Source organism: Lycium ferocissimum, chromosome 11, assembly GCF_029784015.1.
Source record: "Lycium ferocissimum isolate CSIRO_LF1 chromosome 11, AGI_CSIRO_Lferr_CH_V1, whole genome shotgun sequence".
Taxonomy (NCBI): Eukaryota; Viridiplantae; Streptophyta; class Magnoliopsida; order Solanales; family Solanaceae; genus Lycium; species Lycium ferocissimum.
The window spans coordinates 38,097,760-38,156,081 of NC_081352.1; the positions used below are offsets into that span (position 1 = coordinate 38,097,760).

At 33.7% G+C, this 58,322-nt stretch overlaps 5 protein-coding genes and 1 long non-coding RNA gene across 11 annotated transcripts; 4 read left to right on the forward strand and 2 right to left on the reverse strand.

The window, feature by feature from the left end:
• Positions 1-974: 974 nt before the first annotated feature.
• On the forward strand, positions 975-3,705 carry LOC132036067 (receptor-like serine/threonine-protein kinase At1g78530). The gene is made up of 5 exons (XM_059426295.1): positions 975-1,982; positions 2,061-2,399; positions 2,884-3,138; positions 3,218-3,351; positions 3,512-3,705. The coding sequence occupies exons 1-5, from the start codon at positions 1,847-1,849 to the stop codon at positions 3,701-3,703; spliced, it is 1,056 nt and encodes a 351-aa protein (XP_059282278.1). The 5' UTR covers positions 975-1,846; the 3' UTR covers positions 3,704-3,705.
• Positions 3,706-4,219: 514 nt separating this feature from the next.
• On the reverse strand, positions 4,220-7,233 carry LOC132036068 (fatty-acid-binding protein 3, chloroplastic). Of its 2 annotated transcripts, none has more exons than XM_059426296.1 (5): positions 6,973-7,233; positions 5,227-5,328; positions 4,928-5,083; positions 4,639-4,853; positions 4,220-4,501 (listed from the first exon to the last, which is right to left on the reverse strand). In XM_059426296.1, the coding sequence occupies exons 1-5, from the start codon at positions 7,169-7,171 to the stop codon at positions 4,343-4,345; spliced, it is 831 nt and encodes a 276-aa protein (XP_059282279.1). In that variant the 5' UTR covers positions 7,172-7,233; the 3' UTR covers positions 4,220-4,342. The 2 variants fall into 2 exon arrangements, with proteins under 2 accessions (XP_059282279.1, XP_059282280.1); XM_059426297.1 differs by having other exon boundaries at positions 6,933-7,064.
• Positions 7,234-9,531: 2,298 nt separating this feature from the next.
• On the forward strand, positions 9,532-10,619 carry LOC132036766 (glucan endo-1,3-beta-D-glucosidase-like). The gene is made up of 4 exons (XM_059427146.1): positions 9,532-9,583; positions 9,728-9,756; positions 9,844-10,078; positions 10,349-10,619. The coding sequence occupies exons 1-4, from the start codon at positions 9,532-9,534 to the stop codon at positions 10,372-10,374; spliced, it is 342 nt and encodes a 113-aa protein (XP_059283129.1). The 3' UTR covers positions 10,375-10,619.
• A 14,105-nt stretch (positions 10,620-24,724) lies between these two features.
• LOC132036233 (solanesyl diphosphate synthase 1, chloroplastic-like) lies at positions 24,725-30,010 on the forward strand. The gene is made up of 6 exons (XM_059426513.1): positions 24,725-25,388; positions 25,762-25,871; positions 27,211-27,338; positions 27,425-27,528; positions 28,911-29,038; positions 29,147-30,010. The coding sequence occupies exons 1-6, from the start codon at positions 25,196-25,198 to the stop codon at positions 29,693-29,695; spliced, it is 1,212 nt and encodes a 403-aa protein (XP_059282496.1). The 5' UTR covers positions 24,725-25,195; the 3' UTR covers positions 29,696-30,010.
• Positions 30,011-33,250: 3,240 nt separating this feature from the next.
• Positions 33,251-37,428, forward strand: LOC132036664 (mitochondrial ATP-independent inner membrane protease subunit 1a). Its single transcript, XM_059427044.1, has 4 exons — positions 33,251-33,535; positions 33,612-33,836; positions 36,293-36,403; positions 37,134-37,428. Exons 1-4 carry the CDS (start codon positions 33,407-33,409, stop codon positions 37,164-37,166), a joined length of 498 nt encoding a protein of 165 aa, XP_059283027.1. The 5' UTR covers positions 33,251-33,406; the 3' UTR covers positions 37,167-37,428.
• A 10,704-nt stretch (positions 37,429-48,132) lies between these two features.
• Positions 48,133-54,357, reverse strand: LOC132037280 (uncharacterized). 5 transcript variants are annotated; one of them, XR_009409822.1, is made up of 3 exons: positions 54,281-54,357; positions 50,289-50,384; positions 48,133-48,736 (listed from the first exon to the last, which is right to left on the reverse strand). It is a non-coding gene; the product is annotated as an uncharacterized LOC132037280 (long non-coding RNA). The 5 variants fall into 5 exon arrangements; XR_009409820.1 differs by having other exon boundaries at positions 54,277-54,357; XR_009409819.1 differs by lacking the exon at positions 54,281-54,357 and adding an exon at positions 51,975-52,931.
• Between the last annotated feature and the right edge of the window lie 3,965 nt (positions 54,358-58,322).

Sequence of the window (58,322 nt, forward strand, 5' to 3'; positions counted from 1 at the left end):
TAATGGTTGCTGTCCATATGTCACTTTTCAGCCGCGCTTTGGTGTATTGATAAGAACATAACACTTGATGTGGGATGAGGCGCATGTCGCGGCTTTCGAACTGTGCATCAGAAAAAAATCTACTCCCTCTATTTTAATTTATGTGAATCTATTTTCTTATTAGTTCGTGCTACAAAGAATGACCTCTTTCTATATTTGAAAACAATTTACCTTTATATAAGAATTTATAGCCACACAAAATATATGTGACTCATTTGACATCACAAGTTTAAAAGTCTTCTCTTTTTTCTTAAATTTCGTGTTCAATCAAATAGGTTCGCATAAATTGAAACGGAGGGAGTAGTATGTAAGTGGAGAAGGGCTGGCTTACGTAAATGTCCACTTTTATGTGCAAATCTAGCCATTAGGAAATTATCCTTTCGGACAATGTTAAACTCGAATATAATGTTTGCTCATTACATTGTTTAGCATTATAGCAAATTATTAGACTGTTGTCTAACGTTTGCAAAACTTATAAGATTTTAGACTGCAGTCAATGTTTTCTCCAGATTTTCAGTTTGTTCAAAAGGGATCTTTAGGTCGTCGTTCAAAGGTCCATAAATTGTCAGAGAAAGAGAAATAAAAAGATAGACATTACTAAATAGTTATTTCAAAAAGGGACAAGCGGTGAAAATTTCACGTGGAGGAGGTAGAGAGACTAGCACATTATCCCAAAGTTGAATAACTATGGAGGTCAATTACCCAAAGTTGAGTGATCATATAAGCTTTTAACTCCCGTTATCCTTTATTCCTTGCAATATATCACTTTTCACCTTTTTTCTTCCAAGTGTAAACGGTAATATTTTCAGCATATTTTGGGTATGTATACGTTTGGAGATTACGTTTACGTATCCGTTTCAAGTGTGCTGGCATCCTAACGCATGGAGGGGACAAAAAGTAGATACATGAAAGGTTGGCTGGTCTTTCCATGTATGGTAAAGTAGGACTAATGTTTTCGTCAACATATCAATGATTAAAATCAGCCTTATCAGCTAGGAAAAAAGCAACAAATCATATTCACATGAGACTTGTTCATATTGATAATGAGTTCTTCCTCTGGCAGGTGAGCTAACTAGGACCCCACTATTAGATGCTCCTAAAATTTATCAACCCTATATACTCATGCTGATGGTTCTAAAATTGAAGGAATTTTTTAGTAACTTCAATGGCATAATTTTGGTTTTGCTTCAGGAAATGAGCACTTCCTGCAACAGGTTATCAAGGTGAAGTCCCATTCTAAGTTCTTAAAGCTTGTGTATTTGAACTCTTCTTCATTCTAATTTCTAAACTGACATCCAAACAGCTCCTAAAGCGTTTATATATAATTGCATATAGAATTAGTCAGATCGGTTGAAGCATGAACAATATCGCCTTTGGTCTGAAGGCCTAGCGAGTTCCTTTTATTAATTTTCCTCTTCCAAAGGCGTTTCTTTTCTTTTCTTGGACCAATGACTTCCCTGTTCAATACTGCTAACTATTATAGGAAGATACCGTCTCATTTGGACTATCAGCTGTAGTTTCGATTGTTGAATCGCGTGCAAGTTGAGTTGTGATTGTATTTTTCACAAGTGGAAAGTAGGCTCTTTAGGCTGTCTTAAATAGCTCCTATCCACTAACAATCCTTTGTTCTTCTGGTACACCTCATTAACAACCATTTATGTAATTCCACAGTTGAAGCTAGGAGGCCAAAAGTCTAAAAGCCGTCTAGAGAATTCAGGTACCTGTTTTCTTACTCTATATTTTTTGCTCAGCTGAACACAATGATATGATTTGGTTTCTAACTTGGCCTCACTACTTGCAGCACTAAATGGGAAACTCTAAAGTTATTGCACTCTATATCACAATATGCGTGGTTTTGTTTATTGTCTCAAAAATTATTATGACAATCCTCTGTTACCGTAGATGGAAGAGAAAGCAAATGGTTGTTCAAGACAGTTTATCTGGTAGGATATGATCATGTTCTTTAAAATACTATATGATGGATGAGGAATATCTTATGTTTTCATCATGTTCATATTCAGGTGGAAAGCTAGTGATGTTTAAGTCACAAAAAATGAACACATTGGAGTCCAACATGTTGTTGAAGAGGACCATGAAGCTCACCAACAAAGATATTATAGGATCAGGAGGCTATGGAACAGTCTATAAACTGACAATTAACGAATCAACTTCGTTCGCTGTAAAGAGGTTAAACAGAATAAGCGCGGAGCAAGACGGAGGTTTTGAAAGAGAATTGGTGGCAATGGGGGACATAAAGCATCGAAATATTGTGACACTTCATGGATACTACAGTACATCTCAGTATAACCTTCTCATCTATGAGCTTATGCCTAATGGAAGTTTGGATGTAGTACTTCATGGTATATTTCTATGTCTGTTTCTTATTCTCTAAGGGGTCATTTGGTAGGATGTATTAGGTAGAATAATGCTCGTGCAAAATTTTTGTACAATGTTTGGTTGCACATTTAAGTCTAGTACAACTAATACTATAATTACTTATACACCCTATTCAATACTGTTTTTATACATAGTAGACCATGGCATTAACATTACCGGTACTATTCTTATACTTATACACCCTATTCAGCCCAATTTACAAATTATGCAATGCATGTTGTTTTTAATACAACAATCCAATCAGTCGATAAGAAATAATGCTAGCATTACTAATCCCAATTCCCAGCACAACTTGTTTACGAACCAAACGACCCCAAAGTCTAATGATTGGTCGATCATTTTAGCTTATTTCAGCCTCTGCTAATGCTAGAATCATAGATGCATTATAAAGACCTTTCAAGTTTTTCATATGCGGATAAACTATAAGATGGAAGCATTGTATTGCAGGAAAATCTGCTGCCCAGAAGGTTTTGGATTGGCCTTCAAGATACAAAATAGCAGTAGGAGCTGCAAGAGGATTATCATATCTGCATCACGATTGCATCCCTCACGTTATCCACCGAGATATTAAGTCGAGCAATATCTTGTTGGATCATAACATGGAGGCTCGAGTATCTGATTTTGGACTAGCCACTCTGATGGAACCAGATAAGACACACGTTTCAACTTTGGTAGCCGGAACTTTCGGATATTTGGCTCCTGGTATGTTTTTATTAGAACCATTAGAAGACTCAAATCTTTGTGTTTGAAGAACTGTCAATTATATTATGGTCTTCTGCAGAATATTTTGACACCGGAAAAGCAACAGTAAAAGGAGATGTTTACAGCTTCGGAGTCGTCTTACTGGAGCTTCTAACTGGGAAAAAACCAACAGATGAATCATTTTTGGAGGAAGGAACCAAGCTTGTAACTTGGGTAAACTTTTAGTCCAACTTTTTCAGGAATATTTCAAGTTTCAACAATATTAGAATCACAATGCACTATGTGCGCATCAGTGAAAAAATTTAATCATCAAGTTTTAGCTGTTTCCGAGCTGTCATTAATTTGGTCACTTAATCTCGTTTCTGTTTTACAGGTGAAAGCAGTTGTTCAAGAGGAAAGGGAAGAGTATGTACTTGACAGAAACTTAAAGGAGTTTCCTATAGATGAAATTAACCATGTATTTAACATTGCATTGATGTGCCTTGAGGCAGATCCATGTAAAAGGCCAACCATGGCTGAAGTTGTAATAATGCTTGAGCAAATAAAGATAAATGCTTTGGCTTGAGATTCTTGGTTTTCTGTTTCAACGGTAATTTCTCTCAAATATTTTATTTTATTTTTTATAATTATCTTGCGTAATGCTTGTTCTTGGTCCCCATAGAAGGAAGCTAACAAAACTTTGAGCAATTTGTTCTAATGGAGCTATGCAATCACCGATTAACAGACTACGCTATAGTTGGTCAAATTGGCTTGTAAGCACTTTTTAGCTTATTTACGCGTTTGGTAAACACCAAAGTGTCAAAAGTCATAAGCTGGTCATCCAATTTATGAATTTTCAGCTTATAAGAACTTTTGGTTTGACCAAATATTTTACTATTTTATCCTTAATATTTTTTCTGATCTCAAAATATCTTCCCTAAAACAAAACTCTAAACTTCCTCTTCACTCTGTATGCATCATTCCTCTTTTTAATTACAGGAATACTTTTAAATTTATAACTTTTTTCAAAAAATTTAAGGGTAGTTTAGTCATTCTAACTTATTAACACTTTTTTACTGAACATATCAACTGTTTATTAGCGGTGAAAAGACTTATCCAAACATGCTATAAAATCAGATTCAACAATTAAAAATGTTTTTTCAGCATTTCAAGTTTATAGCTATTTACAATCAGCTAATTCAGACAGGCTCACTCATTACGGACTTTACTTGAGTGCATCTTCCAATCCTTTGGCAATTGATGCTTTCAGTGTAGGAGAAACTGGATCACCACCAAAAAATACGTCGAAGAGAGCTGATGCAACATTTGTAGACTCAATTGTCGCATCAACCGACGAAGGCATCCCATCAAAAGAGAGTGAAACCTTTAAAATATCCATACAATAGAGCAACAAATTAGAATTTAAAAAGCTAAGAACAAAACAAAGGCAACATTTGATGCCTAGAGTTGATATAATCTAGGCCTTAAGAGAGTCTTAATATAAATAAACTGCATACTCACGAGCATTTTGGTCGGGTCAATCCAAGTCAAGAATATGGAAGTTTCTTTCTTAAGAGGTTTTCCTTGAAAGACACCACGGAACGTGGAAAGAGCAGATTTATCATCAGTAGTGGGTGATTTGATTCTCGGAGAAATGGCTTCATCTAAGGCATCCCAGAAAGTTTTACCGTCAATATCTCTGACCAGCACAATACGTAGTGATTTCTCCAGATTGGCTGCAATTCATAGAATCAATTTCAGCACCCCCTATATGATATCATCTCCAAACAATTAAACATCGCCCATTTACCTTCAAAGATATTGTTGAACAAGGAAGTTTCTGGCTGAATTTCTGCAGAAGAACATCCTCGCCAGACATCTAATCTACTAAAGACTGAGTCATTGACATAGAGTCCTGCAGCATAGACTTTGACACCAATAATTGCAAATACCTTTTCCCTGTATCCTAAATTTGTAGGAAAAGCAGCAAAGCATGAGCATAGAGCATTGCCATTATCATGCTTTAGAAGAACTTGAGGCAGATAAATCGATAATTGAAATTTATTCTCAAATTATTTGGAAAAAGTTATTGATTGTGTTGCAGCTGACCAGTTCCAAGCAATGACAATGAAGTGGAGCAACCAGGTAGGCTCAATGATCTTTGAAATTTCACCTTAGTTGCTGGTTCTTCTGCGTATTCTGTACTTCCAACTGAATCGACAACAAATGACAAGTCGTCAGCTCTCACAAACAAACATAAAGATAAGATCAAGTGTCCTTTATATTTCGTGAAGGCATAAAATGGAAACATTAGTCCGCTTGATTTGTCTCAAAACTAAGGATTAAAAATAGCAAGTGCGAGTCAAAGAGTATTTTGCAGGTCGACTCCTGTCTTTTCTGAGCTGCAACAATGAAAAATATGATGGTGCAGTACTGACGTTTTAGCTATGATGAAAAATGTGCCTATGATCAGATTAAAATATTTTTACACAAATAGTCGGTCAGTTCACTATTTACTTTCCCTAGCTGCTATACATCGGTTATACATATATGATACATCTGCCAGCTATTTTTAATTTAAGCGGTTGGGTGAACGAATTTTTAGGTTAATCCATATTAAAAGATTCTTTAAGCTACCTTTTGATGGTTATTGCCACTCAGCATTCTGGTGTCTAATCTTATTCCCATAGCCTGAGGGTCCTTCCTAGCCTCTAATCAGAACTAATCTACAGTCTCCAAATAATTCACGTAGGTGAAAAACTCTGATCAAAGCAGCAATTCAACAACATTTTTGCCAACATCAGATCTTTTCTTCTGTACCATCTTTTTTTATCGGTAATTAGAAACTTTCATTGGTAAACCAGCAAAAAGAGAATGCTGGAAGCAGTCACAATCAAAAAGCTTGCCATTACAACCAAAAAACAAAAAGAAGAAGAAGAAGAAGAAGATATATAAGTAAAGAACTCTGAACAAACAGCAATTCAACTGCATATGTGCCAAGATCAAGTCTTTTCTTTAATACAACAACAACAACAACAACAACATAGCCAGTGTAATCGCAACAAGTGGGGGCTGGGGAGGGTAAAGTGTACGCAAACCTTACCTCTACCTCATGGAGGTAGAAAGGTTGTTTCCAAAAGACCCTCGGCTCAAGTAACCCATATCAAAACATATTAATAACATCTTTTATTCAGTAAACATATTTTAGACTTGAATGAATATAATAATATTACAAATTATGTCTCATGGATACCATTACAAAGCTAAAACCTTTATGGATAGTCAATCTCATATGTTACTCGAACTCCTCAAAAATGTTGTCGGCCGTGTGCTGAATCCTCCAAAAGTAGTGCATTGTTGGAGAATCTGATACAGGTGGGGCCGTATTTTGGAGGACAGGTGACACAGGCAGGCCAATACAGTGCATAATGTTTATTTTCTACCTAGAGAACATAATTGAGTTTAGATACATAAAATTAGCTTAAATTCAGTAATGCCACATATTATTCTCTCCACCAACTTCAGGAATCATGCATTTTCTTGTTCCACTCCTCTTATTTTAGTTGTTCTTCAAGAAGCAAATTTGTATTGATCAGGAAATTTGCATTTATACCATTTAGGGTTTTTCTCATCCAATTTTGGCAAATGTTGGACTTATATGAATATTTTAGTAAAAATTTAAGAAATCAAGATTACCCACAATCTGAAAATTAGGAAAAATTCAGTTTTGAGGGGTTTTCCCTCTTTTGAACAAAAGATGTAAATTCAGCTTAAAAATCTACTAATAGTAAGTTAAAAGACATAAAGATAATAACCTTTTCCAAGAATAACCAAATCACTTGTATGTATTATTACCTGAAGAGGAAGAAGCAGCTTTAATTGTAAAATGTTGTTCATATTGGCCATTTCTGTCAAATGTGGATAAGGGATAAAGACCATTTCTTGAAAGTTTAAGAGGGTAAGAAATTCTGGATTTGGTATTAAAAGCAGTGATTTTTGTGGATGTTGATGTTGAAATCCAAAGTGGTACTGATATGGCTCCAGTTACAGCCATCTTCTTGAAAATGTTATAAGTATTAATTTTGTATATAATTCTAGTTTATTTTTAAGTGTTTATTTTCCTGTAGTTATGCAGAATATGTCATAGATATTGCTGCAAATACTGTAATGGATAAAATATGATGGCCCACGAACAACTTCTGTTGGTATATTTATTATATATCTGTTTGAATTATTGGCAGTTGAAGTTCAGTCTTAAACTTAGTCACTTGTGAACAACATAGAGCCAACTTGATTTGGACTTCTAAAATCACCTTAATCAATGGACTTAATCACTTCTCTTTGAAAATCCAATCAAGCTGATACTTTCTAAGGAATGGTTCTTTGGAATCTTTGCTGATAAATTAGTAATGAAGCATATGTTGTGAAAATAAACTTAGATTTTTTTAGTGTGTTTGGTAAAGAAAAATGTTTGTCATGACAAAATGTATTTTGGTGTCTAATTGGTGAGTGAAAATATTTTTTTGCGAAAAATGTATGGAGTATAATACTACTAATATTAGTAAATCGGATATTAGTATTTAAATGAAATTCTGTATCAGTATTAAAGATTGATCATAATGTTAAAAAGAGCAAGTAATATGAAATTAAAATAGTTACAAAAAGAATTTTCATCCATAAACGAGGCAATTCATTTTTTTCTTTTAATGGAAAATGCTTTTTTTTTAATTATTTTTAGCAAAACATTTCTGATAACTTTAACATTAGGGTCTAGGAATTTTTTGTTTTTACCCCTTCGTGCCAGGAGGCCTCATTTTGATGCCTTGACGACTCAAACCCATAACCTTCGAATTGGAAGTGGAGACTGCTTACCATATGAGCATACCCCTCTTGTCAAGGTCTAGAAATGACTTCTTAAGAAAAGTTTATTTTAAATAAGTAATAAATTCGTCTTACGAAACAAATAACTTTTAAAAGAAAGAAAACGGCAACTTTCTTGAGATTTGCTGGTGGAGAATTTCCAAGCCTTTCTGTTAGTCTAGATCAAAGCACATGGTCTTGTGCACTTGCTTCGTTTTCCTTGAATCAACTTTTCTGTGCTGTATTAGTTTGGTGTGCAGCTTCCATGATCCTACCTCACATGGTGCAAATGGTCATCCACCATTACTACTTTTGGATTAAATAGAGTTGTTCTATATTTGTTAGGAAAAATTCATACTTAACTTTAATGTAAAAGATGGAGTAGAGAATAAAGTTATTGACAACAAAAGGTGAAAGTAGATCTCATAACTTAACTTTTTCATGTGATGTTACAAAATGCATTAGAAGTACTTTTCATTTAGCATAGTGCATATACAGCACTTTCCAAAGCAATAAAAAAAATTGTAACCATTTCGAACACCAGCAAAAGTAACAAGACTGATATAATCGATGTAACCGTCATCAATGATGGAGTAAGAAATTCTATCAATAGATTCGTAAAAGTGCTCTAAGATCACATTTTAGATTTGAACGTACAATCTAGAGCAACGTCTGAATCATATTTGTTGCTATTTCAAACCTTCTATTTCGTAAATGGAATATATATATATATATATATATATATATATATATATAATTCAAAATACTTTTACCATAGTTATATATTACTATCAATGGAAATTCAGTTGAATTCCTGCAGATCATGTAGCTCTCTATCCCTAGCCGTAGCCGCCACATGTGCTCCCAAACGAATGTTTGTTTAATTGCTTGTGGAAAACAAAATTTACCAAAGTAGTTGGAACTGCATATAGGAAATCTTGTAAAAGTTGTTCTTTTCTTTGTTTTCCCCTTTGCTTGTTGACATGGCTCAGGTAGTTATATGGCATGAGTCATGACCACGCAAGCAATGATAAGAATAACACAATGTTGCGACTGTTGATATGACATGCTCACAATTGGTCCAGTAATAAGAATGAGGTCAAGAAAAAATAAATAGCACTACAAGTCCAGTAATAAGAATGAGGTCAAGAATAATCGGAGTGAACATTTACCCGCATCGATACATCAATCCAATAAATATATAATGCATGTCTTCACAAACATTATCATTAAACCAAAGTTAATTACGAATAATTTTATACTCACCTTAATTGTTAAGTTTTACCAGTAATCTGAGTGTGTGGGGGGGACTTTTTATGTGTCCTCTAACTCCACAAGATTCAACGTAAGTTGTAACGGCTCACTATAAGCTTCCGTTTTTGCCTGCTTTTTCTCTTCTTAAATAAATTGCCAAACAACATTTCTTCACCGATACCATCAATAATCACTTTACATCTGTTTCCTCTACTATCTAAACTTAGCCACACAGTTCTGGTTTTCCCTCCTTAAAATCTTTAGTGTTATTCTTCATAGATACTAGATAGTCACTCACTTATGGCTAAAGCAAGTCTCACCCTTTTCTTCCTGCTCTTGTCCTACTTCTCAGGTTAGTGACAATTTTTCGTGTCGCTAATAGTCATTTTTCTAGTAGCGTTACGATTATGTTTTTGTTAGGCTACGTTCATTGTAGACTAGTACCCTTACTTAGTTTGAATGACACTAATTAAATGTTTAAATCATGTTGTTTCAGCGCCGTTTTGGACGTTAGCGGATGAACCGGTAAGTTAAAGAGTTGAATTAGTTAGTGGAGATTAAACGAATATTAGATTTGTGATGTGTTTGTACTTAATTAATTTGGTTTTGCAGAAGACATGGTGTGTGGCTAAACCTTCATCAGATAATACAATCCTTCAGCAAAACATAAATTTTGCATGTTCCAATGTGGATTGTAGTATCTTTCAAGAGGGCTGTCCTTGCTTTTCACCAAACAATTTGATGAACCACGCTTCTATTGCCATGAATCTTTATTACCAATCTAAAGGAAGGAACCCTTGGAATTGCCACTTTGGTAATTCTGCCCTCGTTGTCTTGACTGATCCAAGTAAGTCCTTGTTCTGCTCGGAGACGCATTTATATTTTAATTAGGATAAGTCCTTGTTCTGCTCGGAGACGCATTTATATTTTAATTAGGATGCGTTTTGTGAATTCAACTAGAAGAAACTCTGGTAGTATTACTTTCTGCTCGAACTATATGTGCATATATACGTATATGCAAAAAAAAACGCGTCCGGTTCTATTTCTCATTTACTTAATATATCTTAATTACGCCCTCGTTATAAATCTATTAATAATTCAATCTTGACAATGGCAGGTTATGGCAGCTGCAACTACGACTGAAGTCATGGTTAGGAAAAGCAACTCAGGAGGAGACTTTTGTTGAATCATATATATAGATGTCTAAATCTTGTTTAATCATTAGATAGTTGCCGGTTTCTCCTATTATGATTACCATTTTGTTGCAGTTTTAGCTCCTTCCTTCATGTATGGCTTTTTAGTTCTTACTTTTCTTTGGGCCCTTGCAATTGAAATTGCAATAGGCCTTCTGTCCAGGCTGAATCATAGTAGCTGGTCCAATTGGTTAAGCAGACGTTTCAACTTTTTGCTCGGATTTCCTTCAAACGCACTGGTCTTTAATTTTTGTCCTCCATATATGTGGTTTTAAATTTTTGACCTACTACTTATTTAATTAAAATATCCAGACCGGCTTCTCAAGGCATAATTTTTTAAATTTTTATCTTTTGAAATTGAACTTTTGTCTCGCTCGGCGTAAATTCTGTTGGAATTAAGTTATGCAGTAAGTTTTGTAATATATTTCAGATTATGTTGAGTGTTGAAAGTTTTGCCTTGTCCGACATAATTTATGTGGATTTTATGATACATATGCCGAAGTTAAATATAAACTATGTCGAACAAAATCTAAAATTATGTCGTTTTTTAAATTATGTTGAGTGTTAAAAGTTTTGTCGTTGTCTGGTATAATTTGTGTGTATGTTATGATATATATGTCGAAGTTAAACGTAAACTATGCCTTGTGAAGTCTAAATTATGCCGCACCAAAAAATGCTAAGGGGAAAAAATTAGAGATCACAAATTTAAAGGGCAAAAACTAAAGATGCTCATTTGCACGATTTCCCTTCAAAGGCACTCGTCTTTAATTTTTACCCCTCAAATTGGTGGTCTTTAATTTTGTCCTTTGCCTAATATCATGAGGTTGGGGGTTCGGACCCAGGCTCAAAAAAATAAAAAATTGCAAGGCAGAGTTTCGTAGTAAATTTAGGCCTATTCAAGTCAAAGTTAGGCCTTAAGGCAGAGTTTTGCAGAAATTCAACTGAATTTTTTAAAAAAAAATGGCTTTAATGCAAACCTAGAGTTTTGTCTTAAGGTAGAGTTTTGCCATGCCTGAAGGAAAAATTCTCCCTTAAGGCAGAGTTTGCATCAAACTCTGCCTGATCAGGTAGAATTTTAAACTTTGCCTGATTAGGCAGAGTTTCAAACTCTTCCTTAAGGTAGCAAAACTCTGCCTGATCAGGTAGAGTTTGAGGCAAAACTCTGCCTTGTAAATCCAAACCCTGCCTTGCAATTTTTTTTCTTCAATTTTTTGTAAGCGAGGGTTCGAATCCTGAACCAAGGAATTTTTAGCGCATGGCAAAAATCAAAGACCAGTGCCTTTGAGGGCATTCCGCATAAAAAACTGGCCCGAAATAGGTGCATTTGTGGGAATGAAACTTAGTGGGCCGCGGCCCACGATGCTGGAGAGTGGAAGATAAATGGACCAAATGGTTTGGGTAGGAGGTCCAATTTACGTGCTAAACTGTTGAACCATTTGTTTAAAGATTGATTGTTGAATCTCCTTATTACAGAGAGATGTTTTAATGCATTAACAGAGGATAGTCGGAGCCAAGATTTTCATGAAGTCAAGGGGATTCAAGTATTCACTATCTATTATATATACATAAAAAATAATTTTAATATTTTATGTATAATCTTCTATCCACTTGGCTCTGCCCCTGACAAAGGAAGTTCAAAAAATATTAGTAATAGGTCATGGATTTGTCTTCCTACTGTGACGGTTTAACATTTTTTGAATCCCTTTATCTCCAGTTGTTCATAAGAGGCTACTATTTTAGAGTGCCGAAGTTCAATGACATTGAAAGAAAATACCTAGCACCCCGCTATGTCCCATCTGGGATCAGTCAACACAAATAAGATGCCTCTCACATCCATCAAAACAAATATGAACTATTCACAATCACAAAAACATAAAAAATTGAACCTTCAAAATAAAATACAACGGAAGTTTCCTATCTAAGTTCGACAAGTGTCTAAGTTGCTAACGAATTATAAGTGAAGGAAAAAATACGACGAAGAGAAAAAGAACAAGTAAGCTGATTTCATCCGTTTTTGGACAATGCAAGATCCATAAAATGGGGAAATTCCCTTTGTACTCTCATCAACTGGAATAAAAGTATTGCAAATGTCAGTCTAAAGAAAATATCGAGTAAGAATCCCAACTCCAACCCAAAAAAAGTACTATAGTATATCAAAGTTTGCTTTCCTCCAGAACTACACATATTGTGAAGTATTCAAACCTTAGCAACTTTCAAATATCATTTTTAATTTTAATTTCAAATACGCGTTATTATTAAACTTTAATCATATATTTTGTTCAAATCACATATGTATCACCTGTTGAGAGCTATTATTGAAGATTGTAAGTATTTGTTGGAAGTCAATATCAAACATGTTGATATGTGTCGAGTGAAGGGCACAAATATATATATTTTTAAAAAAAGTTGATGATATGGAATAATGCGCTTAAGAATATAAAGTTTCCTTCTTTTACACATTTAAGTCATATAGCTTACGGAAAGATAAGTCATATAGCTTACGAAAAGATATTAAGTCTTTTGTTAAATACTCTTCATTATACCAAAAGAAAAATTAAATGAGAGAAATATAGAGATGTTCCCTCCAATAATCAATAGGTCATAATCAAGATTGAAGAGTAAGCCAAAGTGATACTCCAGATAGACACGTGAAGAAACAGTTACGTGCTAATGAACGCAAAAGACAAAAAGAGAGGTGTACTTATTGACTAGTGGACTAATAAACACTATGAGACTTTGTTTTAAAATCTTAAAATCACCCAAACGTGTGGAGCTATTTTCTCCACACGAACTATCCTATAATATGGACAACGCTCAACTGAATTAAAGAAAAGCATATTCTGCAATTTGCACCAAAGGGGAGACCTAAAGCATTCTTTTTCTGAATGTCATGTAATGATTTCTCGATTATTTGTTATGTCTGTTTTAGTTCTATATTTTATTTTATTTTAAAATTGTTTTGAGATGCGTTATTTGAGCCGAGAGTCTTTTGTAAACAATATTTCTATCTCCACTGCGTAATACCCTTTCCCGGCCCTACCTATGAAATTATATTTGGTATGTTGTTGTTGGGGGAATTTTTTTACCAAAGTAAGCCATTATTTCAGCCAATTCACCAAAATAATATATTCTTTTGAAAATTTACAGAAATAGAATAAACGTATTCCGCAAAGAACGTATTATGCATTATTTTATTCAAAAAATTCAACGGCAAAAAAGTTAAAGGTTAACGGTGTTAAAGATAATTCGTTTCTAGAGTAACGTTTTATGGTTAATTAATGGTTTCAATGTTCCACCGATTTTAGTTCTTTATTTTATCTAAATGATGATTTAGTGCTTTATTTTATGGAGTATATATGATTCACTAAGGTCTCTTAGTCTACAACTTGATGGAAACCATTCTTAGCTGCCGTTTGCTTTATACAAATTTAGTTCCAGCGAAGTGAATTGAGAAACCAAATTTAGCTGTTGTTTTGCTTCTAGAAGATAGAATACTTTTCGTTAAGCGGTAGATATGAAAGATGGTTGCTTCTTAATTTTCATATATGAAAAGACTATGATATATAAGCATTAATTACTAGTAGTTATTGTTGTAAAATTAAGACATTGTATCTTTAATTTCTTTTGGGTCTTAACCATCTTGCACTTTAAAATGTATAAGAAAATGTTGAAAGGGAGAATTAACCAACTTCTGCTCATATAATTTCCCACTGCTGGTGTTGTTTTGAAATTGAAAAACTGCTACTTTATTTAGCTAATCAATACTTTTTTTATAAGGCTAATCAATATTTTTTTAATCCTAATCAATTTTTTTAAGGCTAATCAGTATCTTTTTGTAAGGCTAATCATACTTTTTTTAAGGGTAATCAATATTGCTCGTAAAGTTTATAATTACATCGATCGAAGGGTTCGTAATTTGAAGAATTCTTTGCAGGGATTTAATTGCTCGTCTTGATTACGTAAAACGTTCGTTAAATTACGTTTTAGCCTAAGTTGTAACTCTGAGTTACGACTTTAGGATCAATCAATGTCAAATTTTGTATTCTTCAGAGTCGTTACTTACAGTAACGTATTAACCATAATACGTTACTTCATAACGTATTAACCATAAAAACGTTACTCTGCGATATCTAATTACCCTTTTAACACCGTTAACCTTTAACTTTTTTGTCCGTTGAATTTTTTGAATAAAATAATGTCTAATACGTTAATGTGAAATACGTTTATTCTAATTCTGTAAATTTTCAAAAAAATGTATTATTTTGATGAATTTGTTGAAACAATAGCTTATTTTGGTCAAAGTGTCTTGTTTGGGAGACCCAAAGCAATACATAGTAAAAGCAAATATCTCACTTTCAGTATTTTCTGTTACTCCTTCTCGAAGGGGTGGCGGCAGCTCATTCAATTCGTCAGGTCACCCAATTTTTTACTCTCAATTTTGGATATTGAATACCTATTTTTTTTAAATAGAATATAAATTATATAAAAAAATTATGAGTCATAATTTTAACAGTAAAAATTAGAATAGCTTAAATGTCTAAAGTGTTGGGGTCGAAATAATCGGGCATCATGCGAAAGTTAATAATTGTAAATATCAGACAAAAATATACTAAAAATGCATTATATTTTAACATGATTTGGTCAATGACCTATATATGAAAAACTAATATAGAATAAATCCATGTTCATTATCATTATTGTAGTCGTATAGCGTGTTATCTATCCAAAAATCATGTGTTTATAAAAAAGGGAAATCTACATTACGTGGCAAACTATTACTATTAATTATGTTTATAGCTATAATTTGGATCGTATTCATTTTATGTTAATAGTTGTATGTTAATGACACTTACTAGCTATTAAGGTAAAATAAGCTGAACACACGTGTATACCCAACTCTCTAAGTCAGATACTCTCTCCTCCTCTCTCTCTCTAACGTCTACTTTCTCTCTCTAACGTTTGGTTCTATTTTGTTCACATAAAAAAGTCACTGTATTGGGTATTAATTTCCTAATGACGTGACATTGAAGGGTCGACATTTATAACCAAACATCATTGTTTACAGTGTCTTTGACCATATTTTTCATTTGTTTTGGGACAATCTAAATTGTTGATAGATTAAGAGATTAATCAAAACAAGAACAAAAGTGTGGTGGCTTAGATCTGCCCGACGAGATGGGTGGAAGTGGATGAAGGTTGTTGTGCAGCGGTGGTTGGAGGGTTATTGGTAGGCGGTTAGATACCGTATGGTGACGGCTGGACCCATCTTCTAGTCTTTTTTAGTTTTGTATCCGACATTGGAAAAAAGCAAGTTTGTGAAGATCTGGAATATTTTCTGTTCAAATACGCCCTCCAAATGATTTGGTCTTTAATATTTTCCATTCAAATAGGCTTGGTCTTTTAACTTTAGGGCCTTCGTAACTTACATCTAAGCGTGTATTCATTAATATTTATCGGATGCGGAAACATTTTTTCAGTCTTACGGATGCGAAATAAATAGTGTTTCTTTATGAGTGTATTCAATAATTTTTTAGCATACAATCCGGTTGTATTCATTAATTTTTTAGCATGAAATCTAAGTTGTTTGGGGTGTATTTTATTTCTTGTATTTAGTATTTGAGTGTATCGTTAAATTTTAGTGCAAAATTGTGTTCGGGTGTATTTTATTTCTTGTATTTTGAAGGATATTTTTTGTATACAACCGATTTTAAGTATAATAAAGTGAATACGGTGTAAAAATGGCTACAAATGAATACGGTTGAGTTGAATACGTTTGGCTTCGAATACAACTTACTGAATACATCCGAATTAATACAACGAAATCCGAATTGAATGCAAAGAAAATTTAACTTGAATACACCGAAAATGCTAATACGTACCGAATTTTGAATACAATCCGACTTTTGATACGATCACTCGTAGCGCACGAATACAATATATCTTGTATGTTCGTATCTGCGTAGCCTACGAAACGTAATTAGCTAAAGTGTAGCTATGCCTAAAAAATAACCCCCAAAATGTAGTCATTTATGTAAGTTTCCCCATAAAAAAAAGTCGTGTGCTTATGTCTAACTTTTCTTTTAATTTTCCTTGGACACGACAATTCTTAATCGTGTCCTCTCAAAAACGAACACTGACTAAGCTGTTAGTGGTCATTTGGTAGGTAGCCAAAATTATTCCGGGATTATAATCCCAGGACTAATTTATCTCATATCTTGGGACTATTTTATCCCATCAAGAAGATGGGATAAAATAATCTGGATAAGTGGTATAGAAGGGATATCTCGGCTTATCTTATACCACCTTTTATTTATTGTATCATGTTTATACAACGTATAAATTTATCCCAGGATAAATTTATACCTTCTACCAAACATGATACAAATTAGGCGCCGGGATATCCCGAAATTATACCATGCACCAAACGACCTATCGTATTGTCTCTATAGACAATCTACAATCTGTACAAAGTACGACTAATTAATAATGGGAAAATTTCATAAATATATAATTTGATCACTTACATTGCAAAAAAAAATAGCCCAAAATTTATATTGCAAAGCTTTAACTCATATACAATATTATCACCGATATACCTATATACATCCATATACAATATTATAACCCATATACACCCATATACCCATATACAACATTATAACCCATATATACATTTATGGACCTATCATCGGGAGATCACGCCGGGCACAACACCAACCACCATATTTACACACCTATATACATAAACACCATATACACCCATATACACCAAAAGGGCACTCGCCGACGTTCATGGAGGTCGCTGGAAAAACTCGAATCTGGTCAGATTTGTAACAATACAATTAACATTTAAACAAAAACAAAAAGTCACCAGTGACGGCGTTAAAAGATCCTACGTATCCGTAACAATATAGACCGATCGAGATGGCTTGCTTAACGAGTTAGACCGGAACAATACAAGACATCGACGGAGATGGCTTCGCCGTTTTTAGACCAAAGGATGGCGTTAAAAAGATAAACCGATCAAATCGTTGGGCGTTGTTTGGCTAGAGATGGCTAGTTTTGCGGAGTTAGATCGGTGGAAGAACGATGTCGCAATGGAGGGGTGGGAGTGAGTGCAGAGAGGAGGGGCAGGGAGAGGAGTGGGTCATTTTTTGTAAAATTTTAAAAAAAATGAGAGTCAATTTTGGTAGCATTGCTACCTAATTGACATGGAAGGTGTAATTTTCTCATTAATAATCAACATAGCCGTCATGCATATATGCATTTCTTTTCATCTAATGTCTTTCTTTTTTTGTCCCTGTCAAAATGAAATCCAAATCGAAAAAAATTGAGGAACATTCACGTACGTATTCACAAAAAATCTAAAATCCAAACAAATCACTTTAGCCACTTCGGAATAATTTGTAGTACCTGATAAGTGATGTGAAATGGGATGTAAGTCCACGAATTATTTAATTTTTCAGAACCAAACAATTAGTTAATTCAAAAACAAACAAAAAAAAGCAGAGTTATTTTTCTTTTTTCTAATGTAAAAGAAATAGCGAAAATCTCAAAAGTATGTGGACGAATGGAATTGCAGAAATTGAAGAAATAACTCTGAGTTTAACACCTGGAGAATTGTTATCTTTACGTTTAGATAATTTGTTAGAACATAGCTTGTGGAACTTGATTAGTGATTATTGATGTGCGATGAAGGATAATTTTTATTCGTTCTTTCATTCTCTGTCTTTCGTTTTAGTTGAGTTCGAAAAGATAAGTTGATTGACAACCACCAGAAATTCAAGTCAAGTTACTTCGTTATTAAAACTAACCTCACTATCTAGCATTCAGATAAGGTGTGTGAAAAATATTGGAGAGTTCTTGAAAAAGTGAGAATAAAAGAGTTTTATTTAGTTGGAGGAAGGTGTCTCTTTGGACTAAACATCTTGTCTAGAGTTTGTTGAGTTGTATGACGATGAATGGGCGATCAAAATTCCGTGATGGTTTAAAATATAAAAAGAAGATAAAAGGTCTGGGGTTTCAACATCAACTATATATACATAAAAAATAATTTTAACCTCAGAAAAATAGTATTTTTTTTAGTAGAGGGGTTCTTTTGAACACCCTTTGATAGGCGTGGCTCCGCCAGGTATCTGAAGGGACAAGTGCTGGCCGGCATAAGCATGTGAGTTTGATGATTGACAAAGTAAACAAACGAGGCAAGTGAATCATGTACGTAGACATGTTTTATCTCCGACACAGGCGGTGAGCTAGGAGAAGATAAATCAGAGCCAGTTGCTGGACAATGGTGAATGAAACAGGTTTATGGACATGTTCCATCTCAGAGTGTGACAAGATTCAGAGGCGTTCCATCTCAGAGTGTGACAAGATTCAGAGGCAAAAGAAATAGGTGGGTCGAATCCAGTCAAAGTACATGTTCAGTGGCATCTGGTCCTACTGCGAGTAGGATTTATGTTTTATGGTAAAGACTTGACAATCAAGAATTGCAGGATTTCTTGCCATAATTATCAAGATATTTCAGACTTCTACAAGGACAACGAAACCGCATGAAAAAGCAAGAATCCTAAGTCAACCCAAACCTATTACAAACAAATGGGCCGATTCAATGCAGGTTTGAGTTTTGCCGACTTGCCGCGCACTCGATGCATATATGTAAGTCTTATCAAGAAGATTTGCACATTCATAAAGAAAGAAAGGTATTGAGCGAATACAACAACGCAATATTGAGTGTTCGATTCTAAAAGGTCGCCTGATACTACGAAGAAGATTAAAGAAGTTGTTCTACATAGTTCATGTTTTATAGTTCTTGAGTCTAGATTTGTGTATTATGCTGTTTATAGAGTTGTATCCTTATATGCTTTATTAGAAGCATAAATTGTAGGTACAAACAATTAGTCAAATTCAACTTTAAGTTGGGCTAACTTAATGGTAGCTTACTAGTAGAGGGAGATTAGTGAGATAAGAATTAGAGGTTAGTTCCTAGGTTATAGAGCTCAGAACTTGAATTTGCACGCTCACAACAGAGTGGAGTTTTGGGAAAATCCTACAAAGATGTAGGTCATGGTGTTTTCACCCTTGTGAGTCGGGTGGTTTCCACATAAAATTGTTGTGTCCTTTACTTTACTGTTTTTTACTATTCCGCAAACGCTAGCTTGGAACAGGTAGAGTAACGTGTTCTATCTCATAGGATAAAATCTAGTATTGATTAGGATAGAACGTAGGTCGTGCAACACAACAACAAGTCAAGAGTATTATTGCTGGACCGGTGAAGATTATACCGCAGTGAGCTTGAATCTCCTTAAAGAGAGCGAGATATCCACGCTTCAGCTTGAAGAGTATTTATTTACTTTGTTCTTCATTTTTCAACTGTAATTTATTGGTATATTCACCAATAATTTTAAGGAGATTCAGCTTTGCTATAGTTTGAAAAATCTCGGATATCAAGATAGGAGAGATCAACACATTCCGCTTCGACGCTGCTAGATCTCTTTAAGAGTTGGAAGGGTAAAGTACTTTTTTATACTTGCTCCACTCAAGCGGATAAAGATTAAAAAACATTACCTATATTTTTATGAATAGAGTGATACAACTTTTCATGAATATAAATTGTTATTTAAATTCTCGAAAAGTGGGGCTAAAGAAATGAGAAATATTTATCATGAAAAGTGATTTCTACATTTTTGAGAATGCTTTAAAAAGTGTGATAAGTGCATCTATCATAAGTCTTGGAATAATTCTTATTGCGAGAAACTAAAAATATGTGTAGAAGTCATTTTGACATAAAATATTTGGTGAGATATATTTCATCCTTGAAATAAAAAATATCATAAACATGAGATGAAATTTTCCTTGACCAGTCATTTGAAAAATTTGTGAAGTACAATTATGTATCTGTTGATTGTGCGCGTCTTGCAATTACTTTTGATTCAAATATGTGAAAAATGGTGTGATAAATTTTTTTAAAAAAAAAGGAATATGCTAGTCTAATAAAATATATGAGAGATGTGACTTGATTGCACTTTGGCTTGATATTATCTATGCGGAAAAGTATTTAGCGAATGTACGCAGCAAACGATATTTTTACTTACTAAGAAATTTATGGCATGTATTATCAAAAAGTTCATGCTATACTTCAAGGCTTTTTTAGGTGCGTATGGGAACAATTAGTGTTATTTGTTGAAGAAATTATTGTTGCTAACTCTACCATGGAGACTGAGTTTTGCCTCAACTTCAGCAAGTTAAGAAGAGAATTGGTTGAGAAATTTATCATTTCAAATATATTACTTTGAAAAATCAATTCCTTCTATTTCAATTCATTAAGATAGCACCAATATTATTGGTAGAATACAAAAACGTTATTATGACGGTAAATCCAGCCCCCCAAAGGAGAAAATACTATATTGTGAGATTATTCATGAATCATATATGAGGAAACCTAACCTGGGAACTGGAGATCCTATAACCAGGTTTAATGGGAAAAACGAATCATGTGATGACTTGTATTGAATTGTACTATTCCTCGTTTTATTTCCTCCCTATGATGAAAGTGCATTTGTTCTGTAACGATTTGTGGAGGTTGAGTCTATGAACTCTTAATGAAATCTCCGTAGCTCGTATGGGGTGGGCTTGTTCTCAAAAAGCACTCATGAAAACCTGATGGCGCATGACCACAATGTGCTAGCTGTTAAAGCTCATGTCAACACCTTGATTATTATGTGTAAGCAATAATTCTTTATTTCCCTAAAATAGTCATAGTTCAAGTCTGAGACCACCACAACTCTGGACTAAAGATTACTATTTTACTAAGTGAAGGTTCAATGCAGAGCACACCTTCATCATGCATAATAGTCTTACTTAAAATACCGCTAAACTCTCTTATTTTATATTAAAATGAGTGGGATATTGTTGGGTTATAGGAGCATTTTAATACCAAAATATATTTTATATTGCCTCATGTTGCAGCCTTTTTGTTGTGCTTAGTTGCCATTTACGTGTATGAGTAATTATGCCACATTACTCATATGACTTAGTGGAAGAATGTGGCTTTTATTTTGGCCAAGCGGTAAACCCTTGTGGTCGTCGCTTTCAACTCGGCAGGCACCTAAAGCGACCCTTGTTCCATTCTCGACACTTTAGGTGGTCATTCTACTTAGACACTTTTTTGCACCATTATTGAGCAAAACCAACACCAAAGAAGTATGCTTCATTGCACATCCAACCAGCCCAAAAACCCCAATTTTTAATGGTCAAAACTTCACGAATTTATAAATTAGTGAATTTACAATTAAAATGAGTTGGCACAATTTAATTGAGTTGGCACAATTTAAATAAGTCGGTACAATTTAATTGGCCATCGAATCCACGTAAGGAGACTGTTCGGTGTTGGTTTTATACGATAACGGTGCAAAAAGTGTCTAAAGTAGAATAGGAATACCACCCTGAGCGTCCCCAAATGGAAACGAGAAGTAACAGCGCTCTTCGGTCGAAAGTGGACGATGCTGCGCGTTTTGTCGAATGTCTTTACTTTTATTTTCCTTGTAACTCTAATACATTACTCTCTCATATTCTCCACAATCTCACAAATTAATACCCACTAATCCGCTTCTCTTCCAATTTAATTCAAGAACGAATTCTTCGCTATAAATAGCTAGTCATTCTAATCGTTAATGGTGAAAAACATTGGAGAGTTCTTGAAAAAGTGAGGATAAAAGAGAGTTTAATTTGTTGAAGGAAGGTATTCTCGGTGGAGCTTTAGTACCAACATCTTTTCGAGAATTTATTTGAGTTGTATAGCTGATGTCAAGCCAGATCACTCGGGGATAAGTCAAGAATATTACCGCCGGACCGTGCGAAGATTATACTGCATGATGGACTCGAATCTCGCTTAAAAAGTGAGATATTTGGGTTTCAAATTCTGAAGATATTTGTTTACTTTGTTGTTATTTTCATTTTATTTTGCAACCGTAATGATTGGGATACACCAACAAAGGATAGTTTCATTCAAATATGAGATGATTGAATTTTAGCAACTAATTATTTATTGAGTTAATTTAAGCATGTAATAGTCATTCAAGTTTAAATTTCCCACAAAAATCGCTTTTGTTACATTTAGGACAATAAAGTCAACTTAAGTATTACTATTTTTCTCAAAAAAGTATCCAAATCGTTCCTCAAAGTTCTCCTTCTGTAATTGGTATCGCCATGTCATTTAAGCCCCATAATTTTTAATAATAGACATATTTAATTCATCAAAGTCATTTAACCAAATTCATATTTTATATCCAATCAAATATGATTTCGGTTAAAAAATGGTAAACGAACAAACTAGCATGTAATCTAGATGAAATATTAGAATTAAAAGATGAAATTTCTAAATCTATAGATAAGTTTTAAAAAATTAAAATTAAAATATAATAAATTTGAATTTGAGTTACTTTAGGGGCTTTAGTTTAATATATTGCTAGATATTAACATGACAAGTTGGGATATCTATATCTTAACATGAAATAAATTAATAATATATTATATTTCATATAAGCCTAATATATAATATTTCAAAATAAAAACTAAGGGTAATAATATAATATTTTAAAATAAGTATTATAGCAATGAAAATTCTATACCTTTTGCATCAGAAATAAAAAAGACCTCGATAGTATGGAAATGAATATACCGAAAATTTATACGCTATATATTTGAGGATAAATAACTAAAGATACAGAGGAAAAATTTACACTAACTTTATTTTTTTAAATATACGATTCAATTGGATTTTTTAAAAGTTAAATCGATGCGAATGTAATCTTTATGTTATATGTATAATTCTATTTTAATGTGAAAAGAATATATTATTTAATGTGGGAAAAATATACTATTTAAAAAAACTTGAATTCGAAAAGAAAGATTAAATTACTTGAATTTTCATTTAAACTGAAAGATAATATATTTGAATCGAGATTACAAAAAAATTTAGATTTGAAAAGTGGCTTAATAGAAAGTATGGCTTGATTCCTTTATGCTTTTTAAGCAGGTCATATTTTATTGGGTATAAAGTATGAATTTGATTAGATGAGTTAAATATGTCTATTACTAAAAAAGATGAGGCTTTAATGACATGACATGCCAACTTTAGGTACTTTTAGAGGAAAAGAGTGATACTTGAGTGACTTTATTGTCCTAAATGAAACAAAGACGATTTTTGTAGGAAATTTTCCTAAATTTGGGTGACTATCTATGGAATTAACTCCTTACTTATTCTTCCGTCACACGCTCCGTACAAAGATACCCCAACCGTTATTTAATAGTTCAAATATACCCTTCCTTCGTTAGAGATAATGGAGGTGGACACCTAACCCTACGTGGATTCGAAATCGTAGTGGTAATGGACACATACGACATAAAGATCACCCCTCCCTCCGGCCCACTCTTTTATTATAAAATTTTTTGTATTTCGAATCATGGCGACATTACTGTAAAATTGTCACGGTTCCACCATATCTTTCGTAATAACCATATTAAAGATTCATAAGTGTTTTTTTCTTCTTAAAATAAGGATGGTGTTAGAGCTGAGCTGAAGGTCCTTTAGAGCTGAGCCGAAGGTCTTTCTGAAACAATCTCGCTACCTCAACAAAGTAGGAGTAAGGTTTGCGTATATTCTGTTCTCTCAGACCTTACTTATGAGATCACATTGGGTATGTTGTTGATGATGTTAGAGCTGGTTTTGTTGGCACATATAATATTTTGGGATTCAATTTTCAAATGAACCCTAGGCTATGCCCAGATTCAGAAATTTTGTCACCCCATCGATATCAAAATAATTTGGTAACCGTTGAATTTTGTCAAATTTTCATACTTGATTATTAAAAGATAAACTAAAAAGTAAAGTTACACTCAAACATTCTTATGAGTAATTAATATGATTCAAATTTAAATAAAAACACTTACACGCTATATAACTCAAAAATCATATACATTTTACAATGATAATATTCCTATTTTTCCTAAATACGTTTAACCCTTATATAAAGAACTAAAATGAAAAAATTATTAAGATTTTCAGACTAATATTTATATAGAATATCACTTCTATAAGTATTTAATTTTATAATATATGGAGTATAAATTATATTTGAAATTGAGTCATATTATAAAGGTACTTAATATTAGCTAAGCCAAAATATTTTTTTGACCCATGAGATAAGATCGTCTCTCCACCCCTTCTGATAGTTCAAATATAATATGAAACATTATTTATTTAATTTTGTCCATCATACACTTATTATTAGGATGACCCCTTTTCGTGGTAGATATGGGGACATCACATGGCAATTATACAACCTCAAAAATTTCAGAAAAAAGAGTTAATACATCATAACTTTTGCCTTAAAAGATATTTGAAAGTGGAGATAAGGTCCACTCCTTTTTTTTTTTTGGCTCGAAACTCATCATTTCTGTATTGGTTGTAGTAGTATATATTTGAGTGTTTGAGAATTTGAGAGTTAGAAAGTCCCTTTCTTGTATTTTCAGTCACTAATCAGATCAAAGACTTCATTTTTATGTGGTTCTTTTTTATCCACTCAATTAATTGCTGCCTTATTCAACATACATAAACTCTTGCCACTAGATATAAAAAGCTCATCCAAGAGTTCAATTCTTGGTGTAAAGTTCAGTATTCTGTTCTTCGCTGTCAATTGGTTTATTGAAAGAAGCAAACTTGAGGTTCAGTTCTTGATTTAAAGGCAAAATCTTGTTAAGTGAGTATTAAAAGGATGATGTCTGTTACTGGCCATAATCTTGAAATTGGGAGAACTCCATTGGATTTTGTTGCTTGTGGGTGTTCTTCTAATGCTGCTTCAGTTAACAGGATTTCAAAGGGTATTTTAAGGAATGTAAATAGAGGAGGATTCAATGGTCGGAAAATGTTGTCTTGCAGACAGTTCTCAACTAAGGCTTCACTTACTGGTACTTACTTCAATCACTATATGTTGGTTTTCCAAATTTTTAGGCCTGTAGTTTCTAAGAGCATTCACTTTCATTTTATTTAATATGATGAGGATATGAAATGAGCTTAAAATGAATGAGATTCATATAGTCGACCTCAACTTATCTGAGACTGTGGTGTAGTTATTGTTGTTGTGTTTTTAAGAGCATTTACTTATATTTTATTTAGTATGACGAGGATATGAATGAGCTTAAATGAAGAAGTGAATTCATATAGCCGACTCCAACTTATTTGGTACTGAGGCGTATTAGTAGTTGTTGTTGAGTTTTTAAGAGCATTCTTGGCTTTAGTAATCTTGGAATAATTTCAATAACTGTTGTGGTTCTATTGCAGGGGTGGCGCCAGTGTTGGATTTGAATAAGTCAGCAAAACCTATTTCACTGACTAATGTTTTTGAAGTGGTTGCTGATGACCTCCTAATACTAAACAGGAACTTGCAGAATGTGAGTAATTTGTTGACATTCTTTCAATCTTTCCTGGTTCAAAACCTTTGCCTATGTGAATTTTGTCAGCTAAATAGCTTAATGGAATACAATTAGACTTCTTTATAACAACCATCCTCTATAACAACATTTTACTATAACAACCATGTTTTTTTGGTACTGATCTTTCATGTTATGTTATACTATATGTTCTTTATAACAACAATTCGCTATAGCACCCAAGTATCGGAATAAACGACGTTGTTATAGAAAGGTTTGACTGTATATGAAATAAAGTGTGTCTCTTTGGTTATTTCTTGACCAAAGGCTATACTGTCATTTTCTGGGAATGTTTGGGGTCAAACACGTTCCTTTGGGCTTATATAGTGCTGGCATTGCCCAATGACTACTGTACTTGTCATAATAACTTCACTGACGCTCTCTAGATGTAGGAGAGGTGCGATTTTGGACTAGTACTTGGTCATGGTAGCGAGGTCAGTACATGGTCATGGTAGTAGTGATAAATAAGTGGAATCAATAGAGATGTTTATTTGATGATATTCGGGTTATTGGCCTTACAAGAATTAAACATAGAAGGGATAGGAGTAGCAGTATCAATCTGTCAAATGATATCTTAATCTTGAGCTTCTGGAGTCCAATTCAAAAGGTCACTCCTAATTTTGAGACAATTTTATTTGGAATTTGGTAATGGTATGACTGAAATACCAGCTGGCTTTTCCAGACTGTTGGTTGTACTTGTCATTGTGACTTCAATGATGCTCAAGTGAGCATAGTTTTGTTCGCAAATGAACTGCTTTAGATGTAGAAGAGATGCAATTTTGGACAAGTAAATGATCATTGGTAGTGAGGGTAAAGACCTGGACTAAACAAATATATCTATTTGACATGGCCTTAAAAAATAATTTAACCATTGGGATAACTCCACTCCCAAAAATGGTAACTTTTTTTATTTTTTTTATATTTTTTTTTCATAACAGTGGTATCCAGGCTAGCTTACGTGCCTCAACTATTTCACTGGGTACCTGCTCATCCCCACCGGCATAGGCACCTTGGCCTTGAACTTGACCTTATGAAGTTCATTTTAAAAGGTCCTAGCTTTTTTGACAATTTCATTTGGTTTTAGGTCACACATAGATTCAAAGATTTGATACAAGAAATAGTGCAGTTGGGTCTGAGAGTATCTCAAATATATATCCTGATAATAAACATACATATGTCTAATGTTGACTAATGTGATGTCAACTGCTAGGAGTAACTGATAAAGCTTCTTATCCATAATTGTCACTTGCTATTATTTGGATTTGTAAAACTATGTATTCTAAGTGAAATCATTTTTCAGATTGTCGGTGCAGACAATCCAGTTCTGATGTCTGCAGCTGAGCAGATTTTTGGTGCTGGTGGGAAAAGGGTGAGACCTGCTTTAGTGTTCCTAGTCTCGAGGGCCACAGCAGAAATTTCTGGCTTAAAGTGAGAAGCACTATTTAGTTTTCTCTCTTGTAGTATTCACAAAAATATATCAGCTAAGCTAATATTTATTTAATGCTTGCTGCCAGGGAACTCACCACAGAACACAGAAGGTTAGCTGAAATCATTGAAATGATCCATACAGCAAGCTTGATACATGATGATGTGTTAGATGAAAGTGACATACGAAGAGGTAAAATGTTTTAAGCAACTTGTTATTCTCCTCTGCTGTGTTAGGCCGTCAGCAAATAAACCGTCTTGAATTATTTAGAAACTCAGAAGTGATTGTTGCTCTTGCTTCTAGTTTAATACTTTATTCAGGTGACTGAAAAGGTTATTGTACATACTCAGTGGTTATTGCTTTGGATATTACTCTGGATCTTCAGCACTACCATATCCTGTAGGAATAGGGTTATTTTCCAGGCATCATGTGGATGCTATTGTTCTTAAAATAAAGATTTAGTAATAACTTATGAGGAAGTTCTGTAGCAGAAAATGTCTAAGAAGATATTGTCATCTTCTGATTCTGTGATGATGCGGTGATGCATGCTCTATTTTATATTCATTCCTTTAAGAGTCCCAGCTTTGACAATTTCAGTTGATGAAGAATTTCACTAAGGTATATCTAAAGAAATAAAGATGTCGTGGAGTCTACTGTGGGCACGGGACAATCTGGACAGATGACATTAATGAATAACCAGGCTTACGCTGATGGCAACACCTTTTTATTGGTTAAAACCTCTCAGAAAACATTGTTTGATACTGCGACAGTGGTTGTATCCCTATGAGATTTGGGCATATCGTTTCTAAGCTATCTCTCTTGCACTTCCTAGGACTAGCTACTTGTTTCTCAATTGTTTTTGTTATTATTATTGATGCTGTCCTGATTGATCTGCATGAGGTTCTTGCTGTCAAACATGATGTGGTTGGCTTACTTCCATGAAAGACTCTCCCATCCAGGGACCTTAATAACTTCCAAGGGTTAGTCCAGGCAATTTGCTTGATTAGCAAGAGCTCATGTGATGAGGTCTTTAATGTTTATTTAGTCTTCCTATTTTTCATTTTCAGGATTCTGAGACTGTCTCAGCATTTGTCTCATTTGTGTGCTTTCTGAAAATATATGTGGACTCTGTACAACTGTTTTATGAAAATGGTATACTCTACACACACCCACAGACAGAAAAGTGTAAAAAATGACAAGACCGGACTACGTATGCGCTCTTCTCAAGATTAAGAAAAAGAACAACAAGACTGGATTAGGTCTTCACTTTCCCAAGTTCGAGGCAGATAATACTAGATCTTCTTTCTACCACCAATTCTCCTCGTGTTTGATGCTTCCTTTTTGTTTATAGTAGAGCTTAATCAATTGATATTTGATTTTGTTATAGCACTTCCAAATATGCATTCTGTGTGTGTCACTCAGGTGGTCAATTCTGTCACCCAATCATTTACTCTTGTACTTCTTCTAACTTGCTTCTCGTAATTGAAATCTCTATTATACCTTCTCCTTTGCTCCCTTATATTGACTTCTCCTTTGCTCCCTTGTATTGACCTCTTAAAAATCTTCTAATGCAGGAAAAGAGACGGTTCACCAATTATATGGTACTAGAGTGGCAGTACTGGCTGGTGATTTTATGTTTGCACAGTCGTCCTGGTACCTAGCTAACCTTGAAAACCTTGAAGTAATAAAGCTCATCAGTCAGGTATCTTAAAACTCTTCTTGGTTTGTACATATTGTATAATTGGCAACTTTTATATCATGTAAGTTCGTTGCACCTCACCCCATTTGTGGTTATTGGTTTTTGTGTCAGGTTATTAAAGACTTTGCAAGCGGTGAAATAAAACAGGCCTCTAATTTGTTTGACTGTGATGTTGGACTGGAGGAATATTTGCTGAAGAGTTACTATAAAACGGCATCCTTGATTGCTGCAAGCACTAAAGGAGCTGCCATTTTCAGCAGTGTTGGCAGTGATACAAGTGAACAGATGTTCCAATATGGGAAGAATCTTGGTTTATCGTTCCAGATTGTTGATGACATATTGGATTTCACTCAATCAGCAGAACAATTGGGAAAGCCAGCTGGAAGTGACTTGGCCAAGGGAAACCTTACTGCACCAGTACTCTTTGCATTAGAGAAAGAGCCAAAACTTAAGAATATAATCGAATCAGAATTTCACGATGCTGGTTCTCTTGAGGAGGCCATTAATCTGGTCAAGACCAGCGGGGGAATTCAGCGGGCACAAGATTTGGCAAAGGAGAAAGCTGATTTAGCACTGCAGAACTTAAAATGCCTTCCATCTAGTCCTTTCCGAGCAGCACTTGAGGAAATTGTGAAGTATAATCTGGAGAGAATTGAATAGATGAAAAGTCCTTTCCGAAAACACAGTATACACCTTTGCATTATTATTCTCTAGAAGCTCTTATATCTAACAATATCTGAGGCATAGAGTTGAAGCCAGTACTATAGTTTCAATAGGACAGCTACCAGGACTAAAGTGCTTCCCTATGCTCATATCATATACTCATACAGGTTGTAATTTTTAGCTCCGAATACAGCAATATGGAGTTCCAGCATTCTTTAGAATTTGGCTGATGAACTGTCAAATTCAAACTGTTGTTGTACACTGGATAAATTCCACATTGCTAATAATGTCATGTACTACTATTTACTCTTGGCTTTCTTGGGTTGATATTTGTATCCTAATTCTGCGTTATCATTCCCCAATTATCCCCAACTACCTAAACAAGGATTGAACTTTGGTTTGTTTTTCAACTCAAATGACATATAAAAGACTTTGTCACATGCTCATCTATAGCAGAAGCCAGCTCTTCTGTGCTTTATAACTATCATACTCTACAATCTGCATATCTGAAAGTGAGACAATTTGTTAGGAAAAAGTTGAAGTGGCTCCGGGAATTAGATACTTAAGGTAAAACTTTGATTTTAACCTCGAATCATAGATTTAATGTACATTTAACTCTTTATTCGATGTTGCGCTGACTCTCCAAAAATGTTGTTGCATTCATACCTTAAAAAATGTACTATTTTAGGAGATCCCGACTATTAACCGAAGAGTCCGAGCAACATAGTTCTTTACTGAGATTGATGTTATGTGTTGCAACTTCAAAATCACAAAGGACCTAACATTCTATTGTTCCTTCCTTTTATTGGGAGGTGGAGGGTTGTTTTATTGAGAATATATTCGTTCTAATTAAAATTATAATTGTATACAAAATTAGTACTTTTCCCTCATTTTATGTGACGGTATTTGACTGAACACATAATTTTATGTTAATTTAGTGCAAGTATCCCATCAAAATTTTATGTTAACTTAGTGCAAGTATCCCATCAAATTTATCAATGAGGAGGCTATTATTGGAGATGCAAATATACATGATATATGGAAGGAGACAAATTAATGTGCGGACATTTTGACAAACGAAGGGCACAAACGCGAAAACGATTTGCTGATCTGGGAAGTTTCACTCAAGGTATATATGGTTTTAAGCCATGTAGTTTACAGGCAAAAGAAATAGTTCAAACTTTATCACATTTTTCACGCTATATAAATCTTAAAAACCACTGTTGTGCTTGAATACTTTTTGACGATCATCCCAAAAGTATAAAATGTGGTTCGCGGATGATATAAATTAAATACGGAGGAAAAAAAAAATATTATTAAAAAATTAATTATAAGAAGAGAAAAAAAAAACTATTTAGAATATATTTAACTAATTAAAAAAATATAATTTAATAATAACACAAAATAAAAAAATATTCTTGAGAAAAAGCCCCTACGCACCCACCAAAACTTTCCCCTGCTACAGTCCCCGCCGCCCCCGCCATCCCAGTAGCCACCCCTACGTTCAACCTTCTTCCCCTCCCATTAGCCACCACCCACTTTACCTTGATGTTATGCTTTAGATTCACCTGAAATATTAATAAATCCAAACGTTGCCGAAAAAATTGAAATATTGCCGGAAATTTTTTAGGACCAAATCTGATTCTATTGAAGAACTTCCTTTTGTTTTGATCCTTTCAACTTTGGTGATATATTAGGGATTACAAAGATATATTATATTCGACAGAACCAGCTATAAAAATGGAGTTTCATCGGAAATATTTTTGAAAATTCAAAGTTTCTTAATTTTAGTGGGAGACATCAAATGAGACATCAACAGCATTAGACTGAGTTAAAAAGGGTGATTGGTGTGTTTTACAGCAACGAGCAGCGGAGGGAATGGCAGCCATTGGTGGTGGATGATGGCTGGGTGAAAAAATGAAGAAGATGAGCCAATTTTTTTTTTTTTTAATTAAAAATAATAATCTTTCACGCGCCCGTCTTTGTATATATTACACACATTGTCACATCAAACTTATCAATGAGTACAAATTATTGGAGGTACGCAAATACATATGATATATGGAGAGGAGACAAACAAAAGATTTTAAGCGGTAATACTTTTGTATCCAAAATAAACAATACAACATACCCACCCAAGGTAATTAGCAAACGGGGTCGAAAGACGACACATACCACCTTGCTGATCTGGGAAGTTTCAAAGTAGTCTCAAATAGAGAGGTTGTATCCAAAATAAAGTTAAAATAATAATTAAAAAATCACTTTATATATAAAAATATTAACTATATCAGCCTCATAATAAGTTGAAGTCGCTACATACATACTTACTAGTACTAAGGGTTTGTTCGGTATGGAGGAAAACATTTTTCAGAAAATATTTTTCAATTTTCTCATGTTCGTTCGGTCAAAAATTTTAAAAACATTTTCCGCAAAATTGGGAAAATGACTTCCCTAATAAAAATAGAAAACAAGTTACAAGTTCATCCACCAACCACCCAACCCAATCCCAACCACCAAACTCCAATCACTCCCAACCCCCACGCTACCCCCTCCCCTCTTCCCAAAAATTTTTTTTTTTTGGAAAAAAAATTTTGACATTATTTTTGATTTTTTGTAACCCCCACCCAAATCCCGCACCCTACCCCCCCGCAAAAAAATATTTTTTTAAAAAAAAAGTTTTGACTTTTTTTTTTTTTTTTTTTACCCCGCACCCTACCCCTTCCCCACGCCCGGAAAAAAAAAATTGACTTTTTTTTTTTTGATTTTTTGCACCCCACACAAACACCGCACCCTACGCCCCCCTCCCCCACCTAGCACAAAAATTATTTTTTTTCAAAACTTTTTTTTCCACCCCACCCCACCCCGCACCCCTACCCCCTCCAGCAAAAAGAATTAATATTTTTGAAAAAAAAAGTTTTGACATTTTTTTTGTTTTTTGCACTCCCCAACCCCACCCCACCCCGCACCCTACCCCTCCCCTAAAAAAAAATTTTTTTTTTTTGAAAAAAAAAAAGTTTTCACATTTGTTTTGGTTTTTGCACCCCACCCCCCCGCCCTCCCGCTTCAAAAAAATTGAAAAAAAGTTGACAATTATAAAAATTGAATGTTTGCGTGGTTAAAAATTAAAACTTTTGGAAGGAGTATGGGGTATTTACCTCTACCTTGGGGTAGAGGTGTCCGAGGGTGTAGAAACCCATAAAAGACAATAAAAACTTCAAAACAAAAATGTTGGGGTTGGGGGAAGTCTAAAGAAAAATCAATTTGTGTAGAAAATTTAAAAAAAAAAAAAAAACTTCAAAAAAATAGAGAGGTTAAATCCAAAATCAAGTTAAAATAATAATTAAAAAATCACTTTATAGAAAAAAATATTTAACTATATCAAAAGAAAATTTTTTTTTGGAGGGAGGTGGGGGGGCAGCCTCATAATAAGTTGAAGTCGAAAAACGTTTTTTATCATAAATACTTATACTTACTAGTACTAGTACTAAATTCTTGAAGTTTTGAACTAAAAAAAAAGAAAAAAAAAAGAAAAAAAAGAATAGTAGTAATAAAATGTTCGTGTGACATGGCTAGAGTTGGGAATTTCTACGGGAGTGGACAGTAACTTTGGACTGAAGAAAAGAAAAATTACAGATATTGGCAGTTAATTTGTGCAGCTCTACAAAGTCCAAAAATCGTAATTTTCATACCTTGAAGGTCCAAAGGATAATGAGACTGCTTCACTACTTGAGTCAATGGAAATCCAAAGCCAAAGACGGATTTCAGCAATCACTTCTTATTGCCAAATTCCTCTGCTTATTACACGTCACCAACAATTACATTTGCTCTCCTGTAATGGTACGTATGTCTCCTAATTTATCTGCAATATTTTGGGTAAAAAAACACTTAATTGTTGTACATTGTGCTGTTTTAGGTGTACGGTCCGAGTATGTTACCGACCTTAAATCTTACCGGAGATGTTTTGTTGGCTGAACACGTGTCACCGTTGTTGGATAAGGTGGGACCTGGAGATGTAGTTCTTGTTCGGTCACCTGATAACCCTAAAAAGACTGTAACTAAACGTATTGTTGGTATGGAAGGTGATACTGTTACTTTTTTAGCTGACCCTTCAAGAAGTGACCGATATGTTACATTAAAGGTGTGTTCTTTTTAAGTGTAATTTTACCCCTTTTTGAGTTCTTGGATTGATTATTGATGGTTGTTGAGCTGAGGGTTTATCGGAAACAGCCTCTCTACCTCACAAGGTAAGGGTAAGGTTAGCGTACATTCTACGCTCCCCAGACCCCACTTTGTGGGATTACACTGATTTGGGACAATTATTTGTTGGATTGATTATTTATGTTGTTGTTGTTTGTTGTTCTTGGATTGATTATTGATGGTTGTAAATTGAGGAGCCATAGCTTAACCATTGTGTTTCTTTTCTTGGCTAATGTTATGACCATATGCCTACTGTACAATATAGCTTGTTTAATTGGCTATTGCTGCAATGAACAAGGCATACGTATGCTTAAACAATACTCCCTCCGGATCAAAAAGAGTGTCCACTTAGCCATTTGCACATCCCTTAAGAAAATACTTACTCCTAGACAAAAATAGGTAATTTGACTAAACTGCCCCTAATTAAATAGGTATTGGGACTTGATCACGTAGCACTTAATAGGGACAAATATTGAAAAATAAGTGGACTCTCTTTTTGACCTAAGAAAAAAAGGCTAAGTAGACACTCTTTTTGATCCGGAGGAGTAATGTCCTAGGATTTGACCAAGACAATTTTCTTTTTTGATAACCATGGTGTCTGGGTCAGCTTGCGTGCATGTCTGACTGATTACACCGGCCTCCTACTACCTTCCACCAAAGACACACGTTACCATGTAACTCTGTCTACCAAGGCTTGGACAAATGGCTAACTCGGTTTGCATACATCTTACCCTTCCCAAACCCCACTTATGGGATTATATTGGGTATGTTGTTGTTGTTGTTGGGGTTTGAACGTGTGACCTCATGGTTCTCAACCTACTAAGCCAATTTTTGGCATAAGATATTAAAGACTTGTGCCTGCTTAATTTCTATTGTTGATGATTTTCAATCAACTGTAGTCCAGTGTTGTCATTGACGAGATTCACTGTTTTAATCTCCCTAATGTTCTCTGTCTTTTCTCCTTCCTTACGAATGCAAAAGTTTTTGTTTTTCCTTAGATTTCAACTATGTTAGAGATAGCACAGAGTTGCTGCACAGAGAATGCTCCTAATTCGTGGAGTCAACTTAGTTATTTAAGAAAATGAGAGAAAAGGTTGTACTTAACTCCTTTGACTTCATAGTTTTCCACCCTTTCAGAGACACCACATATAGGATAAAACGAGAGAATGGCACCTTAGATGGTTTGTGCAATATAGACTTCCAAATGTGTTTGCTCATGGTTGGGACTCTACAATGGTTGAAGGTGTTAAAAGGTAACATTGTAGATTTAAAATCATGTGGAGTGAAGTTGTTTTAAAAGACCTACAGTCCATCTGAACCTAGTTAAGAAGATAACGTATTGGAAGCAGTCCATAGGCGATACTAATTTGTTGGGATTAGGGGTAAGCCGTTATTGGTATACTTATTAAATAGGTTCAGTGTTTGCGAAAAGTCTTTTTAGAGATTTGTCTGTGAAAGCGAGGAACTTCTAGTTTTAGGAATTCCCGCAGTTGTTAACTATTGGATGAAACAGGCCGAAGTAGAGCATAATGGATATAGATGATTCATATAGTTGCCCCTAACTAGTTTAGCATTGAGGCATAGTTGTTGTATAGAGAACCACATAAGACCTAAAACATCGACTAATCCCTTGGGAATTCTAGTTAACATATGGTGTGCAAAAAGGTGCCTTGTCATGTGCTGAGTATTGGATCTTAGTGTCTTCTTCAGTGATTGTAATTGCCAAGACCTATGATAATGTGGCTTCAATGCACTCAAGAAACCTGAAGTTTGGGCTCTGAACACAACGTTAGGCATGCTGCCTGAGCGTCCTTATGCTTAGCCGCTTAGGTTTTCTCACTCATTGCTGTTTCCAGGAGCACCTTCAGTTTCTGATATGCAAGGTCCTTCCATTTTTGCAGAGTATGTGAATCTGATTATTCTTCCGCATTTCACCTCAAAGTTAAATGGTTAAACGAGAATTTGATGTTATTTTTTTGATAACCGAGAAATCCCCGAGGGCCAGTGGTAAGCTGTTCGAAACTCGGTAGATAATGGGCCTCCCCCTCTACACATAAAGGAGAATATTATTTGAAGCACTTCTTGAAAATGCTCAAATTTTTATTTTATTGAGATGCTGTATGCTTTTTAACAATTTCATGTTGATTTTTTGGAAGGCCACCTGTTATAACAATTTGAAACTGGCTTGGAATTCTTGCTTGTGTTAATAAATATATTTAGATGGAAGACAAAAAATTTCAACTTGAGGTGACATTCCAATACTTACTATATGAATGAGGTGATATCTTGTTTTCTCATTCCATAATATCCTGTAGTTTGTATTTGTAATGCCTTATAGTCCGATAGTTTCTTTGGTTTTTTCCCCTCCTTTCATTTCTCTTGGTGTGTGTTATCTAGGTTCCGAAGGGACATGTTTGGATTCAGGGAGATAACATTTATGCTTCTAAGGATTCACGGCAACTGGGGCCAATACCTTGTGGCCTTATCCTGGGAAAAGTTTTATGTAGAGTAAGTGTCATTACCTTTACTTCTAAGAGAGACAGAACTTATCTACATTTTTCTATTTATAAAGGTTCTAAAGCTTGCATTTTTCTTGGATAAAGTAATGGTTTATTGATGTTGTGGGGAAAAACCATTAAAGCGAGAAGTATGCCAAAAAGTAGAGAATCTTACACAAACTAAAGCATACAAATGTTATTCCTATGGAGAATCATCAGTACCAATTACTTACCCTAAAAATTGATGATTGGTACTTTCTTCAAAAGGTTTGCATGATAAGTTTTTCCATTTGGTCAATTTCTAGGTCACACTATTAATAAAGTCATTTGGATAAATCATTTTAGCTCCCTTAGTTTCTCACCATATTAATGAACCCTCAACTTCTTGAATGCACTCTTTACCTTACCTGTGGATGGATTGGGATCCCTCAAAATTCACTTTACAATGAAAAAGTCTAGCCATCAGCAAGTTTATCCAGAGACCACTGCTAACCCCAAGTTTCATATGCAATAACAGCTTATCTGTCTTGGCATCATGAGCAAGATAAGAGATTCCCTATTCTTAACATTACCATCGTCTACTTTGAAGACTTTAGATTTGATCATATCCTTTATTTGGGAAATTTCTTAATGCAAATTCATCGATTCACATCGACAATATTCATATCAGTACATGGTTATTGATGCGCAAATCTGGTAGGTAGAACTAATGAGCTGCCTCTTGTTTCTTGCACATGCAGGTGTGGCCGCCAGAGGGCTTTGGTTCGTTATGACAATAAAAACAATGCATTGTATTGAAGATATACAATTGAAATGTGATTCTTTATCAGTCCTCCTTTCATTATTGCCTTCTTTCTGTGAGAATAAATTTTGAATAATGATTGCTAATTCATTTTCCTAAGGATGCTTCATTTCCTGTGGCTAAGCAGTTTTGAAGTGCTGAAGAGTGAAGAGTTTGTACATATTCTAAGGAATATTTGGTTGAAGCGAATCTGAATTTGAGTTTTATGTACATTTGTAGTTCTATGGTCCAAAGTATTTTGATTTAAGGGTTGAAATCAGGGAAAAGTAGAGGGAGAGTATTTTCATGAAAGTAATCAAGTAATAAAGATTACATCGAGGTTTACTGTGATGGATGACTTAACCTTTGAAAATGTGAAACAGTGACAAGCTATAATATCTAGTCCACAATGTGTTTACTATTTCACGATTCTGGTTCTCTTGAGGAGGCAGTTAATCTGGTTAAGACCTGCGGGGGAATTCAGCGGGCACAAGATTTGGCAAAGGAGAAAGCTGATTTAGCACTGCAGAACTTAAAATGCCTTCCGTCTAGTCTTTTCCGAGCAGCACTTAAGGAAATTGTGAAGTATAATCAGGAGAGAATTGAATAGATGAAAACACAGTATACACCTTTGCTTTATTATATCTCTAGAAGCTCTTATATCTAACCATATCTGAGGCATAGAGTTGAAGTTATTACTATAATTCCAATGGGACGGCAACCAGGACTAAAGTGCTTCCCTATGCTCATATACTCATACAGGTTGTAATTTTCAGCTCCTGATACAGCAATATGGAGTTCTGGCATCCTTTAGAATTTGGCTAATAAAACTGTCAAATTCCATTGTTTTTGTACACAGAATAAATTCCACACTAATAATATCGTATACTATTTAGTATTTACTCCTCGCTATTTTGGTTGATATTCTTATCATAATTCTATGTTATACTTTCCCAGTGATCCCCAACTTGTTGGCCTCTGGACTTTGTCGGCTAAACAAGGATTACATTTTCCTATGTTGTTCAACTCAAATGACATACAGAAGAGTTTGTCGCATGCTCATCTACTGCGGAAGCCAGCTCTTTTGTGCTTTAACCATCATACTATACCATCTGCGTATCAGAAAGTGAGATAATTTGTTAGGAGTAAGATGAAGAGTTTGATTGTACATACAACTCTTTACTTAGTTATATGTTGCATCTTTAAAATCATAAAGAACCTAACATTATGTTGTTCCCTCTTTTTATTAGGAGGATTGTTTTAATGAGAATATATTCATTCTAATTAAAATCATAATTGCATATATAACTAGTACTTTCTCATCTGGTATGACAGTACTTGACTAAACGCATAGTTTAAAATGTTAATTTGGTGTACGTATCTACTAGTAGTAGTATACACAAGTTTAACTAGCAGAAGACAGGGATATGAAAATTGTTAAGAGGAAATGAATTGTCTACCATTCAGCTTAAAATTCGTTTACTAGGAAATCCAGTTAAATTTATTGTTTGAGGTCTTTAGCAACGAAATTAATTCTGAAAATCAATGATACGAGGTTTGAAACAAGAACAACAACATACGCAGTGAAATCCCACAAAGTGGAGATCTCTGTGGAGTGTAGAAGCGCACGTTAGACCTTATCCCTACCGCGTAGTGAGGAGGTAGAGAGGCTGTTTCGAGCACCTCGACAAGGACAAACGTAAAATAATATAATAGACATGGCAAACTACTGGCAAAAGCATGATAAAGCTGTTAGAAAAAAGAAGTTGTAACTACCACAGAATAATACAATAATCGAATTACAAGAAACAACAGATAGTAGCCTTAATCGAACGACAAGAACATACGAACAATATTAAACGAGACAATTATAATAATAGAAATAACTAAGTAAAAGAGATAAGAAAACTTATTCAACCTCCAAATGGTATTTGAATGCCTCCGGAAACCAAAACAACAGGTATGAAAATAATGAATTGATGGTAATGAGAGTAAGAAATTAGTGGAATTGTATTGCTCTGTATAAATCATGGATTGAATGGGTAAATATAGGGTTAACCCCGCTAACTAACTCCCGAACCCTAAGCATGATATAACCATTGTAGGCGTGAGGGTCACTCACTTTTGTCAGTCCCAAAAATTATATTTGCAAAACTTTAAAAAATTAGGTCAAAATCTTAATAGTGATCTAAAAGAGGATAATTGTGTAAATCAGCTGGCTATTTCTGAAGTCATTCGCACAGATGCCCCTATTTTGGGGTGGTCTTTAAGTTTTGGCCCTCAAATTTGTGGTTTTTAATTTTTGTCCTTCAAAGATTTTTGGTCCGACGTAACTTAAATTTCGCTCATGCTGAGAGAGACATATGTATTATAACATCCACACAAGTTATGCTGGGAAAAAGTAAAACTTTCAACACTTAACATAATCTGAAAAATACTACACAACTTATGCCGCATAACTTAATGGGGAAAGGACATAAATGGCCGGTCGGACCAAACTTATCCCACCCGATGGCCATAGTTTTTTTAAACCCAAATTATAACCACTAAACTAATTCTACTTTCCCTTCTTTTTCTGCCTTCTCCATTTTTCTTCTTCCTCTTCCACCTTCTTCTCCATCTTCTCCTCCTCTTTCCTCTTCCACCTTCTTCTCCAATTTTATTTGTGAGTTGCATGGTATGAAAATAGCAGAGGATTCATATGAAGATGCCATTGCAGGACTGAAAAAGTTTTGATGTATAGAAATTGTATCATATGTGTATATAATATGTATCCCTGCTGTATATGTATATAAAATATATCATATGTATAGAAACTGTATCATATGTGTATATAATATGTACCCCTATTGTATATTTATATAAAATGTATCATATGTATATAAACCGTATCATTCTTGTATAGAAAGTGTATATATATAATTGCAACATGTGTATATAAATTGTATCAGTCTTGTATAGAAAGTGTACCATACGTACAAAAAATGTATTATAGAAACCGTATCATTGTGGTATATAATATGTATCACTATTTTATATGTAAAAAAAATATCATATCATAATTGCATAATATGTGTATAATAAATGTATAATTAACGTATAATTTATGTATAATAAATGTATGATTAATTCCAGCATATGTATATAAACTGTATAATTCTTGTATATAAAGTGTATATATAATTCCGAGAAAATACTCAAAATACCCCCCAACGTTCCGAGAAAATACTCAAAATACCCCCCAGCGTTTGACCCAAATCTCAACTACACACCAAACTTTTGCGGGGGTCCTATTACCCCCCTAGTCATTTTAAAAGTAGAATATATCACTCCCTAAAAAGCCACTCCCACATCTGTATTGACTGTGTGAAGCACACGCGCTTGACACGTGTAAATTTCAATTAAAACTTTTCTTTCAATTTTTTTCTTATTCTTTCCTTTTTTCTGATTTATTATTATTATTTTTAAATTTCTTTTTCTTTTTCTTTCCTTTGTCTTCCTCGTGGTTCTTTTTATAATTTTTTTTTTTCAATACTTTGTCTTCCCTAAAGCCATAAGTGAGAATCATACTCTGCTAATTGACATACAACATAATTTCTTTCTCTCTCCATATACAAAATCTCAAAGAAAAAATGACTACTTTATACTTGAAGAAGAAGAAAAAGCAAAAATTCTCAGTGTACGTATATGAAAATTGTTAAGAGGAAATGAATTGTCTACCGTTTAGCTTAAAACTAGTTTATCAGGAAAACCAGTTAGATTTATTTGTTTGAGGTCTTTAGCAACTAAATTAATTCTGAAAATCAATGATACGAGGTTTGAAACAAGAACAACAACATACCTAGAGAAATCCCACAAAGTGGGGTCTGGGGAGGGTAGAGTGCACGCAAACCTTATCCCTACCGTGGGAGGTAGAGAGGTTGTTTCAGGTAGACCCTCGGCACAAGGACAAGTCTTCAAAATAATAGACATGGCAAACTACTGGCAAAAGCATGATAAAGCTGTTAGAAAAAAGAAGCTGTAACTACCACAGAATAATACGATAATCGATTTACAAGAAATAACAGATAGTAGCATTAATCGAACGACAAGAACATACGAACAATATTAAACGAGACAATTATAATAACAGAAATAACTAAGTAAAAGAGATAAGAAAACTTATTCAACCTCCAAATGGCATTTGAATGCCTCCGGAAACCAAAACAACGGGTATGAAAATAATGAATTGACGGTAATGACAGTAAGAAATTAGTGGAATTGTATTGCTCTGTATAAATCATGGATTGAATATAAATATAGGGTTAACCCCGCTAACTAACTCCCGAACCCTAAGCATGATATAACCATTGTAGGCGTGAGGGTCACTCACTTTTGTCAATTCCAAAAACTATATTTGCAGAACTTTTAAAAATTAGGTCAAAATCTAAATAGTGATCTAAAAGGGGATAATTGTGTAAATCAGCTGGCTATTTCGGGAGTCATTCGCACAGATGCCCCTATTTCGGGGTAGTCTTTAAGTTTTGGCCCTCAAATTGTGATTTTTAATTTTGTCTTGACGTAACTTAAATTTCGCTCGTGTTGAGCGAGACATATGTATTATAACATCCACACAAGTTATGCTGGGAAAAGGTAAAACTTTCAACACTTAACCTAATTTAAAAAATACTACACAACTTATGCCGCATAACTTAATGGGGAAAGGACATAAATGGCGGTCGGACCAAACTTATCCCACCCGATGGCCATAGTTCTTTTGAACCCAAATTATAACCACTAAACTAATTCCCCTTTCCTTTCTTTTTCTGCCTTCTCCATTTTTCTTCTTCCTCTTCCACCTTCTTCTCCATCTTCTCCTCCTCTTTCCTCTTCCACATTCTTCTCCAATTTTATTTGTGAGTTGCAGGGTATGAAAATGGGAGAGGATTCATATGAAGACGCCATTGCGGGGTGATCAAAAGCTTTGATGTATAAACCGTATCATATGCGTATATAATATGTATCCCCGCATATGTATATAAAATATATCATATGTATAGAAACCGTATCATATATGTATATAATATGTACCTTCGTATATTTATATAAAATGTATCATATGTATATAAACCGTATCATTCTTGTATAGAAAGTGTATATATAATTGCAACATGTGTATATAAACTGTATCAGTCTTGTATAGAAAGTGTACCATACGTACAAAAAATGTATTATAGAAACCGTATCATTATGGTATATAATATGTATCACTATTGTATATGTAAAAAAAAAATATCATATCATTATTGCATAATATGTGTATAATAAATGTATAATTAACGTATAATTTATGTATAATAAATGTATGATTAATTCCAAATATGTATATAAACATATAATTCTTGTATATAAAGTGTATATATAATTCCTAGAAAATACTCAAAATACCCCCTAACGTGACCCAAATCTCAACTACACACCAAAATTTTGCGGGGATCCTATTACCCCCTGGTCATTTTAAAAGTGGAATATATTGCTCCCTAAAAAGCCACTCCCACATCTGTGTTGGCTGTCTGAAGCACACGCGCTTGACACGTGTAAATTTCAATTAAAACTTTTCTTTCAATTTTTTTCTTATTCTTTCCTTTTTTCTGATTTATTATTATTATTTTTAAATTTCTTTTTCCTTTGTCTTCCTCGTGGTTCTTTTTATAGTTTTTTTTTTCAATACTTTGTCTTCCCTAAAGCCATAAGTGAGAATCATACTCTGCTAATTGACATACAACATAATTTCTTTCTCTCTCCATATACAAAATCTCAAAGAAAAAATGACTACTTTATACTTGAAGAAGAAGAAAAAGCAAAAATTTTGGAGAACAGTTGATCAAAAATGGCGGAACCAACTCCGAAGTCTCTGCCGCCACAGCACTAGCGAAGAGAGAGTCGATGATGATGGATCTCGATGTCGATATCGATGCTTCATGGTCGTTCAATCAGATTTTGGTTGCGGCGGCGACAGTTTCATCTAATCCAGTGTTGCCGCTACAGTCTTTTTCCCTTTCTCCCCGAAAATCTCACCGCCGCCGTCCATCCACTGCTCCGACGAACTCATTTCTCTGTATGTTAACAGATTTTGCTCTATCCATACCTCTTCACTAACAGATCTGGATGTGTGGTAATGGCATGAAAGATTCCGTCGAAGAGATTGAAGAGCTGCGGCGGAGATGGAAAGGGGCGGTGGTAAAAATTGTGGCGGCGGAGATGGAAGAGCTTGTTGGCGTAATAAATAAAAACAAAAATATGGGATAATGGCCCTTTTTCTCTTTTACATTCAATTTGTTTACTGAATTAAATCTCATTAATTTTTGAATTTCAGTAAACAAATCTCAGACATGGAAGAGGTCAAAACCGACCAGATCTTAGGTGAAATCCCGCCATTAGAACATTGGAAACATATAAGGAATATATATATATATATATATATTAATGAAAAGAAATATTAAAAATAAAGTTTTAATAATGTATTTTTGCCTTTCACTCTCTCAAAGAGAGTGAAATACACTGTCTTTGTCATCTCATGCCACATCAGCATTTAGGGAGCAATATATTCCACTTTTAAAATGACCAGTGATATTTAGGGCCTCTTAGCCGCTTAAGTGTAGTTGGGATTTAAGTAAACGTACAAATTTTGAGTATTTTCTCATATAATTCCAACATATGTATATATCTTGTAGTTAGGCTTTAGTGGCGACTTAGTATTACAATTTTTTTTTTTTTTTTTTTTTTTTGATATCTCGAGAAATTAAATTATTTGCAACGACCATTTTTTTCAAGATCAATTTAAGCCCAAATAGTGGTTAAATGTGATTAGTTTGAAATTTTCCCTAACTTAATTCTTATAGAACTTGCGCCAGCGCAAAAAAGTTGAGTTTTCAAGATAAAACGTTAATAAATTACGCTGAAGCGCAGGTCTGGATTTTTTAATTAAATAAGCATCACGGGAGGGCCAAAAATTAAACATCAGTGCATTTGAAGGCCCCGTACAAAAACTTCTTATTTCTGCGCTGAAGTATAAGGCCCAATCTGTAATAGCCCAACTCATAATTCTAGGTCAGCCCAATGTGAGTCTATAAATATCCCACCTGTAAAGCTAGGGTTTGCAACATTGCCTTTGAGAGAACAGAGCGAGCTTATTCAACAATGGCGCTTTAGTTCCGTTGCGGGCATATACTAATCTCAAGTCCTTTCTTCATCACTGCAATTTGTATTTCCATCTATTGCTATCCCATAGAAAGGTCTCACATTTGCTTTAATCTTATTATTATTTCTCTCATTTTCAATTAATCTAGTAATTGTGAGTGTTTATTATACGGCCGATCCAATGGGTTCTCTCTTAAAATATTATATGTGAGAGCTCAATTTCACCCGGCCTATATTTATATTAGGGCACCCAAGGTTTTTACACGTTTCTTCATCGTGTTTTAAAACTTTTTACTTCATGGATTTTGCCCTACATTTTTGTTCACGTTTTTTAAGAATTTGTCCTTTTAAATTATTCTCAATTTTTGAAATTGGTAATTTTTTTTTTCTCGAAGTTAACTTTTTAAGTAATTTGTAGGTGAATTCTGAAGCAGGATTGATCAGTATTTAGATAATCTGATAGGTAATATTTGTTTTGGGTACAAAAATATGCTTTTAACTATAATCCCAATTTGAAGGTCATTACTGTTCACGACAATTATATTCGTTGTGGAGAGACCCTTTTACCCCCTGTTTGGATCGTTGTTTCCCGTGGCTCATTAACGTGGTTCATTAATGTGGTTTTTTATGAAATCATGTTTGTATTCATTATTCTTAAAATTATGTGGTATGGTGTTGTAAACTCGTTATAATTTTGTGGTTATATAATCATGAAAAAGTTTAATTTTTGTAATCACGAATTTAGTAACTTTTGCTTGGTTACATATTTCATTTCTCCATTATTCTTCACCCTCCACCACCCCTACCACTCACCCAACACCATACCCACCTTACCAACCACCCCCACACCAACTATCCCACCCACTACTACTCACCCCCGCCCCACCACCCCCACTTATTTTTAAAAGTTTTTATTTTATCCTCTGAGTTTTATTTTTATTGATATATATATATATAAACTAATTTCTAATAAGAGTTAAGTTTATTTTTATAATTTACAAGTTATTATATAGTATTATATAATTAAATCAAACAATACAAATGTTATTTAACCACAATAAATGATACAGTCTATCAAAATATTATGTTCATTGATAAAGTACAGTACAATACAATATCATACTTTAAATTAATTCACCACAGGAAACAATCATCTAGGGCAGTTTTGAATTGACTTATAATTAATAGTGATGTAGTTCACCTTTTTTCATATCCCTAAATGTGAGAATTTACTCCACATAATTCGATATAGATACTTAAAAATAAGTTAAAATATTAATTCAAATACCTTATTGTTAAAATGGCTTTAACTTATCTAAAGCAGATTATAAGCTGGTTTTCAGCTTATAAGCTGTTTTTTTTAAGCTCATCCAAACAAGCTCCTTAGTCTGAGTCGCTGACCAGCTAAAAAATATTCCTCAGCTAAAAAGTACAGTTAGAATATACTTAGCATTAATAATAACTAGTAAATTTACTCGCGATTCGTGCGGACCTTAAAATAAATCAAATAAGGATAAATAATTATTGTTTTAATTTTTATAATTTTAAAACATATTTTTTACTCTTCCATCATTTTTTCTTCTCTACTCTTGAGTCATAACAATGTCAATTGTTCTAATTATATTCTGAAAATTGACAATAAATGAAAACACTGAACAAATTAAAAGATAATGCAATTTTAAGCAATGAACAAAAAATAAGGTATATACTCCTCGTGACCGATTGTTTCCATTTCATCTATGTCATTGTGTATTATAAAGAGCATCTTAATTTATAGATTAATTCAAATACTATTATTCTTTTTATGAGAAAGAAACATACATAGACAACATGCAATTGAAGTTGATACATACGCTTATATATACATTTGACTTATTTAGAACGTATATTTTTATGTAAAGTATAATTAATCATATAAAGTTTTGACATAGTATTACCTATTATAAATGATCAATTTATTTAAGTTTTAGGTAATTAACGACGATTCGAGGAGTACTAAAGAAAAAAGTAAAAGTAAAATTAAATTTAAAAATTGTATAAATTTCATTTTGAAACTACTGATTGCCATATAAATAAAAACTATTAAATTATTATTAGTTGTACATTGAGAGGATAAATTTGATTAGCAACAAAAATCCTTTTAGCAACAAAATTGGTCAGTTATTTAGAAAATACTGCTATATGTTCTCGCTTTCTCAATTTTCTCACAAAGGGTAGATGCTTTTGAAATCATTATAAAGTTGTCCACATCTTAAAAGAAATCTAAGCATTTCAACATGTATTTTGATTTCAAAGCTCCCATATACTTGGATAAAATCAAAACTATGTAGTGGTAATTCAACTCAGAATTTTTTGATCTGTCAAAACTATTTAAAGTATATTTATAGTCAAACTATGTACCCATATAAAATACAAGTGGAACACACAATAAAATGAGTTTATTCGAACTAAAAGCCAGCTATTTGAACACAACTTACACTTTTTCAATGAAACTTATAATCTTAGTACTTGAATTGTAATAAAATTAAATATTTAATTTTTTTTACTCAATCAATCAATTCTTCCTAGAAGAAAGTATACTTATATTCACATTATATCTCAAAAATTAAGATCAAATCTTTTGGTATTTAAATTCTCTAGAAATAATAGCAAAGAAAGCAATAATTAAATAATATCTGCACGATAAAAGAATATTCTATTTTGAAAATCATAATAAGAAGGAAAAGAAAATAATTAAAGGAGGGCAAATGAAAGCTAGCAAAATACTAACAAGGGTTATGGTGTAGTGGCTGATACTACTCCATCCTTAACCCAGAGGTCTCGAGTTCGAGCCCCCTTGGGTACGGAGTCACCCTTGTTAGGGAGTGCTTTGCCCCCCAATGTGGGACTATCCGGCACGAATCTGGATTAGTCAGGCCCCAATGCGGGTACCAAACACCGGATGGGAAACCAAAAAAAAAAAAAAAAAAAAATGCTTGCAAAATCAATTTAACGTCTAAGCTTTCAAGATAATGCATCAGATATTCCCATCTAGTCATTAGTAGATATTGTTGTTTATTGCAATATTCTAGAATGCTTATTGAAGTATTATGGATGACATGACATAAGTAACATTTTGTTCTCAGGAAATATCATATATCTTAAATGCTAATCCTACCCAACACTAAAAATTGTGGAAGAAGGTAAATGATGAAAAGATCTGCTGAACACTAAAATACGTGGGTTCTTTCCTCCACTTATTAGTAGAATGACAATTCCAGTGCGAAGACTGTCATCTAGAGGTGGAAGAGGTGGAACCACAAACACATATACTGATATTAGTTTATTATCTATCACAAAAAGCTTAATTTGAAGCACAAAATATTGATAGTAACAAAATGAACTCACGATCACAAGTGAGGTTATGGACTCATTCATCCATCTATTTTCCTCCGGTAGATTACCGATCACGTACGATATGCGCAGACGACTGCAATAAATAAGTTTATTGACACCACCAATCGACGATCAGAAGTTGATAACTTATTCAAATTTGTGAGCAGCGGCCCAAAGTCAAACGCGATTTTCAGGAACCTCAGTTCACCACAAACTTATGACAAATCACAATAAAATTTCCTCCGGAAAAATAAAGACAGAGAAACAAAGAAAAAGCATTTCTAATATAACTAGATGGCCCGTGCCCGTGCCAAGCACAGGCATTTCGCAATACTATTGTGCAAAAGAGATCCGACTTTGAGGAAGGTAATTTCCGATTTGTTTTAATTTTTAAGAGTAAAAAATCAAGGAAGCAGTACCATTGAGTTAAATATCAACATAATATGCTTCATTCTCTGTACATTCTGTTGAGGAACAAAGTTTACCATTACATTGTTGAGCTAGCTAAAATGAAAGAAATTGACTCTACAAGTGGATAAAATCTAGATTCTAGCTGCTACAGATGGCAGCACGTGTTTTATCTGGGCATTCCCTGAAAAAAAGAAGACCAAGTATACGAAGTTAGAGGGAATGTCCTAATCACAATGGTTTGAGCGAAGCTCATATTACTAATCATTCACAAAATATTTAGATTGTCTAAATTTTCTAAGGTAGTAGTTATCCTGATAAGTACATGATGATGCCCATCTCTTTTGGAAGTTTTAAAGGGAGGAAATCGAAGAGACCTGCGACAATTCAGAAATAATTCCAGACAGAGCTTAACATAAATTGTGGGATTTTCAACTCAAATAGGTATAAAACTTAGCCTCAATTCTAATATTCAACGTCATCTTTCAAAGTAGAATTATACCTAGTTGAGTGGTTCACCTCATTTGCAACTTCTCAGAAAGATCAACGAAGGAGGCTTCCTGGGAATCACATATCTTTGAAAAGGTTTACCAAACAAAGCTACAAGATTACACAGGAAAGGTTTATCTGATAAAGCTACATTTGTCAAACTTCAATTTCAGCAAACAATAACTTTCTACATGGAACAAACCATTTTAATCTCTGAAAGCTATTGCAATATTCAGGAAAGGGGAAGCCTCCATAAAAAAGGAAATATGGTAGAAACATTTGACGTAGAGTGGGAATGAGAAATGATAATGTAATTTACTACTTAACCAGAAATATGGAGTGAAAGGAGTGGAATCAGCATCAACTAATATTAATTATAAATTGAAAACAAAGATGCACCTTGACATGAAAAGCATATTAGAATACTGATAAATGTTCACTAAATATTTACACTTCATATAAACAAGCACCGAGAACAAAGATCTACAAGATTTTAAAGATTATGAAATTTCCACTGTGGATGTTGAGTATTTTCCAAATGGTACAGTCATTATGGGAAACCTATTTACATGCAGAGCAAAACATGATGCATCTCTTTTGAAAGTTGACTATTTCATAAAGCCTCATGATCATGAGACTAGAGCTCTTTGTGAATCCTTAGCTATTGGAAACAGGAATGCACAGTCAAGAATAGTTGGTTTTGTACCTGGTCGTGAATAGTTTATGGAATGGCATAGAAATCATATCATGGCCGATAATGGTAAGGACTTCATGAAAGGAGAGATATTGAAGTTTTGACCAAACAAAGGGTTCACTTCTTGATCGTACCATTCTTCGGATAAAATTATCACCACCAGCCAATGCGCACTTCTTGATCGTACCATTCTTCCGATAAAATTATCACCGCCAGCCAGTGGCGGAGCCAGGATTTTCGCCGAAGGGGTTCAAAATATAAAAAAGTAAACATACGAAGAAATCTAAGGGGGTTCAACATATACTATATATACATAAAAAATAATTTTAACCTTATAAAAACAGTATTTTTTTCTGCCGAGGGAATTCGGATGAACATCCTTGGCATAGTGTGGCTCCGTCACTGCTACCAGCCAATGCACACTTCTTGATCGTAGTATCGTACCATTCTTCGGATAAAATTATCACCACCAGCCAATGCACACTTCTTTTCACATACTTAATGTGACTAAATTTATTTTCAAAAAGCTTGAATCATCACTTGATTCCAATGTGGAAATTGGTCTATTTGAATATCTAAACGGGGAAGTTTTTTCACATAAGATATTATATATAAATAACAACGCTAAGAAGGTGGTGGAGATATGTACAGAGGAATAAATGATTAGAAGAAAAAATTATATCCCTTCCTAAACATGCAGGGACTCTAGCAACCATAGTACCGATTCTGCCTCATTTACAAGTTCCATTTCAGGTTAAACCAGAAATAAAACAAAAGTATGTTGTTGGATTTAAAACTGTTCTTTGGAGTCTCATTTGAATTGCGTAATTTCTAATTACTGCCATGGGTGCAGTGAAAAGGAACTTAAAATAAAATATCTACTTAGCTCAAACTTGCAATACTATAGTTATTTATTATTCTTGAGGGAGATGCAGGGGAAAGATAAAGGCAAGGTGTAATTTTCATTACCTTTGTTTCATGGTTACAGTGGTCGTTTGAATATCTATTTACATAACAAAAGTCAAAAGTAAGCTCCAGTAGGGACTTCATTTTCCTGCAAAACAACTGTTTGTATATAGAAATAAATGTTACTCCGTATTAATTCACATGTGATGGAATCAATTAGGATATTTGAGAATCAGTTCATTTACAGTTGTCGTTAATGTCAAAAACGCAGGAAAAGAAATCTCAATTAAATCTTTGAACACATAAATATTCCATCAAGTGGTAAATGCAAAGGCTAATATTTGTTTTTTATTCACAAAAATAAACCAGGCCTAGAAATTAAAACAGATTAGTATTGTTGATTATTAGTAAATTCAAGTATGTGCACAAGTGATCGCCACAAATTGAATCAATGGATGGATAAATGGCTAAGGAGTAGAACCAGTAAGTATCAGTTCTCAAGCACTTTCTTTTTAGATCAGCTGCTGAACTTTCGACTTAGTTAAGATAAAGGAGGAATTTCAGTAATGTACAATTTAGCACACAAAATTATATTTGCGTAGCCATATTTTTAAATTACAAACCTATGACCCAACAAATTATGGCTACAAAATTGTATATCTGTTTTACCATACAACAATGTACAACTTTATACACCTTGTATAAAAATGTATAATAACGTATAAAAATGTATAATAACATATAAGAGTTATTTATACACACTTCTACAGTGTTAAAAGTGTAACATAATGTATGTGTTTTATACACACTTTACCCTTAAAAAAGCACCAACATTAGAAAGAGATTTGAAAGGAAAAATAGCATCTTGGAGTTTGATATGGGGGGAAGGGGGGTGGCTATCTCGGGTAATTATTTAAAAAAAAAAAAATGGGATGAAGGCTGCAAAATGTAAAAAAAAAAAAAAACTATGGCCATTTCGGGTAAATACTTTACCCAAAATGCCATAGAGTGTTATTTTCCCTTAAAAAAAATCGTATTAAAGAATTTTCAAGCTTATGTACCATTTGATAAGTTTTTGTTCCCGTCTTATTCGTTTGTTAAGTTTATTTTCATCTGAATTTTCTACCTTTGCTATTTAATGTCCAGTAATTACCTTATCCTATTTGATGCACTGAAACAAAACGGCATGCAGTTTAGCCAAAAAAACAAAAACAAAAAAGGAACGAGAGGCTATAACTAACCGCAAAGAACAGAGCATGTTGTGACTGACTTTCACCTTCAGAAGAGAATGAATTCTCAAATATGCTACTTATCGAACTAAGACTAACCAGAAATCTAAAGTAAAAGAAGATGTAATCCCTCCATATTTTGTTTGTTAAATTCTCAAATATGCTACTTATCAAACTAAGACTAACCAGAAATCTAATGTAAAAGAAGATGGAATCTCTCCATATTCTGTTTGTTAATCCGACTCCAAGGATAGATACCAGAATCAGGGTGATGACGATTTAAATCATGAAGCAAAAAGTGGCGAAGATATTGGTTCAAAATTTCTAATGCTAAAAGAACAAATTAAAAAAAAAGGCAGCCCGATGCACTAAACTCCTGCTATGCGCTAGTCCTGGGAAGGGCCAGACAACAAGGGTCAACTGTACGCAGCCTTACCCTGCATTTCTACAAATGAACAAATGCTATAAAAAAAAGCAAGCCTACTATTTTCATAACCAGCAGGTGTAATCTATCATATACCTTATATTGTGAACTTCTCTACTCTTTCTTCTCACAATAAATCTGCTATTGGAATTGAACGAGAAGTGAAGGATTATGGGAGGTTCTTATTTTGACAGTTTTGTCATGATAAGAGTCTTAATTTTTAAATAGATATAGTATAAAAAATGAAGAATTATAAATGGACATCGTACATTTATCTCAAGATAGAGCTAACACATGCAGCATAGAGAACAGTCAATATAAGAGAACATCAATATCAGAGAACATCAAACCTGTTAACTTTGAATACTGTAACATAGATATGGCTAAAAACAAGGGAAAAGAAAAATTCACCTATGAAATCCACCAAAAATAAAACGACAAAGAAAGAGGAAGAAGAAGAGTCGGATAACGGCAAATCCGAATATTTACTTTGAAAATTGAAAGATAGACATTTGCACACAATTAAGTCATGTTGCAATCTTAAGGAGGGAATATGATGCGATAAACATGCAATTGCAGAAAACTTAGTATATTCCCATAAGATCTATGTCCAAATGAATCTAGGATAGTCAAATTGAAGTGACCATGCCTTAATGGTGATGTAAAATACGTGAATACCTCTACCAAATATGGATCGGGACATGCCTCTACCAAGTTCCTTGTGAAACCCCGAAGAACTGACCCTCCTATATACCAATTCCCTCATCTTTCTTCAGAAATATTGAACACTTAGGATGAGCTTTCTTCAATATACCCCTCCCAAAACATGCTTATCCTCAAGAAATTGCAAATTCTCTTTTCAGTTATTCAACTTAGTAGATTTGGAACTGAAAGAGGCACAATCTTTCGGACTAAAAACAAAGTTAGGGAAAATTTTGGATTTTGGAGTCCAATGAGTGAATACATGCTTAAGAAGAACCCAAGATTAGCCTCCATTGTCATTTAAAATCTATTAAAATATAAAATATTGGTAAAGTTAGGAATGACGGGAATTTCATTCAAAGAGATTTGTCAAGCTCACCAGGATGTTCACTCCAGCATAGTATTACCCAGTGTTTTAAAAGGCAGTTCTGGGAATCGCCTTGGGGCTCGCCCAGGGCGGGGCACTGGCAAATCACCTCGGGGCTTTCATGTGGGGCTTAGTTCTGTGAGGCTTACGCCCTAGGCGTCCGAGTGGACGCCCTAAACACACCTAACGCCTAACGCTTAGGGCTCACCTAAGAGTTCTTACACAAATTATGTGTCAATTTGCTCAATTAATATTATTGACCCTCATAATTCTTTATTAAATGAATGATGCTTAATAGTTTTCTTCATCTATAGAAATAAGGTGATTGAGAGTAACTCAAATAACAAACTGTAGTATTGCATATTTACTATTTGTGAACACTGTGAGAGTGAATTTCACTTGACATTTCTTTTAAAAATACATAGCCGAATTTCACATCTTTACTTATCATTGGTCTTCACGTATTTGTCCTATATCTCAAAATTATCATAATTAATTATTTTTCTAATTGAAAGTAATTTTATTTTTATTCATGAAGGAGTGATGTCTTAATTATAATATGATAAAGTTTATTAATTATTTTCTTTTAGGGATGTAAATCATAATATGATAGTAGCATGTTTTTAGAAATTGTGATTTCTTTTATTATTTGAAAGTTAAGATGTTAGAGTTGGTTGCATGTCATATAAGTTTTAAATCATTGCATTAATTATACTTGTAAAATCATGTTAGAAGTTTTATTTACTATGAGCTTCTTTAATCATGTTTTTAATTTTTTAAAAACTATTAATATATTTTTTTATAATTTGTGTGTTATTATACTATTTTACTATAGTATAAATTAATAATTGAATGATTCATGGGGCTTACGCCCCGTGCCTCGGGGCTTACGCTTCACCCCATACTAAGTAAAACGCCCCGCCTCACGCTCACGCCTTTTAAAATACTGGTATTACACAACAAATTACTACTCTGCTCATTATTAGCAAAATCTGCAATACGAAATACAATTTAAATTAGAACAGAAATCTTAACTTGTACAATTTATTTAAAGCCCTAGCTAACAAGTGCAAGCACAGAGAACAACTTCATGAAAGTCTGAGAAAATCAGACCCAAAAATTTTGTTTTAAACAAGACCGAAACACATGCATGGTTGAGAAAGCCGAGGAAAAACACAAAGTAAACTAAAAAGTACCAAGAGAAAACCAAAAAGAATGCCAATAGCACATAACAAATACTAAAAGATAAAAAGGAGGAGTTCTAAGGAGACATCACAAGTTAAACAACAAAAATTGAGCAGAAAGGAAAATAGAAAGAAGAACGACAACTTACCTGAAAGAGAGAGAGAGAGTGCAAGCAGAACGGAGAGAGAGTGAGCAGCAAGATATTAGAGAAAAGCAAATGATAGTTGAGAATGAATTGAGAATAAGACACTAAAGTGGGAAAGAAGAAGATAAAGGATCTGTCAGAATTAAACACGTGTATAGGAGGAGAGAACAGTTGCACAATGTAAAATTACCGTACTACTCTTCTTCGTACCATGGGCTTTCACTTATTAATAGTTTAAATTAAAAATACTAATGAGCAAAGAAGAAATAAAAACCAAAAAGCAAAAGGAACATAACACATATACGATGCATGGAATGGAATTAAGCCATTTAAATACCTAAATTATAAGAGAAATGAGGTACCTTTTTCATGTGCTAAATTCCTTCAAGTCATATATTAAATAATTAGGCCTACGTTCAATCTGTTCTCATTTTGTGAGACCTATAAGGATTTCTATATGAAACTGTTTCAGAGGAAAGGGAAAGGTATAATTAAGATAATAAAGAGGTGTGATTAAGAGAATAAAGAGGTATAGTTAAGAAATTTGTCAGGGTGACGGTTGGATTTTCTTAATAGATAGCACATTAGTAATTTAAAAATAGAGAAAAAAAGATAAATGATTTTCTAGGTCATAGAGAGGTGTCACATCACCTTGTCTATGCCTAGCTTTATATTATATATAGATATAGATTCGTGATACTTATTTCCATATAAGTATTATGATGTTAGAGTATTAGGAAAATCGTCTGACTATATATAGAAGAGAAACATTCTCAGTGTCAATCAAAAAAAGTATCTTTTCTATAGAGTAATTTGTTTGAATGTGTAGAAAGAAAATAAGGTCGATTTCATAGATGATTACTAATTTATGTTATGAAATATAGTTTATATCAATGTCCGCAATAGTAATTAACTCTTCTGTGACTCCTATTGACTTTCATGGTTAATACTGCAAACAACCTTTAGTATGCCTATAAATAGCCATAAGACTCTTTTATTGTACACACTTAGAATACACTTTAAAGAAATGTATGCTTTCTACATTTCTTTCTAGTGTGTACAATACGAGTCTTGTGTCTTTATTTTTATAGTGTTACCTGAAGGCATATAAAAGTTAAGCCATATTTACCCATGAAGGATAGTAGTGAGAGTTAATTTTCTGCAGTGTACATATACAATGTAGTTCATTAAAATTTATAAATTACTCAATTGTTGTTGTAAATTATTTAAATATTCTAAAAGTCAAATAAGAAATATAGACAAAGCAAATATAGTTAAAGCTATAAGCGGAGAGCAAAAAAGAAATGTAGACAAAGTAAATAAACAGACATCATATTAAATTATTGACTGTGGTTATGCTATTACATAAAAGGTGGTTACAAAAGGTTGTCATAAACATGACATTATGTTAGTGTTAAGTTTTTATGATGACAATTTTACTTGTGTAGGTGTAATAAGTGAATTGCACAAGGAATAATACAAGCCCACAAATCAGCCCCAACAAGATGGAAGCCCACAAAACAGCTCCAACGAGCTGGGCTCACTCAAGTGAAGCCTTCTCAACCCTAATGGAATAACGGCTCACAACCAGCTGTACCAAATCATTCAAGAAAGGAAACGATACCTTCAGCATTATTTTCCAGCGGTACACAAGTGTTCCAACGAAGGAAAGGGCATCTCCAACATTAAAAGGAAGATCTCGTGAAGTGTAACAATCTTGTTGATTGACAATGCTGCCTCAACGCACAAGGAAAGGCAACAATGCTCCAACCTTATTCTTGGAAATAGAATCGATAATTTCTGTTTCCAAGGATCAAAACCCTTGGGTTGATCTCTCTGCAAACAGCTATAAGAGGGGCTGCCTCACAAACCTATAAGCTATGCTTAGTCTCATTCTCCTAGTACTCTACTTTACTTTTCATAAGCATTGTATGTCTGAGTGATTTATAGTGTAAGAAAAAAAGAAAGGAGAGTTATAATTTAGTTTGTGAGGCTTTGTATCAAAAAGATTAAGAGCGATTGAGTGTAGACGTAGGAGCTCCATTCAAACCTCGATTGTACCGAACCTTTAACTAAAAGGCTGAGATCACCCTTGCAACCCAAGAGGATCGGACTAGGATTCACATTGAATGCGAACCGTATAAAACTCCGGTGTCATTTACTTTCCGCATTTTACGTTTAGTGTTTTTCGAGCAAGCGATCGACTACTGGTCTAACCTAGTCGACTACCAGAACGAAAAATTTACAATTCACCCCCCCTCTTGCACTTTCACATTAATCATTGAGATTATCGAGAAAATTATGGAGGAAGTTAGAAGATGTGGAGTTATAACTATAATGATAAGAGTAGGGGGTGTTATGTACCTACTTAATTTTCTCTATTATGTAGGTAACATCCCACTATTCCTAATCCTATGTAGTTGTAATCCTACATCTCCATAATCTTTTTGATGATCTTTTGTCATGATTTCAATGATTAATGTCATGTTTATGAAATTTTTTTTTCATCACTCCTCAATATAATAGTATAAATAAGGCATGAAATATGGTGTAGGACACACTTGTAAGAGTATAAGAAAAAATCAGTATAAGAAAAAATCTATCCATTCTCATCTCTTACATATCTTTAGTTGTTTTATCTACATTTCATGTTTGTCCTCATTTTATAGTAAGTTAAAATACTTGATGGACACAAAAGTTAAAATACTTGATGGACACAAAAATAATTAAGTAACTTTTGTAATATTTAAATACAATTGCATAGTAGTTTAGACAAAGTCTAATGTTTTTATTGTTACAAGAGAATTATTTAGTGATTTTGTTGTGATTGTTGGGTGAAAGTTTAATAATTTTATGTTATAAAAATAATTTAACAAAGTGATCATTTGTCAAATCATATCAAAGGAAATATATTCACTTAATAACCAAACTAATTATATTCAAAGCTTTCTCATGGTTGACTAAGGCAGCCAAAATTGACCCATAATCTATTGAATAAGTGTTTCACGTGAGCCCGGAACTTTTTTAACCCAAAAAAAAACTTTTGGAACCAAACTAACCCTTTAAAAAAAAAAAAAAAAAAAACCAAACTAGGCTTCACGCACAGAATCTGTGCGTGAAAGGACCAAACTGTAACTTTTTGAGTTTGGTCCTTTCACGCACAGATTCTGTGTGTGAAAGAGGGTACTTTTTTTCTTCTTTTTTTTAAGCTATCAAAATCACGTTTTTTCCATACTTTGGGCAAAGATTAGTCATGTTTCAAAACCCCGAAATATCAATATTTTATATAGAACTTAATATATTTTTTTGCGTACAATAACGTCGGCTCATTACATCAAGTATACCTAAACGTTTGGATCGTCGTTTTAGGGCTTGTAAAGTGCCCCGAAGTAAGTTTTGTTTGCTTGGAAAGTTTTCATCTTTTTTCTTTGAAAATCAAACTCAAAATTAAGCTTTTTTCCGTACTTTGATAGAAGATTAGTCACATTTCAAAACACCGAAATATAAATATTTCATATAGAACTTCATATTTTTTTTAGCGTAAAATAATGTCGGCTCATTACATCAAGTATACATATATGTTTGGATCATCGTTTTAGGGGTTGTAAAGTGCCTCGAAGTAAGTTTGGAAACTTGTTATCTTTAAGTTTTTTTTCCGTATTTTGACCGAAGATTAATCACGTTTCAAAACACCGGAATATAAATATTTTATGTAGAACTTCATTTTTTTTTAGCGTAAAATAATGTCGACTCATTACATCAAGTATACATATATGTTTGGATCATCGTTTTAGGGATTGTAAAGTGTCTCGAAGTAAGTTTAGAAATTAACTTGTTATCTTTAAGTTTTTTTTTTGTACTTTGACCGAAGATTAGTCACGTTTCAAAACGTTGGAATATAAATATTTTATATAGAACTTAGTATTTTTTTTAGCGTACAATAATATCGGCTCAGTACATCAAGTATACATATGCCTCTTCACTCACGTAAATAAAAAATAAGGACAAGAGCATAGGTAGAAACTAGTTGTAAATTGTTGAAACT

Excerpts from the sequence above, each read along its gene's own strand:
- LOC132036068 (XM_059426296.1), bottom strand. The coding sequence starts at position 7,171 with ATGGCTGTAACTGGAGCCATATCAGTACCACTTTGGATTTCAACATCA. Across the intron at positions 4,854-4,927 it reads GTTCAACAATATCTTTGAAG|CCAATCTGGAGAAATCACTA; the intron begins GTAAATGGGCGA and ends TATGAATTGCAG. Across the intron at positions 4,502-4,638 it reads TTGACCCGACCAAAATGCTC|GTTTCACTCTCTTTTGATGG; the intron begins GTGAGTATGCAG and ends GATATTTTAAAG.
- LOC132036233 (XM_059426513.1), top strand. The coding sequence starts at position 25,196 with ATGATGTCTGTTACTGGCCATAATCTTGAAATTGGGAGAACTCCATTG. Across the intron at positions 27,529-28,910 it reads TGAAAGTGACATACGAAGAG|GAAAAGAGACGGTTCACCAA; the intron begins GTAAAATGTTTT and ends CTTCTAATGCAG. Across the intron at positions 29,039-29,146 it reads TAATAAAGCTCATCAGTCAG|GTTATTAAAGACTTTGCAAG; the intron begins GTATCTTAAAAC and ends TTTTTGTGTCAG.
- LOC132036766 (XM_059427146.1), top strand. The coding sequence starts at position 9,532 with ATGGCTAAAGCAAGTCTCACCCTTTTCTTCCTGCTCTTGTCCTACTTC. Across the intron at positions 9,757-9,843 it reads GGACGTTAGCGGATGAACCG|AAGACATGGTGTGTGGCTAA; the intron begins GTAAGTTAAAGA and ends TTGGTTTTGCAG. Across the intron at positions 10,079-10,348 it reads CGTTGTCTTGACTGATCCAA|GTTATGGCAGCTGCAACTAC; the intron begins GTAAGTCCTTGT and ends TGACAATGGCAG.
- LOC132036664 (XM_059427044.1), top strand. The coding sequence starts at position 33,407 with ATGAGACTGCTTCACTACTTGAGTCAATGGAAATCCAAAGCCAAAGAC. Across the intron at positions 33,536-33,611 it reads ACATTTGCTCTCCTGTAATG|GTGTACGGTCCGAGTATGTT; the intron begins GTACGTATGTCT and ends GTGCTGTTTTAG. Across the intron at positions 33,837-36,292 it reads ACCGATATGTTACATTAAAG|GTTCCGAAGGGACATGTTTG; the intron begins GTGTGTTCTTTT and ends TGTGTTATCTAG.
- LOC132036067 (XM_059426295.1), top strand. The coding sequence starts at position 1,847 with ATGGGAAACTCTAAAGTTATTGCACTCTATATCACAATATGCGTGGTT. Across the intron at positions 2,400-2,883 it reads TTTGGATGTAGTACTTCATG|GAAAATCTGCTGCCCAGAAG; the intron begins GTATATTTCTAT and ends ATTGTATTGCAG. Across the intron at positions 3,139-3,217 it reads TTTCGGATATTTGGCTCCTG|AATATTTTGACACCGGAAAA; the intron begins GTATGTTTTTAT and ends GGTCTTCTGCAG.